This window comes from Hoplias malabaricus, chromosome X2 (assembly GCF_029633855.1).
Source record: "Hoplias malabaricus isolate fHopMal1 chromosome X2, fHopMal1.hap1, whole genome shotgun sequence".
NCBI lineage: Eukaryota > Metazoa > Chordata > Actinopteri > Characiformes > Erythrinidae > Hoplias > Hoplias malabaricus.
Genome location: NC_089819.1, coordinates 27,966,697 through 28,038,785, shown reverse-complemented (window position 1 = coordinate 28,038,785; position 72,089 = coordinate 27,966,697). Strand labels below are relative to the sequence as shown.

The 72,089-nt window shown below is 43.6% G+C and overlaps 1 non-coding gene and 1 pseudogene across 1 annotated transcript; both read right to left on the bottom strand.

Annotated features, from left to right (window-relative positions):
* Window positions 1-46,771: 46,771 nt before the first annotated feature.
* LOC136677573 (28S ribosomal RNA) lies at window positions 46,772-51,162 on the bottom strand (annotated as a pseudogene).
* A 272-nt stretch (window positions 51,163-51,434) lies between these two features.
* On the bottom strand, window positions 51,435-51,588 carry LOC136677561 (5.8S ribosomal RNA). Its single transcript, XR_010796368.1, has one exon. It is a non-coding gene; the product is annotated as a 5.8S ribosomal RNA (ribosomal RNA).
* Window positions 51,589-72,089: the final 20,501 nt, after the last annotated feature.

The window sequence follows — 72,089 nt, the reverse complement described above, 5'->3', positions numbered from 1 at the left end:
GTCAAATTTACATAAATTACCAACATTAAGCTGTAAGGTATGGTGACCAAATACCAACGTCTGATTAACGTCTGAATTTTAACGTCAGTTCAACCTGCCATTCTAACATCAATAGACGTTGATAATTTGTTGGTTTTAAGTAGTGATGTTATGTAACCAAAATCCAACATCTTCCAAACATCACATCCTGATGTCAAATTGACGTAAATTATCAACATTAAGCTGTAAGATATGGTGACCAAATCCCAACGTCTGATAAACATCTGAATTTTAACGTTAGTTCAACCTGCCATTCTAACATCAATAGACGTTGATAATTTGTTGGTTTTAAGTAGGGATGCTATGTAACCAAAATCCAAGATCTTCCAAACGTCACATCCTGATGTCAAATTTACATAAATTACCAACATTAAGCTGTAAGGTATGGTGACCAAATACCAACGTCTGATTAACGTCTGAATTTTAACGTCAGTTCAACCTGCCATTCTAACATCAATAGACGTTGATAATTTGTTGGTTTTAAGTAGTGATGTTATGTAACCAAAATCCAACATCTTCCAAACGTCACATCCTGATGTCAAATTGACGTAAATTACCAACATTAAGCTGTAAGGTATGGTGACCAAATCCCAACGTCTGATGAACGTCTGAATTTTAACGTCAGTTCAACCTGCCATTCTATCATCAATAGGCGTTGATAATTTCTTGGTTTTAAGTAGTGATGTTATGTAACCAAAGTCCAACATCTTCCAAACGTCACATCCTGATGTCAAATTGACGTAAATCACCAACATTAAGCTGTAAGGTATGGTGACCAAATCCCAACGTCTGATAAATGTCTCAATTTTAACGTCAGTTCAACCTGCCATTCTAACATCAATAGACGTTGATAATTTGTCGGTTTTAATTTGTGATGTTATGTAACCAAAATCCAACATCTTCCAAATGTCACATCCTGATGTCAAATTTACATAAATTACCAACATTAAGCTGTAAGGTATGGTGACCAAATACCAACGTCTGATTAACGTCTGAATTTTAACGTCAGTTCAACCTGCCATTCTAACATCAATAGACGTTGATAATTTGTTGGTTTTAAGTAGTGATGTTATGCAACCAAAATGCAACATCTTCCAAACGTCACATCCTGATGTCAAATTGACGTAAATTACCAGCATTAAGCTGTAAGGTATGGTGACCAAATCCCAACGTCTGATGAACGTCTGAATTTTAACGTCAGTTCAACTTGCCATTCTAACATCAATAGACGTTGATAATTTGTTGGTTTTAAGTAGTGATGTTATGTAACCAAAATCCAACATCTTCCAAACGTCACATCCTGATGTCAAATTGATGTAAATTACCAACATTAAGCTGTAAGGTATGGTGACCAAATCCCAACGTCTGATAAACATCTGAATTTTAACGTCAGTTCAACCTGCCATTCTAACATCAATAGACGTTGATAATATTTTGGTTTTATTTTGTGATGTTATGCAACCAAAATCCAACATCTTCCAAACGTCACATCCTGATGTCAAATTTACATAAATTACCAACATTAAGCTGTAAGGTATGGTGACCAAATCCCAACATCTGATAAACGTCTGACTTTTAACGTCAGTTCAACCTGCCATTCTAACATCAATAGACGTTGATAATTTGTTGGTTTTAATTTGTGATGTTATGTAACCAAAATCCAACATCTTCCAAACGTCACATCCTGATGTCAAATTGACGTAAATTACCAACATTAAGCTGTAAGGTATGGTGACCAAATCCCAACGTCTAATAAACGTCTGAATTTTAACGTCAGTTCAACCTGCCATTTTAACATCAATAGACGTTGATAATTTGTTGATTTTATTTTGTGATGTTATGCAACCAAAATCCAACATCTTCCAAACGTCACATCCTGATGTCAAATTGACGTAAATTACCAACATTAAGCTGTAAGGTATGGTGACCAAATCCCAACGTCTGATAAACATCTGAATTTTAACGTCAGTTCAACCTGCCATTCTAACATCAATAGACGTTGATAATTTGTTGGTTTTAATTTGTGATGTTATGCAACCAAAATCCAAATTCTTCCAAACGTCACATCCTGATGTCAAATTGATGTAAATTACCAACATTAAGCTGTAAGGTATGGTGACCAAATCCCAACGTCTGATAAACATCTGAATTTTAACGTCAGTTCAACCTGCCATTCTAACATCAATAGACGTTGATAATTTGTGGCTTTTAAGTAGTGATGTTATGTAACCAAAGTCCAACATCTTCCAAACGTCACATCCTGATGTCAAATTTACATAAATTACCAACATTAAGCTGTAAGGTATGGTGACCAAATCCCAACATCTGATAAACGTCTGAATTTTAACGTCAGTTCAACCTGCCATTCTAACATCAATAGACGTTGATAATTTGTTGGTTTTAAGTAGTGATGTTATGTAACCAAAATCCAACATCTTCCAAACGTCACATCCTGATGTCAAATTGACGTAAATTACCAACATTAAGCTGTAAGGTATGGTGACCAAATCCCAATGTCTGATGAACGTCTGAATTTTAACGTCAGTTCAACCTGCCATTCTAACATCAATAGACGTTGATAATTTGTTGGTTTTAATTTGTGATGTTATGTAACCGAAATCCAACATCTTCCAAACGTCACATCCTGATGTCAAATTGACGTAAATTACCAACATTAAGCTGTAAGGTATGGTGACCAAATCCCAACGTCTGATAAACGTCTGAATTTTAACGTCATGTCAACCTGCCATTCTAACATCAATAGACGTTGATAATTTTTTGGTTTTAAGTAGTGATGTTAAGTAACCAAAATCCAACATCTTCCAAACGTCACATCCTGATGTCAAATTGATGTAAATTACCAACATTAAGCTGTAAGGTATGGTGACCAAATCCCAACGTCTGATAAACATCTGAATTTTAACGTCAGTTCAACCTGCCATTCTAACATCAATAGACGTTGATAATTTGTTGGTTTTAATTTTTGATGTTATGTAACCAAAATCCAACATCTTCCAAAAATCACATCCTGATGTCAAATTGACGTAAATTACCAACATTAAGCTGTAAGGTATGGTGACCAAATCCCAACGTCTGATAAACATCTGAATTTTAATATCAGTTCAACTTGCCATTCTAACATCAATAGACGTTGATAATTTTTTGGTTTTAAGTAGTGATGTTAAGTAATCAAAATCCAACATCTTCCAAACGTCACATCCTGATGTCAAATTGATGTAAATTACCAACATTAAGCTGTAAGGTATGGTGACCAAATCCCAACGTCTGATAAACATCTGATTTTTAACGTCAGTTCAACTTGCCATTCTAACGTCAATAGACGTTGATAATTTGTTGGTTTTAAGTAGTGATGTTATGTAACCAAAATCCAACATCTTCCAAACATCACATCCTGATGTCAAATTGACGTAAATTATCAACATTAAGCTGTAAGATATGGTGACCAAATCCCAACGTCTGATAAACATCTGAATTTTAACGTTAGTTCAACCTGCCATTCTAACATCAATAGACGTTGATAATTTGTTGGTTTTAAGTAGTGATGTTATGTAACCAAAATCCAACATCTTCCAAACGTCACATCCTGATGTCAAATTGACGTAAATTACCAACATTAAGCTGTAAGGTATGCTAACCAAATCCCAACGTCTGATAAACGTCTGAATTTTAACGTCAGTTCAACCTGCCATTCTAACATCAATAGACGTTGATAATTTGTTGGTTTTAATTTGTGATGTTATGCAACCAAAATCCAACATCTTCCAAACGTCACATCCTGATGTCAAATTGATGTAAATTACCAACATTAAGCTGTAAGGTATGGTGACCAAATCCCAACGTCTGATAAACATCTGAATTTTAATATCAGTTCAACTTGCCATTCTAACATCAATAGACGTTGATAATTTTTTGGTTTTAAGTAGTGATGTTAAGTAACCAAAATCCAACATCTTCCAAACGTCACATCCTGATGTCAAATTGATGTAAATTACCAACATTAAGCTGTAAGGTATGGTGACCAAATCCCAACGTCTGATAAACATCTGATTTTTAACGTCAGTTCAACTTGCCATTCTAACGTCAATAGACGTTGATAATTTGTTGGTTTTAAGTAGTGATGTTATGTAACCAAAATCCAACATCTTCCAAACATCACATCCTGATGTCAAATTGACGTAAATTATCAACATTAAGCTGTAAGATATGGTGACCAAATCCCAACGTCTGATAAACATCTGAATTTTAACGTTAGTTCAACCTGCCATTCTAACATCAATAGACGTTGATAATTTGTTGGTTTTAAGTAGGGATGCTATGTAACCAAAATCCAAGATCTTCCAAACGTCACATCCTGATGTCAAATTTACATAAATTACCAACATTAAGCTGTAAGGTATGGTGACCAAATACCAACGTCTGATTAACGTCTGAATTTTAACGTCAGTTCAACCTGCCATTCTAACATCAATAGACGTTGATAATTTGTTGGTTTTAAGTAGTGATGTTATGTAACCAAAATCCAACATCTTCCAAACGTCACATCCTGATGTCAAATTGACGTAAATTACCAACATTAAGCTGTAAGGTATGGTGACCAAATCCCAACGTCTGATGAACGTCTGAATTTTAACGTCAGTTCAACCTGCCATTCTATCATCAATAGGCGTTGATAATTTCTTGGTTTTAAGTAGTGATGTTATGTAACCAAAGTCCAACATCTTCCAAACGTCACATCCTGATGTCAAATTGACGTAAATCACCAACATTAAGCTGTAAGGTATGGTGACCAAATCCCAACGTCTGATAAATGTCTCAATTTTAATGTCAGTTCAACCTGCCATTCTAACATCAATAGACGTTGATAATTTGTCGGTTTTAATTTGTGATGTTATGTAACCAAAATCCAACATCTTCCAAATGTCACATCCTGATGTCAAATTGACGTAAATTACCAACATTAAGCTGTAAGGTATGGTGACCAAATCCCAACGTCTGATAAACATCTGAATTTTAACGTCAGTTCAACCTGCCATTCTAACATCAATAGACGTTGATAATTTGTTGGTTTTAATTTGTGATGTTATGCAACCAAAATCCAAATTCTTCCAAACGTCACATCCTGATGTCAAATTGATGTAAATTACCAACATTAAGCTGTAAGGTATGGTGACCAAATCCCAACGTCTGATAAACATCTGAATTTTAACGTCAGTTCAACCTGCCATTCTAACATCAATAGACGTTGATAATTTGTGGCTTTTAAGTAGTGATGTTATGTAACCAAAGTCCAACATCTTCCAAACGTCACATCCTGATGTCAAATTTACATAAATTACCAACATTAAGCTGTAAGGTATGGTGACCAAATCCCAACATCTGATAAACGTCTGAATTTTAACGTCAGTTCAACCTGCCATTCTAACATCAATAGACGTTGATAATTTGTTGGTTTTAAGTAGTGATGTTATGTAACCAAAATCCAACATCTTCCAAACGTCACATCCTGATGTCAAATTGACGTAAATTACCAACATTAAGCTGTAAGGTATGGTGACCAAATCCCAATGTCTGATGAACGTCTGAATTTTAACGTCAGTTCAACCTGCCATTCTAACATCAATAGACGTTGATAATTTGTTGGTTTTAATTTGTGATGTTATGTAACCGAAATCCAACATCTTCCAAACGTCACATCCTGATGTCAAATTGACGTAAATTACCAACATTAAGCTGTAAGGTATGGTGACCAAATCCCAACGTCTGATAAACGTCTGAATTTTAACGTCATGTCAACCTGCCATTCTAACATCAATAGACGTTGATAATTTTTTGGTTTTAAGTAGTGATGTTAAGTAACCAAAATCCAACATCTTCCAAACGTCACATCCTGATGTCAAATTGATGTAAATTACCAACATTAAGCTGTAAGGTATGGTGACCAAATCCCAACGTCTGATAAACATCTGAATTTTAACGTCAGTTCAACCTGCCATTCTAACATCAATAGACGTTGATAATTTGTTGGTTTTAATTTTTGATGTTATGTAACCAAAATCCAACATCTTCCAAAAATCACATCCTGATGTCAAATTGACGTAAATTACCAACATTAAGCTGTAAGGTATGGTGACCAAATCCCAACGTCTGATAAACATCTGAATTTTAATATCAGTTCAACTTGCCATTCTAACATCAATAGACGTTGATAATTTTTTGGTTTTAAGTAGTGATGTTAAGTAATCAAAATCCAACATCTTCCAAACGTCACATCCTGATGTCAAATTGATGTAAATTACCAACATTAAGCTGTAAAGTATGGTGACCAAATCCCAACGTCTGATAAACATCTGATTTTTAACGTCAGTTCAACTTGCCATTCTAACGTCAATAGACGTTGATAATTTGTTGGTTTTAAGTAGTGATGTTATGTAACCAAAATCCAACATCTTCCAAACATCACATCCTGATGTCAAATTGACGTAAATTATCAACATTAAGCTGTAAGATATGGTGACCAAATCCCAACGTCTGATAAACATCTGAATTTTAACGTTAGTTCAACCTGCCATTCTAACATCAATAGACGTTGATAATTTGTTGGTTTTAAGTAGTGATGTTATGTAACCAAAATCCAAGATCTTCCAAACGTCACATCCTGATGTCAAATTGACGTAAATTACCAACATTAAGCTGTAAGGTATGCTAACCAAATCCCAACGTCTGATAAACGTCTGAATTTTAACGTCAGTTCAACCTGCCATTCTAACATCAATAGACGTTGATAATTTGTTGGTTTTAATTTGTGATGTTATGCAACCAAAATCCAACATCTTCCAAACGTCACATCCTGATGTCAAATTGATGTAAATTACCAACATTAAGCTGTAAGGTATGGTGACCAAATCCCAACGTCTGATAAACATCTGATTTTTAACGTCAGTTCAACTTGCCATTCTAACGTCAATAGACGTTGATAATTTGTTGGTTTTAAGTAGTGATGTTATGTAACCAAAATCCAACATCTTCCAAACATCACATCCTGATGTCAAATTGACGTAAATTATCAACATTAAGCTGTAAGATATGGTGACCAAATCCCAACGTCTGATAAACATCTGAATTTTAACGTTAGTTCAACCTGCCATTCTAACATCAATAGACGTTGATAATTTGTTGGTTTTAAGTAGGGATGCTATGTAACCAAAATCCAAGATCTTCCAAACGTCACATCCTGATGTCAAATTTACATAAATTACCAACATTAAGCTGTAAGGTATGGTGACCAAATACCAACGTCTGATTAACGTCTGAATTTTAACGTCAGTTCAACCTGCCATTCTAACATCAATAGACGTTGATAATTTGTTGGTTTTAAGTAGTGATGTTATGTAACCAAAATCCAACATCTTCCAAACGTCACATCCTGATGTCAAATTGACGTAAATTACCAACATTAAGCTGTAAGGTATGGTGACCAAATCCCAACGTCTGATGAACGTCTGAATTTTAACGTCAGTTCAACCTGCCATTCTATCATCAATAGGCGTTGATAATTTCTTGGTTTTAAGTAGTGATGTTATGTAACCAAAGTCCAACATCTTCCAAACGTCACATCCTGATGTCAAATTGACGTAAATCACCAACATTAAGCTGTAAGGTATGGTGACCAAATCCCAACGTCTGATAAATGTCTCAATTTTAATGTCAGTTCAACCTGCCATTCTAACATCAATAGACGTTGATAATTTGTCGGTTTTAATTTGTGATGTTATGTAACCAAAATCCAACATCTTCCAAATGTCACATCCTGATGTCAAATTTACATAAATTACCAACATTAAGCTGTAAGGTATGGTGACCAAATACCAACGTCTGATTAACGTCTGAATTTTAACGTCAGTTCAACCTGCCATTCTAACATCAATAGACGTTGATAATTTGTTGGTTTTAAGTAGTGATGTTATGCAACCAAAATGCAACATCTTCCAAACGTCACATCCTGATGTCAAATTGACGTAAATTACCAACATTAAGCTGTAAGGTATGGTGACCAAATCCCAACGTCTGATGAACGTCTGAATTTTAACGTCAGTTCAACCTGCCATTCTATCATCAATAGGCGTTGATAATTTCTTGGTTTTAAGTAGTGATGTTATGTAACCAAAGTCCAACATCTTCCAAACGTCACATCCTGATGTCAAATTGACGTAAATCACCAACATTAAGCTGTAAGGTATGGTGACCAAATCCCAACGTCTGATAAATGTCTGAATTTTAATGTCAGTTCAACCTGCCATTCTAACATCAATAGACGTTGATAATTTGTCGGTTTTAATTTGTGATGTTATGTAACCAAAATCCAACATCTTCCAAACGTCACATCCTGATGTCAAATTGATGTAAATTACAAACATTAAGCTGTAAGGTATGGTGACCAAATCCCAACGTCTGATAAACATCTGAATTTTAACGTCAGTTCAACCTGCCATTCTAACATCAATAGACGTTGATAATTTGTTGGTTTTAATTTGTGATGTTATGTAACCAAAATCCAACATCTTCCAAACGTCACATCCTGATGTCAAATTGACGTAAATTACCAACATTAAGCTGTAAGGTATGGTGACCAAATCCCAACGTCTGATAAAGGTCTGAATTTTAACGTCAAGTCAACCTGCCATTTTAACATCAATAGACGTTGATAATTTGTTGGTTTTATTTTGTGATGTTATGCAACCAAAATCCAACATCTTCCAAACGTCACATCCTGATGTCAAATTGGCGTAAATTACCAACATTAAGCTGTAAGGTATGGTGACCAAATCCCAACGTCTGATAAACGTCTGAATTTTAACGTCAGTTCAACTTGCCATTCTAACATCAATAGATGTTGATAATTTGTTGGTTTTAAGTAGTGATGTTATGTAACCAAAATCCAACATCTTCCAAACGTCACATCCTGATGTCAAATTGACGTAAATTACCAACATTAAGCTGTAAGGTATGGTGACCAAATCCCAACGTCTGATAAACATCTGAATTTTAACGTCAGTTCAACCTGCCATTCTAACATCAATAGACGTTGATAATTTGTTGCTTTAAAGTAGTGATGTTATGTAACCAAAATCCAACATCTTCCAAAAATCACATCCTGATGTCAAATTGACGTAAATTACCAACATTAAGCTGTAAGGTATGGTGACCAAATCCCAACGTCTGATAAACATCTGAATTTTAATATCAGTTCAACTTGCCATTCTAACATCAATAGACGTTGATAATTTTTTGGTTTTAAGTAGTGATGTTAAGTAACCAAAATCCAACATCTTCCAAACGTCACATCCTGATGTCAAATTGATGTAAATTACCAACATTAAGCTGTAAGGTATGGTGACCAAATCCCAACGTCTGATAAACATCTGATTTTTAACGTCAGTTCAACTTGCCATTCTAACGTCAATAGACGTTGATAATTTGTTGGTTTTAAGTAGTGATGTTATGTAACCAAAATCCAACATCTTCCAAACATCACATCCTGATGTCAAATTCACGTAAATTATCAACATTAAGCTGTAAGATATGGTGACCAAATCCCAACGTCTGATAAACATCTGAATTTTAACGTTAGTTCAACCTGCCATTCTAACATCAATAGACGTTGATAATTTGTTGGTTTTAAGTAGGGATGCTATGTAACCAAAATCCAACATCTTCCAAACGTCACATCCTGATGTCAAATTTACATAAATTACCAACATTAAGCTGTAAGGTATGGTGACCAAATACCAACGTCTGATTAACGTCTGAATTTTAACGTCAGTTCAACCTGCCATTCTAACATCAATAGACGTTGATAATTTGTTGGTTTTCAGTAGTGATGTTATGTAACCAAAATCCAACATCTTCCAAACGTCACATCCTGATGTCAAATTGACGTAAATTACCAACATTAAGCTGTAAGGTATGGTGACCAAATCCCAACGTCTGATGAACGTCTGAATTTTAACGTCAGTTCAACCTGCCATTCTATCATCAATAGGCGTTGATAATTTCTTGGTTTTAAGTAGTGATGTTATGTAACCAAAGTCCAACATCTTCCAAACGTCACATCCTGATGTCAAATTGACGTAAATCACCAACATTAAGCTGTAAGGTATGGTGACCAAATCCCAACGTCTGATAAATGTCTGAATGTTAACGTCAGTTCAACCTGCCATTCTAACATCAATAGACGTTGATAATTTGTAGGTTTTAAGTAGTGATGTTATGTAACCAAAATCCAACATCTTCCAAACGTCACATCCTGATGTCAAATTGAAGTAAATTACCAACATTAAGTTGTAAGGTATCATGACCAAATCCCAACGTCTGATGAACGTCTGAATTTTAACGTCAGTTCAACTTGCCATTCTAACATCAATAGACATTGATAATTTGTTGGTTTTAAGTAGTGATGTTATGTAACCAAAATCCAACATCTTCCAAACGTCACATCCTGATGTCAAATTGATGTAAATTACCAACATTAAGCTGTAAGGTATGGTGACCAAATCCCAACGTCTGATAAACGTCTGAATTTTAACGTCAGTTCAACTTGCCATTCTAACATCAATAGACGTTGATAATTTGTTGGTTTTAATTTGTGATGTTATGTAACCAAAATCCAACATCTTCCAAACGTCACATCCTGATGTCAAATTGACGTAAATTACCAACATTAAGCTGTAAGGTATGGTGACCAAATCCCAACGTCTGATAAACATCTGAATTTTAACGTCAGTTCAACCTGCCATTCTAACATCAATAGACGTTGATAATTTGTGGCTTTTAAGTAGTGATGTTATGTAACCAAAGTCCAACATCTTCCAAATGTCACATCCTGATGTCAAATTTACATAAATTACCAACATTAAGCTGTAAGGTATGGTGACCAAATCCCAACATCTGATAAACGTCTGAATTTTAACGTCAGTTCAACCTGCCATTCTAACATCAATAGACGTTGATAATTTGTTGGTTTTAAGTAGTGATGTTATGTAACCAAAATCCAACATCTTCCAAACGTCACATCCTGATGTCAAATTGACGTAAATTACCAACATTAAGCTGTAAGGTATGGTGACCAAATCCCAATGTCTGATGAACGTCTGAATTTTAACGTCAGTTCAACCTGCCATTCTAACATCAATAGACGTTGATAATTTGTTGGTTTTAATTTGTGATGTTATGTAACCGAAATCCAACATCTTCCAAACGTCACATCCTGATGTCAAATTGACGTAAATTACCAACATTAAGCTGTAAGGTATGGTGACCAAATCCCAACGTCTGATAAACGTCTGAATTTTAACGTCATGTCAACCTGCCATTCTAACATCAATAGACGTTGATAATTTTTTGGTTTTAAGTAGTGATGTTAAGTAACCAAAATCCAACATCTTCCAAACGTCACATCCTGATGTCAAATTGATGTAAATTACCAACATTAAGCTGTAAGGTATGGTGACCAAATCCCAACGTCTGATAAACATCTGAATTTTAACGTCAGTTCAACCTGCCATTCTAACATCAATAGACGTTGATAATTTGTTGGTTTTAATTTTTGATGTTATGTAACCAAAATCCAACATCTTCCAAAAATCACATCCTGATGTCAAATTGACGTAAATTACCAACATTAAGCTGTAAGGTATGGTGACCAAATCCCAACGTCTGATAAACATCTGAATTTTAATATCAGTTCAACTTGCCATTCTAACATCAATAGACGTTGATAATTTTTTGGTTTTAAGTAGTGATGTTAAGTAATCAAAATCCAACATCTTCCAAACGTCACATCCTGATGTCAAATTGATGTAAATTACCAACATTAAGCTGTAAGGTATGGTGACCAAATCCCAACGTCTGATAAACATCTGATTTTTAACGTCAGTTCAACTTGCCATTCTAACGTCAATAGACGTTGATAATTTGTTGGTTTTAAGTAGTGATGTTATGTAACCAAAATCCAACATCTTCCAAACATCACATCCTGATGTCAAATTGACGTAAATTATCAACATTAAGCTGTAAGATATGGTGACCAAATCCCAACGTCTGATAAACATCTGAATTTTAACGTTAGTTCAACCTGCCATTCTAACATCAATAGACGTTGATAATTTGTTGGTTTTAAGTAGTGATGTTATGTAACCAAAATCCAACATCTTCCAAACGTCACATCCTGATGTCAAATTGACGTAAATTACCAACATTAAGCTGTAAGGTATGCTAACCAAATCCCAACGTCTGATAAACGTCTGAATTTTAACGTCAGTTCAACCTGCCATTCTAACATCAATAGACGTTGATAATTTGTTGGTTTTAATTTGTGATGTTATGCAACCAAAATCCAACATCTTCCAAACGTCACATCCTGATGTCAAATTGATGTAAATTACCAACATTAAGCTGTAAGGTATGGTGACCAAATCCCAACGTCTGATAAACATCTGAATTTTAATATCAGTTCAACTTGCCATTCTAACATCAATAGACGTTGATAATTTTTTGGTTTTAAGTAGTGATGTTAAGTAACCAAAATCCAACATCTTCCAAACGTCACATCCTGATGTCAAATTGATGTAAATTACCAACATTAAGCTGTAAGGTATGGTGACCAAATCCCAATGTCTGATAAACATCTGATTTTTAACGTCAGTTCAACTTGCCATTCTAACGTCAATAGACGTTGATAATTTGTTGGTTTTAAGTAGTGATGTTATGTAACCAAAATCCAACATCTTCCAAACATCACATCCTGATGTCAAATTGACGTAAATTATCAACATTAAGCTGTAAGATATGGTAACCAAATCCCAACGTCTGATAAACATCTGAATTTTAACGTTAGTTCAACCTGCCATTCTAACATCAATAGACGTTGATAATTTGTTGGTTTTAGGTAGGGATGCTATGTAACCAAAATCCAAGATCTTCCAAACGTCACATCCTGATGTCAAATTTACATAAATTACCAACATTAAGCTGTAAGGTATGGTGACCAAATACCAACGTCTGATTAACGTCTGAATTTTAACGTCAGTTCAACCTGCCATTCTAACATCAATAGACGTTGATAATTTGTTGGTTTTAAGTAGTGATGTTATGTAACCAAAATCCAACATCTTCCAAACGTCACATCCTGATGTCAAATTGACGTAAATTACCAACATTAAGCTGTAAGGTATGGTGACCAAATCCCAACGTCTGATGAACGTCTGAATTTTAACGTCAGTTCAACCTGCCATTCTATCATCAATAGGCGTTGATAATTTCTTGGTTTTAAGTAGTGATGTTATGTAACCAAAGTCCAACATCTTCCAAACGTCACATCCTGATGTCAAATTGACGTAAATCACCAACATTAAGCTGTAAGGTATGGTGACCAAATCCCAACGTCTGATAAATGTCTCAATTTTAATGTCAGTTCAACCTGCCATTCTAACATCAATAGACGTTGATAATTTGTCGGTTTTAATTTGTGATGTTATGTAACCAAAATCCAACATCTTCCAAATGTCACATCCTGATGTCAAATTTACATAAATTACCAACATTAAGCTGTAAGGTATGGTGACCAAATACCAACGTCTGATTAACGTCTGAATTTTAACGTCAGTTCAACCTGCCATTCTAACATCAATAGACGTTGATAATTTGTTGGTTTTAAGTAGTGATGTTATGCAACCAAAATGCAACATCTTCCAAACGTCACATCCTGATGTCAAATTGACGTAAATTACCAACATTAAGCTGTAAGGTATGGTGACCAAATCCCAACGTCTGATGAACGTCTGAATTTTAACGTCAGTTCAACTTGCCATTCTAACATCAATAGACGTTGATAATTTGTTGGTTTTAAGTAGTGATGTTATGTAACCAAAATCCAACATCTTCCAAACGTCACATCCTGATGTCAAATTGATGTAAATTACCAACATTAAGCTGTAAGGTATGGTGACCAAATCCCAACGTCTGATAAACATCTGAATTTTAACGTCAGTTCAATTTGCCATTCTAACACCAATAGACGTTGATAATTTGTTGGTTTTAAGTAGTGATGTTATGCAACCAAAATCCAACATCTTCCAAACGTCACATCCTGATGTCAAATTTACATAAATTACCAACATTAAGCTGTAAGGTATGGTGACCAAATCCCAACATCTGATAAACGTCTGACTTTTAACGTCAGTTCAACCTGCCATTCTAACATCAATAGACGTTGATAATTTGTTGGTTTTAATTTGTGATGTTATGTAACCAAAATCCAACATCTTCCAAACGTCACATCCTGATGTCAAATTGACGTAAATTACCAACATTAAGCTGTAAGGTATGGTGACCAAATCCCAACGTCTAATAAACGTCTGAATTTTAACGTCAGTTCAACCTGCCATTTTAACATCAATAGACGTTGATAATTTGTTGATTTTATTTTGTGATGTTATGCAACCAAAATCCAACATCTTCCAAACGTCACATCCTGATGTCAAATTGACGTAAATTACCAACATTAAGCTGTAAGGTATGGTGACCAAATCCCAACGTCTGATAAACATCTGAATTTTAACGTCAGTTCAACCTGCCATTCTAACATCAATAGACGTTGATAATTTGTTGGTTTTAATTTGTGATGTTATGCAACCAAAATCCAACATCTTCCAAACGTCACATCCTGATGTCAAATTGATGTAAATTACCAACATTAAGCTGTAAGGTATGGTGACCAAATCCCAACGTCTGATAAACATCTGAATTTTAACGTCAGTTCAACCTGCCATTCTAACATCAATAGACGTTGATAATTTGTGGCTTTTAAGTAGTGATGTTATGTAACCAAAGTCCAACATCTTCCAAACGTCACATCCTGATGTCAAATTTACATAAATTACCAACATTAAGCTGTAAGATATGGTGACCAAATCCCAACATCTGATTAACGTCTGAATTTTAACGTCAGTTCAACCTGCCATTCTAACATCAATAGACGTTGATAATTTGTTGGTTTTAAGTAGTGATGTTATGTAACCAAAATCCAACATCTTCCAAACGTCACATCCTGATGTCAAATTGACGTAAATTACCAACATTAAGCTGTAAGGTATGGTGACCAAATCCCAACGTCTGATGAACGTCTGAATTTTAACGTCAGTTCAACCTGCCATTCTATCATCAATAGGCGTTGATAATTTCTTGGTTTTAAGTAGTGATGTTATGTAACCAAAGTCCAACATCTTCCAAACGTCACATCCTGATGTCAAATTGACGTAAATCACCAACATTAAGCTGTAAGGTATGGTGACCAAATCCCAACGTCTGATAAATGTCTCAATTTTAATGTCAGTTCAACCTGCCATTCTAACATCAATAGACGTTGATAATTTGTCGGTTTTAATTTGTGATGTTATGTAACCAAAATCCAACATCTTCCAAATGTCACATCCTGATGTCAAATTTACATAAATTACCAACATTAAGCTGTAAGGTATGGTGACCAAATACCAACGTCTGATTAACGTCTGAATTTTAACGTCAGTTCAACCTGCCATTCTAACATCAATAGACGTTGATAATTTGTTGGTTTTAAGTAGTGATGTTATGCAACCAAAATGCAACATCTTCCAAACGTCACATCCTGATGTCAAATTGACGTAAATTACCAACATTAAGCTGTAAGGTATGGTGACCAAATCCCAACGTCTGATGAACGTCTGAATTTTAACGTCAGTTCAACCTGCCATTCTATCATCAATAGGCGTTGATAATTTCTTGGTTTTAAGTAGTGATGTTATGTAACCAAAGTCCAACATCTTCCAAACGTCACATCCTGATGTCAAATTGACGTAAATCACCAACATTAAGCTGTAAGGTATGGTGACCAAATCCCAACGTCTGATAAATGTCTGAATTTTAATGTCAGTTCAACCTGCCATTCTAACATCAATAGACGTTGATAATTTGTCGGTTTTAATTTGTGATGTTATGTAACCAAAATCCAACATCTTCCAAACGTCACATCCTGATGTCAAATTGATGTAAATTACAAACATTAAGCTGTAAGGTATGGTGACCAAATCCCAACGTCTGATAAACATCTGAATTTTAACGTCAGTTCAACCTGCCATTCTAACATCAATAGACGTTGATAATTTGTTGGTTTTAATTTGTGATGTTATGTAACCAAAATCCAACATCTTCCAAACGTCACATCCTGATGTCAAATTGACGTAAATTACCAACATTAAGCTGTAAGGTATGGTGACCAAATCCCAACGTCTGATAAAGGTCTGAATTTTAACGTCAAGTCAACCTGCCATTTTAACATCAATAGACGTTGATAATTTGTTGGTTTTATTTTGTGATGTTATGCAACCAAAATCCAACATCTTCCAAACGTCACATCCTGATGTCAAATTGGCGTAAATTACCAACATTAAGCTGTAAGGTATGGTGACCAAATCCCAACGTCTGATAAACGTCTGAATTTTAACGTCAGTTCAACTTGCCATTCTAACATCAATAGATGTTGATAATTTGTTGGTTTTAAGTAGTGATGTTATGTAACCAAAATCCAACATCTTCCAAACGTCACATCCTGATGTCAAATTGACGTAAATTACCAACATTAAGCTGTAAGGTATGGTGACCAAATCCCAACGTCTGATAAACATCTGAATTTTAACGTCAGTTCAACCTGCCATTCTAACATCAATAGACGTTGATAATTTGTTGCTTTAAAGTAGTGATGTTATGTAACCAAAATCCAACATCTTCCAAAAATCACATCCTGATGTCAAATTGACGTAAATTACCAACATTAAGCTGTAAGGTATGGTGACCAAATCCCAACGTCTGATAAACATCTGAATTTTAATATCAGTTCAACTTGCCATTCTAACATCAATAGACGTTGATAATTTTTTGGTTTTAAGTAGTGATGTTAAGTAACCAAAATCCAACATCTTCCAAACGTCACATCCTGATGTCAAATTGATGTAAATTACCAACATTAAGCTGTAAGGTATGGTGACCAAATCCCAACGTCTGATAAACATCTGATTTTTAACGTCAGTTCAACTTGCCATTCTAACGTCAATAGACGTTGATAATTTGTTGGTTTTAAGTAGTGATGTTATGTAACCAAAATCCAACATCTTCCAAACATCACATCCTGATGTCAAATTCACGTAAATTATCAACATTAAGCTGTAAGATATGGTGACCAAATCCCAACGTCTGATAAACATCTGAATTTTAACGTTAGTTCAACCTGCCATTCTAACATCAATAGACGTTGATAATTTGTTGGTTTTAAGTAGGGATGCTATGTAACCAAAATCCAACATCTTCCAAACGTCACATCCTGATGTCAAATTTACATAAATTACCAACATTAAGCTGTAAGGTATGGTGACCAAATACCAACGTCTGATTAACGTCTGAATTTTAACGTCAGTTCAACCTGCCATTCTAACATCAATAGACGTTGATAATTTGTTGGTTTTCAGTAGTGATGTTATGTAACCAAAATCCAACATCTTCCAAACGTCACATCCTGATGTCAAATTGACGTAAATTACCAACATTAAGCTGTAAGGTATGGTGACCAAATCCCAACGTCTGATGAACGTCTGAATTTTAACGTCAGTTCAACCTGCCATTCTATCATCAATAGGCGTTGATAATTTCTTGGTTTTAAGTAGTGATGTTATGTAACCAAAGTCCAACATCTTCCAAACGTCACATCCTGATGTCAAATTGACGTAAATCACCAACATTAAGCTGTAAGGTATGGTGACCAAATCCCAACGTCTGATAAATGTCTGAATGTTAACGTCAGTTCAACCTGCCATTCTAACATCAATAGACGTTGATAATTTGTAGGTTTTAAGTAGTGATGTTATGTAACCAAAATCCAACATCTTCCAAACGTCACATCCTGATGTCAAATTGAAGTAAATTACCAACATTAAGTTGTAAGGTATCATGACCAAATCCCAACGTCTGATGAACGTCTGAATTTTAACGTCAGTTCAACTTGCCATTCTAACATCAATAGACATTGATAATTTGTTGGTTTTAAGTAGTGATGTTATGTAACCAAAATCCAACATCTTCCAAACGTCACATCCTGATGTCAAATTGATGTAAATTACCAACATTAAGCTGTAAGGTATGGTGACCAAATCCCAACGTCTGATAAACGTCTGAATTTTAACGTCAGTTCAACTTGCCATTCTAACATCAATAGACGTTGATAATTTGTTGGTTTTAATTTGTGATGTTATGTAACCAAAATCCAACATCTTCCAAACGTCACATCCTGATGTCAAATTGACGTAAATTACCAACATTAAGCTGTAAGGTATGGTGACCAAATCCCAACGTCTGATAAACATCTGAATTTTAACGTCAGTTCAACCTGCCATTCTAACATCAATAGACGTTGATAATTTGTGGCTTTTAAGTAGTGATGTTATGTAACCAAAGTCCAACATCTTCCAAATGTCACATCCTGATGTCAAATTTACATAAATTACCAACATTAAGCTGTAAGGTATGGTGACCAAATCCCAACATCTGATAAACGTCTGAATTTTAACGTCAGTTCAACCTGCCATTCTAACATCAATAGACGTTGATAATTTGTTGGTTTTAAGTAGTGATGTTATGTAACCAAAATCCAACATCTTCCAAACGTCACATCCTGATGTCAAATTGACGTAAATTACCAACATTAAGCTGTAAGGTATGGTGACCAAATCCCAATGTCTGATGAACGTCTGAATTTTAACGTCAGTTCAACCTGCCATTCTAACATCAATAGACGTTGATAATTTGTTGGTTTTAATTTGTGATGTTATGTAACCGAAATCCAACATCTTCCAAACGTCACATCCTGATGTCAAATTGACGTAAATTACCAACATTAAGCTGTAAGGTATGGTGACCAAATCCCAACGTCTGATAAACGTCTGAATTTTAACGTCATGTCAACCTGCCATTCTAACATCAATAGACGTTGATAATTTTTTGGTTTTAAGTAGTGATGTTAAGTAACCAAAATCCAACATCTTCCAAACGTCACATCCTGATGTCAAATTGATGTAAATTACCAACATTAAGCTGTAAGGTATGGTGACCAAATCCCAACGTCTGATAAACATCTGAATTTTAACGTCAGTTCAACCTGCCATTCTAACATCAATAGACGTTGATAATTTGTTGGTTTTAATTTTTGATGTTATGTAACCAAAATCCAACATCTTCCAAAAATCACATCCTGATGTCAAATTGACGTAAATTACCAACATTAAGCTGTAAGGTATGGTGACCAAATCCCAACGTCTGATAAACATCTGAATTTTAATATCAGTTCAACTTGCCATTCTAACATCAATAGACGTTGATAATTTTTTGGTTTTAAGTAGTGATGTTAAGTAATCAAAATCCAACATCTTCCAAACGTCACATCCTGATGTCAAATTGATGTAAATTACCAACATTAAGCTGTAAGGTATGGTGACCAAATCCCAACGTCTGATAAACATCTGATTTTTAACGTCAGTTCAACTTGCCATTCTAACGTCAATAGACGTTGATAATTTGTTGGTTTTAAGTAGTGATGTTATGTAACCAAAATCCAACATCTTCCAAACATCACATCCTGATGTCAAATTGACGTAAATTATCAACATTAAGCTGTAAGATATGGTGACCAAATCCCAACGTCTGATAAACATCTGAATTTTAACGTTAGTTCAACCTGCCATTCTAACATCAATAGACGTTGATAATTTGTTGGTTTTAAGTAGTGATGTTATGTAACCAAAATCCAACATCTTCCAAACGTCACATCCTGATGTCAAATTGACGTAAATTACCAACATTAAGCTGTAAGGTATGCTAACCAAATCCCAACGTCTGATAAACGTCTGAATTTTAACGTCAGTTCAACCTGCCATTCTAACATCAATAGACGTTGATAATTTGTTGGTTTTAATTTGTGATGTTATGCAACCAAAATCCAACATCTTCCAAACGTCACATCCTGATGTCAAATTGATGTAAATTACCAACATTAAGCTGTAAGGTATGGTGACCAAATCCCAACGTCTGATAAACATCTGAATTTTAATATCAGTTCAACTTGCCATTCTAACATCAATAGACGTTGATAATTTTTTGGTTTTAAGTAGTGATGTTAAGTAACCAAAATCCAACATCTTCCAAACGTCACATCCTGATGTCAAATTGATGTAAATTACCAACATTAAGCTGTAAGGTATGGTGACCAAATCCCAATGTCTGATAAACATCTGATTTTTAACGTCAGTTCAACTTGCCATTCTAACGTCAATAGACGTTGATAATTTGTTGGTTTTAAGTAGTGATGTTATGTAACCAAAATCCAACATCTTCCAAACATCACATCCTGATGTCAAATTGACGTAAATTATCAACATTAAGCTGTAAGATATGGTAACCAAATCCCAACGTCTGATAAACATCTGAATTTTAACGTTAGTTCAACCTGCCATTCTAACATCAATAGACGTTGATAATTTGTTGGTTTTAGGTAGGGATGCTATGTAACCAAAATCCAAGATCTTCCAAACGTCACATCCTGATGTCAAATTTACATAAATTACCAACATTAAGCTGTAAGGTATGGTGACCAAATACCAACGTCTGATTAACGTCTGAATTTTAACGTCAGTTCAACCTGCCATTCTAACATCAATAGACGTTGATAATTTGTTGGTTTTAAGTAGTGATGTTATGTAACCAAAATCCAACATCTTCCAAACGTCACATCCTGATGTCAAATTGACGTAAATTACCAACATTAAGCTGTAAGGTATGGTGACCAAATCCCAACGTCTGATGAACGTCTGAATTTTAACGTCAGTTCAACCTGCCATTCTATCATCAATAGGCGTTGATAATTTCTTGGTTTTAAGTAGTGATGTTATGTAACCAAAGTCCAACATCTTCCAAACGTCACATCCTGATGTCAAATTGACGTAAATCACCAACATTAAGCTGTAAGGTATGGTGACCAAATCCCAACGTCTGATAAATGTCTCAATTTTAATGTCAGTTCAACCTGCCATTCTAACATCAATAGACGTTGATAATTTGTCGGTTTTAATTTGTGATGTTATGTAACCAAAATCCAACATCTTCCAAATGTCACATCCTGATGTCAAATTTACATAAATTACCAACATTAAGCTGTAAGGTATGGTGACCAAATACCAACGTCTGATTAACGTCTGAATTTTAACGTCAGTTCAACCTGCCATTCTAACATCAATAGACGTTGATAATTTGTTGGTTTTAAGTAGTGATGTTATGCAACCAAAATGCAACATCTTCCAAACGTCACATCCTGATGTCAAATTGACGTAAATTACCAACATTAAGCTGTAAGGTATGGTGACCAAATCCCAACGTCTGATGAACGTCTGAATTTTAACGTCAGTTCAACTTGCCATTCTAACATCAATAGACGTTGATAATTTGTTGGTTTTAAGTAGTGATGTTATGTAACCAAAATCCAACATCTTCCAAACGTCACATCCTGATGTCAAATTGATGTAAATTACCAACATTAAGCTGTAAGGTATGGTGACCAAATCCCAACGTCTGATAAACATCTGAATTTTAACGTCAGTTCAATTTGCCATTCTAACACCAATAGACGTTGATAATTTGTTGGTTTTAAGTAGTGATGTTATGCAACCAAAATCCAACATCTTCCAAACGTCACATCCTGATGTCAAATTTACATAAATTACCAACATTAAGCTGTAAGGTATGGTGACCAAATCCCAACATCTGATAAACGTCTGACTTTTAACGTCAGTTCAACCTGCCATTCTAACATCAATAGACGTTGATAATTTGTTGGTTTTAATTTGTGATGTTATGTAACCAAAATCCAACATCTTCCAAACGTCACATCCTGATGTCAAATTGACGTAAATTACCAACATTAAGCTGTAAGGTATGGTGACCAAATCCCAACGTCTAATAAACGTCTGAATTTTAACGTCAGTTCAACCTGCCATTTTAACATCAATAGACGTTGATAATTTGTTGATTTTATTTTGTGATGTTATGCAACCAAAATCCAACATCTTCCAAACGTCACATCCTGATGTCAAATTGACGTAAATTACCAACATTAAGCTGTAAGGTATGGTGACCAAATCCCAACGTCTGATAAACATCTGAATTTTAACGTCAGTTCAACCTGCCATTCTAACATCAATAGACGTTGATAATTTGTTGGTTTTAATTTGTGATGTTATGCAACCAAAATCCAACATCTTCCAAACGTCACATCCTGATGTCAAATTGATGTAAATTACCAACATTAAGCTGTAAGGTATGGTGACCAAATCCCAACGTCTGATAAACATCTGAATTTTAACGTCAGTTCAACCTGCCATTCTAACATCAATAGACGTTGATAATTTGTGGCTTTTAAGTAGTGATGTTATGTAACCAAAGTCCAACATCTTCCAAACGTCACATCCTGATGTCAAATTTACATAAATTACCAACATTAAGCTGTAAGATATGGTGACCAAATCCCAACATCTGATTAACGTCTGAATTTTAACGTCAGTTCAACCTGCCATTCTAACATCAATAGACGTTGATAATTTGTTGGTTTTAAGTAGTGATGTTATGTAACCAAAATCCAACATCTTCCAAACGTCACATCCTGATGTCAAATTGATGTAAATTACCAACATTAAGCTGTAAGGTATGGTGACCAAATCCCAACGTCTGATAAACATCTGATTTTTAACGTCAGTTCAACTTGCCATTCTAACGTCAATAGACGTTGATAATTTGTTGGTTTTAAGTAGTGATGTTATGTAACCAAAATCCAACATCTTCCAAACATCACATCCTGATGTCAAATTGACGTAAATTATCAACATTAAGCTGTAAGATATGGTGACCAAATCCCAACGTCTGATAAACATCTGAATTTTAACGTTAGTTCAACCTGCCATTCTAACATCAATAGACGTTGATAATTTGTTGGTTTTAAGTAGTGATGTTATGTAACCAAAATCCAACATCTTCCAAACGTCACATCCTGATGTCAAATTGACGTAAATTACCAACATTAAGCTGTAAGGTATGCTAACCAAATCCCAACGTCTGATAAACGTCTGAATTTTAACGTCAGTTCAACCTGCCATTCTAACATCAATAGACGTTGATAATTTGTTGGTTTTAATTTGTGATGTTATGCAACCAAAATCCAACATCTTCCAAACGTCACATCCTGATGTCAAATTGATGTAAATTACCAACATTAAGCTGTAAGGTATGGTGACCAAATCCCAACGTCTGATAAACATCTGAATTTTAATATCAGTTCAACTTGCCATTCTAACATCAATAGACGTTGATAATTTTTTGGTTTTAAGTAGTGATGTTAAGTAACCAAAATCCAACATCTTCCAAACGTCACATCCTGATGTCAAATTGATGTAAATTACCAACATTAAGCTGTAAGGTATGGTGACCAAATCCCAACGTCTGATAAACATCTGATTTTTAACGTCAGTTCAACTTGCCATTCTAACGTCAATAGACGTTGATAATTTGTTGGTTTTAAGTAGTGATGTTATGTAACCAAAATCCAACATCTTCCAAACATCACATCCTGATGTCAAATTGACGTAAATTATCAACATTAAGCTGTAAGATATGGTGACCAAATCCCAACGTCTGATAAACATCTGAATTTTAACGTTAGTTCAACCTGCCATTCTAACATCAATAGACGTTGATAATTTGTTGGTTTTAAGTAGGGATGCTATGTAACCAAAATCCAAAATCTTCCAAACGTCACATCCTGATGTCAAATTTACATAAATTACCAACATTAAGCTGTAAGGTATGGTGACCAAATACCAACGTCTGATTAACGTCTGAATTTTAACGTCAGTTCAACCTGCCATTCTAACATCAATAGACGTTGATAATTTGTTGGTTTTAAGTAGTGATGTTATGTAACCAAAATCCAACATCTTCCAAACGTCACATCCTGATGTCAAATTGACGTAAATTACCAACATTAAGCTGTAAGGTATGGTGACCAAATCCCAACGTCTGATGAACGTCTGAATTTTAACGTCAGTTCAACCTGCCATTCTATCATCAATAGGCGTTGATAATTTCTTGGTTTTAAGTAGTGATGTTATGTAACCAAAGTCCAACATCTTCCAAACGTCACATCCTGATGTCAAATTGACGTAAATCACCAACATTAAGCTGTAAGGTATGGTGACCAAATCCCAACGTCTGATAAATGTCTCAATTTTAATGTCAGTTCAACCTGCCATTCTAACATCAATAGACGTTGATAATTTGTCGGTTTTAATTTGTGATGTTATGTAACCAAAATCCAACATCTTCCAAATGTCACATCCTGATGTCAAATTTACATAAATTACCAACATTAAGCTGTAAGGTATGGTGACCAAATACCAACGTCTGATTAACGTCTGAATTTTAACGTCAGTTCAACCTGCCATTCTAACATCAATAGACGTTGATAATTTGTTGGTTTTAAGTAGTGATGTTATGCAACCAAAATGCAACATCTTCCAAACGTCACATCCTGATGTCAAATTGACGTAAATTACCAACATTAAGCTGTAAGGTATGGTGACCAAATCCCAACGTCTGATGAACGTCTGAATTTTAACGTCAGTTCAACTTGCCATTCTAACATCAATAGACGTTGATAATTTGTTGGTTTTAAGTAGTGATGTTATGTAACCAAAATCCAACATCTTCCAAACGTCACATCCTGATGTCAAATTGATGTAAATTACCAACATTAAGCTGTAAGGTATGGTGACCAAATCCCAACGTCTGATAAACATCTGAATTTTAACGTCAGTTCAACCTGCCATTCTAACATCAATAGACGTTGATAATATTTTGGTTTTATTTTGTGATGTTATGCAACCAAAATCCAACATCTTCCAAACGTCACATCCTGATGTCAAATTTACATAAATTACCAACATTAAGCTGTAAGGTATGGTGACCAAATCCCAACGTCTAATAAACGTCTGATTTTTAACGTCAGTTCAACCTGCCATTCTAACATCAATAGACCTTGATAATTTGTTGGTTTTAATTTGTGATGTTATGTAACCAAAATCCAACATCTTCCAAACGTCACATCCTGATGTCAAATTGACGTAAATTACCAACATTAAGCTGTAAGGTATGGTGACCAAATCCCAACGTCTAATAAACGTCTGAATTTTAACGTCAGTTCAACCTGCCATTTTAACATCAATAGACGTTGATAATTTGTTGGTTTTAAGTAGGGATGCTATGTAACCAAAATCCAAGATCTTCCAAACGTCACATCCTGATGTCAAATTTACATAAATTACCAACATTAAGCTGTAAGGTATGGTGACCAAATACCAACGTCTGATTAACGTCTGAATTTTAACGTCAGTTCAACCTGCCATTCTAACATCAATAGACGTTGATAATTTGTTGGTTTTAAGTAGTGATGTTATGTAACCAAAATCCAACATCTTCCAAACGTCACATCCTGATGTCAAATTGACGTAAATTACCAACATTAAGCTGTAAGGTATGGTGACCAAATCCCAACGTCTGATGAACGTCTGAATTTTAACGTCAGTTCAACCTGCCATTCTATCATCAATAGGCGTTGATAATTTCTTGGTTTTAAGTAGTGATGTTATGTAACCAAAGTCCAACATCTTCCAAACGTCACATCCTGATGTCAAATTGACGTAAATCACCAACATTAAGCTGTAAGGTATGGTGACCAAATCCCAACGTCTGATAAATGTCTCAATTTTAATGTCAGTTCAACCTGCCATTCTAACATCAATAGACGTTGATAATTTGTCGGTTTTAATTTGTGATGTTATGTAACCAAAATCCAACATCTTCCAAATGTCACATCCTGATGTCAAATTTACATAAATTACCAACATTAAGCTGTAAGGTATGGTGACCAAATACCAACGTCTGATTAACGTCTGAATTTTAACGTCAGTTCAACCTGCCATTCTAACATCAATAGACGTTGATAATTTGTTGGTTTTAAGTAGTGATGTTATGCAACCAAAATGCAACATCTTCCAAACGTCACATCCTGATGTCAAATTGACGTAAATTACCAACATTAAGCTGTAAGGTATGGTGACCAAATCCCAACGTCTGATGAACGTCTGAATTTTAACGTCAGTTCAACTTGCCATTCTAACATCAATAGACGTTGATAATTTGTTGGTTTTAAGTAGTGATGTTATGTAACCAAAATCCAACATCTTCCAAACGTCACATCCTGATGTCAAATTGATGTAAATTACCAACATTAAGCTGTAAGGTATGGTGACCAAATCCCAACGTCTGATAAACATCTGAATTTTAACGTCAGTTCAACCTGCCATTCTAACATCAATAGACGTTGATAATATTTTGGTTTTATTTTGTGATGTTATGCAACCAAAATCCAACATCTTCCAAACGTCACATCCTGATGTCAAATTTACATAAATTACCAACATTAAGCTGTAAGGTATGGTGACCAAATCCCAACATCTGATAAACGTCTGACTTTTAACGTCAGTTCAACCTGCCATTCTAACATCAATAGACCTTGATAATTTGTTGGTTTTAATTTGTGATGTTATGTAACCAAAATCCAACATCTTCCAAACGTCACATCCTGATGTCAAATTGACGTAAATTACCAACATTAAGCTGTAAGGTATGGTGACCAAATCCCAACGTCTAATAAACGTCTGAATTTTAACGTCAGTTCAACCTGCCATTTTAACATCAATAGACGTTGATAATTTGTTGATTTTATTTTGTAATGTTATGCAACCAAAATCCAACATCTTCCAAACGTCACATCCTGATGTCAAATTGACGTAAATTACCAACATTAAGCTGTAAGGTATGGTGACCAAATCCCAACGTCTGATAAACATCTGAATTTTAACGTCAGTTCAACCTGCCATTCTAACATCAATAGACGTTGATAATTTGTTGGTTTTAATTTGTGATGTTATGCAACCAAAATCCAAATTCTTCCAAACGTCACATCCTGATGTCAAATTGATGTAAATTACCAACATTAAGCTGTAAGGTATGGTGACCAAATCCCAACGTCTGATAAACATCTGAATTTTAACGTCAGTTCAACCTGCCATTCTAACATCAATAGACGTTGATAATTTGTGGCTTTTAAGTAGTGATGTTATGTAACCAAAGTCCAACATCTTCCAAACGTCACATCCTGATGTCAAATTTACATAAATTACCAACATTAAGCTGTAAGGTATGGTGACCAAATCCCAACATCTGATAAACGTCTGAATTTTAACGTCAGTTCAACCTGCCATTCTAACATCAATAGACGTTGATAATTTGTTGGTTTTAAGTAGTGATGTTATGTAACCAAAATCCAACATCTTCCAAACGTCACATCCTGATGTCAAATTGACGTAAATTACCAACATTAAGCTGTAAGGTATGGTGACCAAATCCCAATGTCTGATGAACGTCTGAATTTTAACGTCAGTTCAACCTGCCATTCTAACATCAATAGACGTTGATAATTTGTTGGTTTTAATTTGTGATGTTATGTAACCGAAATCCAACATCTTCCAAACGTCACATCCTGATGTCAAAGTGACGTAAATTACCAACATTAAGCTGTAAGGTATGGTGACCAAATCCCAACGTCTGATAAACGTCTGAATTTTAACGTCATGTCAACCTGCCATTCTAACATCAATAGACGTTGATAATTTTTTGGTTTTAAGTAGTGATGTTAAGTAACCAAAATCCAACATCTTCCAAACGTCACATCCTGATGTCAAATTGATGTAAATTACCAACATTAAGCTGTAAGGTATGGTGACCAAATCCCAACGTCTGATAAACATCTGAATTTTAACGTCAGTTCAACCTGCCATTCTAACATCAATAGACGTTGATAATTTGTTGGTTTTAATTTTTGATGTTATGTAACCAAAATCCAACATCTTCCAAAAATCACATCCTGATGTCAAATTGACGTAAATTACCAACATTAAGCTGTAAGGTATGGTGACCAAATCCCAACGTCTGATAAACATCTGAATTTTAATATCAGTTCAACTTGCCATTCTAACATCAATAGACGTTGATAATTTTTTGGTTTTAAGTAGTGATGTTAAGTAATCAAAATCCAACATCTTCCAAACGTCACATCCTGATGTCAAATTGATGTAAATTACCAACATTAAGCTGTAAGGTATGGTGACCAAATCCCAACGTCTGATAAACATCTGATTTTTAACGTCAGTTCAACTTGCCATTCTAACGTCAATAGACGTTGATAATTTGTTGGTTTTAAGTAGTGATGTTATGTAACCAAAATCCAACATCTTCCAAACATCACATCCTGATGTCAAATTGACGTAAATTATCAACATTAAGCTGTAAGATATGGTGACCAAATCCCAACGTCTGATAAACATCTGAATTTTAACGTTAGTTCAACCTGCCATTCTAACATCAATAGACGTTGATAATTTGTTGGTTTTAAGTAGTGATGTTATGTAACCAAAATCCAACATCTTCCAAACGTCACATCCTGATGTCAAATTGACGTAAATTACCAACATTAAGCTGTAAGGTATGCTAACCAAATCCCAACGTCTGATAAACGTCTGAATTTTAACGTCAGTTCAACCTGCCATTCTAACATCAATAGACGTTGATAATTTGTTGGTTTTAATTTGTGATGTTATGCAACCAAAATCCAACATCTTCCAAACGTCACATCCTGATGTCAAATTGATGTAAATTACCAACATTAAGCTGTAAGGTATGGTGACCAAATCCCAACGTCTGATAAACATCTGAATTTTAATATCAGTTCAACTTGCCATTCTAACATCAATAGACGTTGATAATTTTTTGGTTTTAAGTAGTGATGTTAAGTAACCAAAATCCAACATCTTCCAAACTTCACATCCTGATGTCAAATTGATGTAAATTACCAACATTAAGCTGTAAGGTATGGTGACCAAATCCCAACGTCTGATAAACATCTGATTTTTAACGTCAGTTCAACTTGCCATTCTAACGTCAATAGACGTTGATAATTTGTTGGTTTTAAGTAGTGATGTTATGTAACCAAAATCCAACATCTTCCAAACATCACATCCTGATGTCAAATTGACGTAAATTATCAACTTTAAGCTGTAAGATATGGTGACCAAATCCCAACGTCTGATAAACATCTGAATTTTAACGTTAGTTCAACCTGCCATTCTAACATCAATAGACGTTGATAATTTGTTGGTTTTAAGTAGGGATGCTATGTAACCAAAATCCAAGATCTTCCAAACGTCACATCCTGATGTCAAATTTACATAAATTACCAACATTAAGCTGTAAGGTATGGTGACCAAATACCAACGTCTGATTAACGTCTGAATTTTAACGTCAGTTCAACCTGCCATTCTAACATCAATAGACGTTGATAATTTGTTGGTTTTAAGTAGTGATGTTATGTAACCAAAATCCAACATCTTCCAAACGTCACATCCTGATGTCAAATTGACGTAAATTACCAACATTAAGCTGTAAGGTATGGTGACCAAATCCCAACGTCTGATGAACGTCTGAATTTTAACGTCAGTTCAACCTGCCATTCTATCATCAATAGGCGTTGATAATTTCTTGGTTTTAAGTAGTGATGTTATGTAACCAAAGTCCAACATCTTCCAAACGTCACATCCTGATGTCAAATTGACGTAAATCACCAACATTAAGCTGTAAGGTATGGTGACCAAATCCCAACGTCTGATAAATGTCTCAATTTTAATGTCAGTTCAACCTGCCATTCTAACATCAATAGACGTTGATAATTTGTCGGTTTTAATTTGTGATGTTATGTAACCAAAATCCAACATCTTCCAAATGTCACATCCTGATGTCAAATTTACATAAATTACCAACATTAAGCTGTAAGGTATGGTGACCAAATACCAACGTCTGATTAACGTCTGAATTTTAACGTCAGTTCAACCTGCCATTCTAACATCAATAGACGTTGATAATTTGTTGGTTTTAAGTAGTGATGTTATGCAACCAAAATGCAACATCTTCCAAACGTCACATCCTGATGTCAAATTGACGTAAATTACCAACATTAAGCTGTAAGGTATGGTGACCAAATCCCAACGTCTGATGAACGTCTGAATTTTAACGTCAGTTCAACCTGCCATTCTATCATCAATAGGCGTTGATAATTTCTTGGTTTTAAGTAGTGATGTTATGTAACCAAAGTCCAACATCTTCCAAACGTCACATCCTGATGTCAAATTGACGTAAATCACCAACATTAAGCTGTAAGGTATGGTGACCAAATCCCAACGTCTGATAAATGTCTGAATTTTAATGTCAGTTCAACCTGCCATTCTAACATCAATAGACGTTGATAATTTGTCGGTTTTAATTTGTGATGTTATGTAACCAAAATCCAACATCTTCCAAACGTCACATCCTGATGTCAAATTGATGTAAATTACAAACATTAAGCTGTAAGGTATGGTGACCAAATCCCAACGTCTGATAAACATCTGAATTTTAACGTCAGTTCAACCTGCCATTCTAACATCAATAGACGTTGATAATTTGTTGGTTTTAATTTGTGATGTTATGTAACCAAAATCCAACATCTTCCAAACGTCACATCCTGATGTCAAATTGACGTAAATTACCAACATTAAGCTGTAAGGTATGGTGACCAAATCCCAACGTCTGATAAAGGTCTGAATTTTAACGTCAAGTCAACCTGCCATTTTAACATCAATAGACGTTGATAATTTGTTGGTTTTATTTTGTGATGTTATGCAACCAAAATCCAACATCTTCCAAACGTCACATCCTGATGTCAAATTGGCGTAAATTACCAACATTAAGCTGTAAGGTATGGTGACCAAATCCCAACGTCTGATAAACGTCTGAATTTTAACGTCAGTTCAACTTGCCATTCTAACATCAATAGATGTTGATAATTTGTTGGTTTTAAGTAGTGATGTTATGTAACCAAAATCCAACATCTTCCAAACGTCACATCCTGATGTCAAATTGACGTGAATTACCAACATTAAGCTGTAAGGTATGGTGACCAAATCCCAACGTCTGATAAACATCTGAATTTTAACGTCAGTTCAACCTGCCATTCTAACATCAATAGACGTTGATAATTTGTTGCTTTAAAGTAGTGATGTTATGTAACCAAAATCCAACATCTTCCAAAAATCACATCCTGATGTCAAATTGACATAAATTACCAACATTAAGCTGTAAGGTATGGTGACCAAATCCCAACGTCTGATAAACATCTGAATTTTAATATCAGTTCAACTTGCCATTCTAACATCAATAGACGTTGATAATTTTTTGGTTTTAAGTAGTGATGTTAAGTAACCAAAGTCCAACATCTTCCAAACGTCACATCCTGATGTCAAATTGACGTAAATCACCAACATTAAGCTGTAAGGTATGGTGACCAAATCCCAACGTCTGATAAATGTCTGAATTTTAATGTCAGTTCAACCTGCCATTCTAACATCAATAGACGTTGATAATTTGTCGGTTTTAATTTGTGATGTTATGTAACCAAAATCCAACATCTTCCAAACGTCACATCCTGATGTCAAATTGATGTAAATTACAAACATTAAGCTGTAAGGTATGGTGACCAAATCCCAACGTCTGATAAACATCTGAATTTTAACGTCAGTTCAACCTGCCATTCTAACATCAATAGACGTTGATAATTTGTTGGTTTTAATTTGTGATGTTATGTAACCAAAATCCAACATCTTCCAAACGTCACATCCTGATGTCAAATTGACGTAAATTACCAACATTAAGCTGTAAGGTATGGTGACCAAATCCCAACGTCTGATAAAGGTCTGAATTTTAACGTCAAGTCAACCTGCCATTTTAACATCAATAGACGTTGATAATTTGTTGGTTTTATTTTGTGATGTTATGCAACCAAAATCCAACATCTTCCAAACGTCACATCCTGATGTCAAATTGGCGTAAATTACCAACATTAAGCTGTAAGGTATGGTGACCAAATCCCAACGTCTGATAAACGTCTGAATTTTAACGTCAGTTCAACTTGCCATTCTAACATCAATAGATGTTGATAATTTGTTGGTTTTAAGTAGTGATGTTATGTAACCAAAATCCAACATCTTCCAAACGTCACATCCTGATGTCAAATTGACGTAAATTACCAACATTAAGCTGTAAGGTATGGTGACCAAATCCCAACGTCTGATAAACATCTGAATTTTAACGTCAGTTCAACCTGCCATTCTAACATCAATAGACGTTGATAATTTGTTGCTTTAAAGTAGTGATGTTATGTAACCAAAATCCAACATCTTCCAAAAATCACATCCTGATGTCAAATTGACGTAAATTACCAACATTAAGCTGTAAGGTATGGTGACCAAATCCCAACGTCTGATAAACATCTGAATTTTAATATCAGTTCAACTTGCCATTCTAACATCAATAGACGTTGATAATTTTTTGGTTTTAAGTAGTGATGTTAAGTAACCAAAATCCAACATCTTCCAAACGTCACATCCTGATGTCAAATTGATGTAAATTACCAACATTAAGCTGTAAGGTATGGTGACCAAATCCCAATGTCTGATAAACATCTGATTTTTAACGTCAGTTCAACTTGCCATTCTAACGTCAATAGACGTTGATAATTTGTTGGTTTTAAGTAGTGATGTTATGTAACCAAAATCCAACATCTTCCAAACATCACATCCTGATGTCAAATTCACGTAAATTATCAACATTAAGCTGTAAGATATGGTGACCAAATCCCAACGTCTGATAAACATCTGAATTTTAACGTTAGTTCAACCTGCCATTCTAAAATCAATAGACGTTGATAATTTGTTGGTTTTAAGTAGGGATGCTATGTAACCAAAATCCAACATCTTCCAAACGTCACATCCTGATGTCAAATTTACATAAATTACCAACATTAAGCTGTAAGGTATGGTGACCAAATACCAACGTCTGATTAACGTCTGAATTTTAACGTCAGTTCAACCTGCCATTCTAACATCAATAGACGTTGATAATTTGTTGGTTTTCAGTAGTGATGTTATGTAACCAAAATCCAACATCTTCCAAACGTCACATCCTGATGTCAAATTGACGTAAATTACCAACATTAAGCTGTAAGGTATGGTGACCAAATCCCAACGTCTGATGAACGTCTGAATTTTAACGTCAGTTCAACCTGCCATTCTATCATCAATAGGCGTTGATAATTTCTTGGTTTTAAGTAGTGATGTTATGTAACCAAAGTCCAACATCTTCCAAACGTCACATCCTGATGTCAAATTGACGTAAATCACCAACATTAAGCTGTAAGGTATGGTGACCAAATCCCAACGTCTGATAAATGTCTGAATGTTAACGTCAGTTCAACCTGCCATTCTAACATCAATAGACGTTGATAATTTGTAGGTTTTAAGTAGTGATGTTATGTAACCAAAATCCAACATCTTCCAAACGTCACATCCTGATGTCAAATTGAAGTAAATTACCAACATTAAGTTGTAAGGTATCATGACCAAATCCCAACGTCTGATGAACGTCTGAATTTTAACGTCAGTTCAACTTGCCATTCTAACATCAATAGACATTGATAATTTGTTGGTTTTAAGTAGTGATGTTATGTAACCAAAATCCAACATCTTCCAAACGTCACATCCTGATGTCAAATTGATGTAAATTACCAACATTAAGCTGTAAGGTATGGTGACCAAATCCCAACGTCTGATAAACGTCTGAATTTTAACGTCAGTTCAACTTGCCATTCTAACATCAATAGACGTTGATAATTTGTTGGTTTTAATTTGTGATGTTATGTAACCAAAATCCAACATCTTCCAAACGTCACATCCTGATGTCAAATTGACGTAAATTACCAACATTAAGCTGTAAGGTATGGTGACCAAATCCCAACGTCTGATGAACGTCTGAATTTTAACGTCAGTTCAACTTGCCATTCTAACATCAATAGACATTGATAATTTGTTGGTTTTAAGTAGTGATGTTATGTAACCAAAATCCAACATCTTCCAAACGTCACATCCTGATGTCAAATTGATGTAAATTACCAACATTAAGCTGTAAGGTATGGTGACCAAATCCCAACGTCTGATAAACGTCTGAATTTTAACGTCAGTTCAACTTGCCATTCTAACATCAATAGACGTTGATAATTTGTTGGTTTTAATTTGTGATGTTATGTAACCAAAATCCAACATCTTCCAAACGTCACATCCTGATGTCAAATTGACGTAAATTACCAACATTAAGCTGTAAGGTATGGTGACCAAATCCCAACGTCTGATAAACGTCTGAATTTTAACGTCAGTTCAACTTGCCATTCTAACATCAATAGACGTTGATAATTTGTTGGTTTTAAGTAGTGAAGTTATGCAGCCAAAATCCAACATCTTCCAAACGTCACATCCTGATGTCAAATTGACATAAATTACCAACATTAAGCTGTAAGGTATGGTGACCAAATCCCAATGTCTGATAAACGTCTGAATTTTAACGTCAGTTCAACTTGCCATTGTAACATCAATAGACGTTGATAATTTGTTGGTTTTAAGTAGTGATGTTATGTAACCAAAATCCAACATCTTCCAAACGTCACATCCTGATGTCAAATTGACATAAATTACCAACATTAAGCTGTAAGGTATGGTGACCATATCCCCTAATTATGCACGAACCGGGGGCTATATAAGGGGTCGCCTTCACTCGGAGCCGTCAGTCTCTCACCATGGATAGCTGCCCGCTTTGCGAACAAGCCATTGCTACGGATCTGACTTTCCACTTTACCATCTTCCACAGACTCGGACCGGACGACGCAGCCTTCCTCCGAGAACTGGACCGAAGCGGGGAGAATTCATCACAGCTCGACTGCCCTCTCTGCGGCCTGCCGTCTCTCTCTTCGCCGGCAGATCACCTGGGCTCGGCGCATTCCCTCAAAGGCCTCGCCCTTCGGATCGCTCTCTCTGCCGCTCGACGCCTTCGCACCATCCACCTTCTGCGTCGCTATCAACAGTCTAAGCCGCGGAACCCTCCACCGCCCTCGGGATCCCGTTCCCCGAATCCAGCCTCGCCGCCGGGACCAAGCACGCCGGGACCGAGCGCGCCGGGACCGAACACGCCGGGACCGAACACGCCGGGACCGAGCACGCCGGGACCGAACACGCCGGACCCGAACACGCCGGACCCGAACACGCCGGACCCAAGCACGCCGGACCCAAGCACGCCGGACCCAACCATGCTGTACCCAAGCTCACCGGACCCAAGCACGCCGGAGCCAACCACGCCTGATGCTTGCCCGCTCTGCGAGCAAGCCATTACGGATCTGACTTCCCATTATACCACCTTCCACCGCCTTGGATCTGCCGACATTGACTTTCTCCGGGGACTGGACCAAAGTGGGGAGAATTCGTCCCAGCTCGACTGCCCTCTCTGCGGCCTGCCGTCTCTCTCTTCGCCGGCGGATCACCTGGGCTCGGCGCATTCCCTCAAAGGCCTCGCCCTTCGGATCGCTCTCTCTGCCGCTCGACGCCTTCGCACCATCCACCTTCTGCGTCGCTATCAACAGTCTAAGCCGCGGAACCCTCCACCGCCCTCGGTATCCTGTTCCCCGAATCCAGCCTCGCCGGGCCCCAGCACGCCGGGCCCCAGCATGCCGGACCCAGCCATGCCGGGCCCAAGCACGCCGGGCCCAAGCACGCCGGGACCCAACACGCCGGACCCAGCTTCGCCGGACCCAGCCTCGCCGGACCAAGCCTCCCCGGGCCAAGCCACTACGGGCCAAGCCACGCCGGAGCCGGTCGACAGCGACTACCAACCGAGCGAGTCTTCCCCTGCCGAATCCACCTCGGACACGGATTCAGAGACCGAGCGGGCACGGCGAACCTCCCGGGGGAGGCAGCTCGTGATCCCGCATCGGTTTCGGGACACCTACGTCAGCCGTTCGGTAGACGACTTTCAGAAGTTCTACCTGCGGGTCGACGCGTCACCGAAGGACATCGAGAACTCTCGCCAGCGACGGGGCCACGTTATTCGGTTCCTGCTTCACTGCGCCCCGCCCGGCTGCCAATTCACAGACCTGTCTTTCGTCCATCACACGAACGTTCCCACTTGGGTACAGAGCCTTCAGAAACTGGGTTACGCTTCGACAACCGTTAAGTGTTACCTGCACAGCGCCAAGGCGTTCGTCTCCCACGTCGCTGCCTTCGACCCAGAGACCGCCGGGGTCAGCCCCGAAGAGCTCCAGAGGCTGAAGCTGACCTTCGCCAAGGCTCATCGGGACATCGCACGCACGATTCTGGGCCATCGCCAGCGCGTGAAGAGAGCGAAGCTGAGTCGCTTGCCGCAACCTTCGGATTTCAGGGTCTTCCTAAGCCACGCTAAGACCCGAATCCCAGAGCTCATAGACGCGGCCCGGACGGGGGACACCGCCCGCCGGTCGACGCTACGGATGCTCCAGGGGTACCTGCTCGGCCTTTTGTCTGTCTTAACCGGTCACCGGTCGGTTGTGTTTCTCAACCTGACGGTTGGAGAGTTGAGGCAAGCCAGCACCACGGATGGCACCGGCTTCGTGGTTTATGTTCGTGAACACAAGACCAACGCCTCGTTCGGGGACGCTCCGATCGGGTTGTCTGCCACAGAGCTGGCCTGGTTGACCGCACTCAGCGACTTACACGGGGCCCGGGACGGGTTCGTGTTCTTGGACAGGGGGAACCAGCTGCGCAAGCCAAACTCACTGCTTCGGATCGCGTGGACGGATGCGGGCCTCGGAGGCGCGGTGGCCTTCAACCTGATCCGCACGGCTGTTTCGAACCAAGTGAGTGTTGAACTTAATCCGACTTATGTGGGCTCTTAACCCCGGCCTTCCTACTTCTGACACCTCGCACCTCTGTTTCAGGTTTCGACTCTGCCGGCCGAAGATAGAGATCGAGTGACGACAAGCATGTGCCACTCCAACATCACTGCCCGGGCCTTCTACCGAGCCGGCCTCTCTGCGGCCGATGTGATGCGGGCTCGTGAGAACCGTCTTTCCGCCCTCGAAACGGCCTGAACCGGACCCTCTTCAAAGCGCAACCCAGCCGGGATTCACTCCGTGTTTCTGCACCCCCGTGGCTTTGATATGTTTTACTGCGAAATAAATACATTTATTTCTGAATCCCCAAACAGAGTGTTCCCGTGTGGTACTTGCTTCGGTTTGGAGATGGAGGGGGGTGGAGATTGGGTGATCCTCCCAGAGGGAGACTTTTTACGAGGTCCGACCGGCCTTAAGACTTAAACGATCAGTGGTTATGGGTTAACTTAGTCGGCGGGCGGCCCGTTCCACCGCCCCGCTAAGGGAGCAGTGGTCGGAGGCCTATGGACCTTAGGCAGTTCACCGGGGTGGGTAAACTTACCTTTAGGCACCCGTCGCATGAATATAGGAGACCATTTGGCTTTTTTGGCCCCGGAAACCAGCCACTTCTCCGGGCATATATAGAACCAATCCCCCCCAGGGAGGGAGTTGGAACTAAAGGTCATTGAAATTAAATGGGTTTAACAGTTAACTTTGTCGGCGGGCGGCCCGTTCCACCGCCCCGCTAAGGGAGCAGTGGTCGGAGGCCTATGGACCTTAGGCAGTTCACCGGGGTGGGTAAACTTACCTTTAGGCACCCGTCGCATGAATATAGGAGACCATTTGGCTTTTTTGGCCCCGGAAACCAGCCACTTCTCCGGGCATATATAGAACCAATCCCCCCCAGGGAGGGAGTTGGAACTAAAGGTCATTGAAATTAAATGGGTTTAACAGTTAACTTTGTCGGCGGGCGGCCCGTTCCACCGCCCCGCTAAGGGAGCAGTGGTCGGAGGCCTATGGACCTTAGGCAGTTCACCGGGGTGGGTAAACTTACCTTTAGGCACCCGTCGCATGAATATAGGAGACCATTTGGCTTTTTTGGCCCCGGAAACCAGCCACTTCTCCGGGCATATATAGAACCAATCCCCCCCAGGGAGGGAGTTGGAACTAAAGGTCATTGAAATTAAATGGGTTTAACAGTTAACTTTGTCGGCGGGCGGCCCGTTCCACCGCCCCGCTAAGGGAGCAGTGGTCGGAGGCCTATGGACCTTAGGCAGTTCACTGGGGGCGGTAAACTTACCTTTAGGCACCCGTCGCATGAATATAGGAGACCATTTGGCTTTTTTGGCCCCGGAAACCAGCCACTTCTCCGGGCATATATAGAATGAACCATCGGGGGCTAAGGGCAGATAGTCAAGTCAGTTATACCGATCGAACTCTCTTGAGTTTCGGCTTAAAGCTCTGGCATTTGCCGTTGGGACTTAGAGTTTTTTTTTTAATAAAGAGGGGAGGCCGGGCTTACCTCCACCTTAAGCCCAGAGGGTGTCCCAGTCCTCGGGCTTGTGTATTCGCATCAACGGGGTCCATGGAAGTCATTTTAGACATCCAGAGGGGAGGCAACCCAAACCATCCCCTTAGCCCAGAGGTGTGCCACTCCTCGGGCTTGTGTATTCGCATCAACGGGGTCCATGGAAGTCATTTTTAGACCTCCAGAGGGGAGGCAACCCAAACCATCCCCTTAGCCCAGAGGTGTGCCACTCCTCGGGCTTGTGTATTCGCATCAACGGGGTCCATGGAAGTCATTTTTAGACCTCCAGAGGGGAGGCAACCCAAACCATCCCCTTAGCCCAGAGGTGTGCCAGTCCTCGGGCTTCGGTATTCGCATCACCGGGGTCTACGGAGGTCTCAACTTAGGTTTTGAAAACCTCCAGAGGGGGGGCCGGATTAACCACCACCCTAGCCCAGAGGTGTGCCAGTCCTCGGGCTTCGGTATTCGCATCACCGGGGTCTACGGAGGTCTCAACTTAGGTTTTGAAAACCTCCAGAGGGGGGGCCGGATTAACCACCACCCTAGCCCAGAGGGGTGCCAGTCCTCGGGCTTCGGTATTCGCATCAACGGGGTCTACGGATGTCTCGACTTAGGTTTTGAACACATCCAGGGAAGCAGAGCGGACATTCCCATTATTTCAAGCCCATCGGGAAGCCACTCTTTTGGGCATAGCGTTTCGCATCGCTGTTACCCAAACTTACGTCTGATTTAATGCCTCCCTAATATCCCGACGGCACCAGGCTGAGAAACCATATGCCCACAGGATTTGAGGCATTGGAACCTCGTTCGCATAGCCGACAACGATGAACCTCCCTCGGACTCGCTACGAGGCTTGAGGAGGGTCCTGATTTTCTTAAAATCTCAGGTGAGGGACTTAGAAAATTTTCACTTTAAAACCACAGACCTCCAGAGGAGAGACCGGGCTTATCACAACCTTAGCCCAGAGGGCGCCACTCCTCGGGCATGTCACTTCGCATCACCGGGGTCCATGGATGTCTCGACTTAGGTTTTGAACACATCCAGAAGGGGGGGCCGGATTAACCACCACCCTTAGCCCAGAGGGGTGCCAGTCCTCGGGCTTTAAATTCGCTTCGCCGGGGTCTATGGAAGTCATTTTTAGACCTCCAGAGGGGAGGCAACCCAAACCATCCCCTTAGCCCAGAGGTGTGCCACTCCTCGGGCTTGTGTATTCGCATCACCGGGGTCCATGGAAGTCATTTTAGACATCCAGAGGGGAGGCCACCCTAACCATCCCCTTAGCCCAGAGGGGTGCCAGTCCTCGGGCTTTAAATTCGCTTCGCCGGGGTCTATGGAAGTCATTTTTAGACCTCCAGAGGGGAGGCAACCCAAACCATCCCCTTAGCCCAGAGGTGTGCCAGTCCTCGGGCTTTAAATACGCATCACCGGGGTCCATGGAAGTCATTTTAGACCTCCAGAGGGGAGGCAACCCAAACCATCCCCTTAGCCCAGAGGTGTGCCAGTCCTCGGGCTTGTGTATTCGCATCAACGGGGTCCATGGAAGTCATTTTTGACCTCCAGAGGGGAGGCAACCCAAACCATCCCCTTAGCCCAGAGGTGTGCCAGTCCTCGGGCTTGTGTATTCGCATCAACGGGGTCCATGGAAGTCATTTTTGACCTCCAGAGGGGAGGCAACCCAAACCATCCCCTTAGCCCAGAGGTGTGCCAGTCCTCGGGCTTGTGTATTCGCATCAACGGGGTCCATGGAAGTCATTTTTGACCTCCAGAGGGGAGGCAACCCAAACCATCCCCTTAGCCCAGAGGTGTGCCAGTCCTCGGGCTTGTGTATTCGCATCAACGGGGTCCATGGAAGTCATTTTTGACCTCCAGAGGGGAGGCAACCCAAACCATCCCCTTAGCCCAGAGGTGTGCCAGTCCTCGGGCTTGTGTATTCGCATCAACGGGGTCCATGGAAGTCATTTTTGACCTCCAGAGGGGAGGCAACCCAAACCATCCCCTTAGCCCAGAGGTGTGCCAGTCCTCGGGCTTGTGTATTCGCATCAACGGGGTCCATGGAAGTCATTTTAGACCTCCAGAGGGGAGGCAACCCAAACCATCCCCTTAGCCCAGAGGTGTGCCACTCCTCGGGCTTGTGTATTCGCATCACCGGGGTCCATGGAAGTCATTTTAGACCTCCAGAGAGTGGGGCCGGTCTTACCACCACTCTTAGCCCAGAGGGCGTCACTCCTCGGGCATGAAATTCGGATAACCGGGGTCCATGGATGTCTCAACTTAGGTTTTGAACACATCCAGAGGGGAGGCCACCCAAACCATCCCCTTAGCCCGGAGGTGTGCACCTCCTCGGGCTTGAAATTCGAATCACCGGGGTCCATGGAAGTCATTTTAGACATCCAGAGAGTGGGGCCGGTCTTACCACCACTCTTAGCCCAGAGGGCACCACTCCTCGGGCATGAAATTCGCATCACCGGGGTCCATGGAAGTCAGTTTAGACCTCCAGAGAGTGGGGCCGGTCTTACCACCACCCTTAAGCCCAGAGGGCGTCACTCCTCGGGCATGGAATTCGCATCAACGGGGTCTACGGATGTCTCGACTTAGGTTTTGAACACATCCAGGGAAGCAGAGCGGACATTCCCATTATTTCAAGCCCATCGGGAAGCCACTCCTTTGGGCATAGCGTTTCGCATCGCTGTTACCCAAACTTACGTCTGATTTAATGCCTCCCTAACATCCCGACGGCACCAGGCTGAGAAACCATATGCCCACAGGATTAGAGGCGTCTGAACCCCTTTCGCATAGCCGACAACGATGAACCTCCCTCGGACTCGCTACGAGGCTTGAGGAGGGTCCTGATTCTCTTAAAATCTCAGGTGAGGGACTTAGAAAATATTCACTTTAAAACCACAGACCTCCAGAGGAGAGACCGGGCTTATCACAACCTTAGCCCAGAAGGCACCACTCTTCGGGCATGTCACTTCGCATCACCGGGGTCCATGGAAGTCTCGACTTAGGTTTTGAACGCATCCAGAGGGTGGGGGCCGGACTTACCACCACCCTTAGCCCAGAGGGCGTCACTCCTCGGGCATAAAATTCGGATAACCGGGGTCCATGGAAGTCAATTTTGACCTCCAGAGAGGGGGGGCCTGGCTTACCACCACCCTAAGCCCAGAGGGCGTCACTCCTCGGGCATGAAATACGCATCACCGGGGTCCATGGAAGTCAGTTTAGACCTCCAGAGAGTGGGGCCGGGCTTACCACCTCCCTAAGCCCAGAGGGCGTCACTCCTCGGGCATGAAATACGCTATACCAGGGTCCATGGAAGTCCTTTTAGACCTCCAGAGAGGGGGGGCCGGGCTTACCACCACCCTTAGCCCAGAGGGCACCACTCCTCGGGCTTGAAATTCGCATCACCGGGGTCCATGGAAGTCTCGACTTAGGTTTTGGAAACCTCCAGAGGGGGGGCTGCACTTACCACCACCCTTAGCCCAGAGGTTCATCACTCCTCGGGCATGAAATTCGGATAACCGGGGTCCATGGAAGTCAGTTTAGACCTCCAGAGAGTGGGGCCGGGCTTACCACCACCCTAAGCCCAGAGGGCGTCACTCCTCGGGCATGAAATTCGGATCACCGGGGTCCATGGAAGTCAGTTTAGACCTCCAGAGAGTGGGGCCGGGCTTACCACCACCCTTAGCCCAGAGGGCGTCACTCCTCGGGCATGAAATTCGGATAACCGGGGTCCATGGAAGTCTCGACTTAGGTTTTGGAGACCTCCAGAGGGGGGGCCGGGCATACCACCACCCTTAGCCCAGAGGGCGTCACTCCTCGGGCATGAAATACGCTATACCGGGGTCCATGGAAGTCAGTTTTGACCTCCAGAGAGGGGGGGCCTGGCTTACCACCACCCTAGCCGAGAGGGCGTCACTCCTCGGGCATGAAATTCGCTTCACCGGGGTCCATGGAAGTCATTTTAGACCTCCAGAGAGGGGGGGCTGCACTTACCACCACCCTAGCCGAGAGGGCGTCACTCCTCGGGCATGAAATTCGGATCACCGGGGTCCATGGAAGTCAGTTTAGACCTCCAGAGAGTGGGGCCGGGCTTACCACCACCCTAAGCCCAGAGGGCGTCACTCCTCGGGCATGAAATTCGGATAACCGGGGTCCATGGAAGTCTCGACTTAGGTTTTGGAGACCTCCAGAGGGGGGGCCGGGCATACCACCACCCTTAGCCCAGAGGGCGTCACTCCTCGGGCATGAAATACGCTTAACCGGGGTCCATGGAAGTCAATCTAGACCTCCAGAGAGGGGGGGCCGGGCTTACCACCACCCTTAGCCCAGAGGGCATCACTCCTCGGGCATGAAATTCGGATAACCGGGGTCCATGGAAGTCTCGACTTAGGTTTTGGAGACCTCCAGAGGGGGGGCCGGGCATACCACCACCCTTAGCCCAGAGGTGAGTCACTCCTCGGGCATCAAATTCGCATCACCGGGGTCCATGGAAGTCAGTTTAGACCTCCAGAGGGGGGGCTGAGCATACCACCACCCTTAGCCCAGAGGTGTGCTCCTCATCGGGCATGAAATACGCTTCACCGGGGTCCATGGAAGTCATTCGAGACCTCCAGAGGGGGGGCCGAGCATACCACCACCCTTAGCCCAGAGGTGAGTCACTCCTCGGGCATCAAATTCGCATCACCGGGGTCCATGGAAGTCAGTTTAGACCTCCAGAGGGGGGGCTGAGCATACCACCACCCTTAGCCCAGAGGTGTGCTCCTCATCGGGCATGAAATACGCTTCACCGGGGTCCATGGAAGTCATTCGAGACCTCCAGAGGGGGGGCCGAGCATACCACCACCCTTAGCCCAGAGGTGAGTCACTCCTCGGGCATCAAATTCGCATCACCGGGGTCCATGGAAGTCAGTTTAGACCTCCAGAGGGGGGGCTGAGCATACCACCACCCTTAGCCCAGAGGTGTGCTCCTCATCGGGCATGAAATACGCTTCACCGGGGTCCATGGAAGTCATTCGAGACCTCCAGAGGGGGGGCCGAGCATACCACCACCCTTAGCCCAGAGGTGAGTCACTCCTCGGGCATCAAATTCGCATCACCGGGGTCCATGGAAGTCAGTTTAGACCTCCAGAGGGGGGGCTGAGCATACCACCACCCTTAGCCCAGAGGTGTGCTCCTCATCGGGCATGAAATACGCTTCACCGGGGTCCATGGAAGTCATTCGAGACCTCCAGAGGGGGGGCCGGGCATACCACCACCCTTAGCCCAGAGGTGAGTCACTCCTCGGGCATCAAATTCGCATCACCGGGGTCCATGGAAGTCATTTAGACCTCCAGAGAGGGGGGCCGAACCTACCAGCAACCTTAGCCCAGAGGGCGTCACTCCTCGGGCTTCAAACTCCCATCATCGGGGTTCCATGGAAGTCTCGACTTAGGTTTTGAACCGTTCCGGGGTCACCTCCAGTGAGATAACGCGGAAATCTCACTATATTCATGCCCACAGGCGAACCAGAGCCTTGGGCTTGTCATAGTTACATATGGTGTACCCAAACTTTCGTCTTTTCTAAAGGAACCCTAATGTCCTGACGGCACCGCACTGGAAACCCCCATGCCCTCTGAATTTTTACCACTCCGAGGTGCTCCGTTTTGGGCTTGCTACCTAGGGCGAAGAGGGTCAGAAATTTTTCTAAGTCCTACTTTAAAACGTCCCACTGGGAGACCACTAGGGTTAGCACTTTGCCAAAAAATCACGGCTGAATGCAATTTTCACGCCTCGCACCCTTTGTTCGTTTAGATTTAACAAAAAAATCAACCGAACCCCCTTTTTAACAACGCTTTGCCGAATTTAGCTCACTTTTCCCGGCCTGGAATATCTCACGCTTGCCCCCCACGGTACTTACCTCCGGGGAAGACACCCCCGTCGCTGCCAACACCCATGCCCGGCCCAGGCTCACCCGACTCGGCCTCGCTCGCTCCATCGCCCGCTCCAAACCTCCGGGGAGAAGACCCCCATCGCCGCCAACGCCCATGCCCGGCCCAGGCTCACCCGACTCGGCCTCGCTAGCTCCATCGCCCGCTCCAAACCTCCGGGGCTGGACCTCCAGGAACCCAGCGCACCTCTCGAACCTATCCGGCCCACACTTAAGCACTCCTCCTCGGACTAAACCATTCAGCCCGCGCCGCTGGAACGAGCGCCCACTGGAAGACCTGAGCCTCAAACCCGCGCGCTTTACGGTTCTCTATCTCCCCGGGCTCGGAGCACTTTTCTCGGCCATGGGACCTCCAGGGGGGGCCCCTCTTAGCTCCGTCATCATTTCTCTAAGTCTCACTCCGCCCACTGGAAGACCCGAGCCCCAAACCCGCGCGCTTTACGGTTCTCTATCTCCCCGGGCTCGGAGCACTTTTCTCGGCCATGGGACCTCCAGGGGGGGCCCCTCTTAGCTCCGTCATCATTTCTCTAAGTCTCACTCCGCCCACTGGAAGACCCGAGCCCCAAACCCGCGCGCTTTACGGTTCTCTATCTCCCCGGGCTCGGAGCACTTTTCTCGGCCATGGGACCTCCAGGGGGGGCCCCTCTTAGCTCCGTCATCATTTCTCTAAGTCTCACTCCGCCCACTGGAAGACCCGAGCCCCAAACCCGCGCGCTTTACGGTTCTCTATCTCCCCGGGCTCGGAGCACTTTTCTCGGCCATGGGACCTCCAGGGGGGGCCCCTCTTAGCTCCGTCATCATTTCTCTAAGTCTCACTCCGCCCACTGGAAGACCCGAGCCCCAAACCCGCGCGCTTTACGGTTCTCTATCTCCCCGGGCTCGGGGCACTTTTCTCGGCCATGGGACCTCCAGGGGGGGCCCTTCATGGCTCCGTCAATATTCCTTTAAGTCTCACTCCGCCCACTGGAAGACCCGAGCCCCAAACCCGCGCGCTTTACGGTTCTCTATCACCCCGGGCTCGGAGCACTTTTCTCGGCCATGGGACCTCCAGGGGGGGCCCTTCATGGCTCCGTCAATATTCCTTTAAGTCTCACTCCGCCCACTGGAAGACCCGAGCCCCAAACCCGCGCGCTTTACGGTTCTCTATCACCCCGGGCTCGGGGCACTTTTCTCGGCCATGGGACCTCCAGGGGAGGCCCCTCTTGGCTCCGTCAATATTCCTTTAAGTCTCATTCCGCCCACTGCCATACCCGAGGTCTTTAACCGCGGCGTTCACGGTTCTCTATCACCCCGGGCTCGGAGCACTTTTCTCGGCCATGGGACCTCCAGGGGGGGCCCCTCATGGCTCCGTCAACATTCCTCTAAGTCTCATTCCGCCCACTGCCATACCCGGGCTCGGAGCATGTACTTCGGCCATGGGACCACAAGAGGGCGCCCTTCTTAAGAAATTGCTGACATCCAGGACCATTCAAGGGAGCGACCTGCCTCCCTATGCCCGCCACCGGCTCCCTCTAACCGGTGTACGGACTCTCGGGGCCCGCGCCCCCAGAGAACCAGAGTTTCAGAAATTGCACTAAGTCCAGACATCCAGGACCATTCAAGGGAGCGACCTGCCTCCCTATGCCCGCCACCGGCTCCCTCTAACCGGTGTACGGACTCTCGGGGCCCGCGCCCCCAGAGAACCAGAGTTTCAGAAATTGCACTAAGTCCAGACATCCAGGACCATTCAAGGGAGCGACCTGCCTCCCTATGCCCGCCACCGGCTCCCTCTAACCGGTGTACGGACTCTCGGGGCCCGCGCCCCCAGAGAACCAGAGTTTCAGAAATTGCACTAAGTCCAGACATCCAGGACCATTCAAGGGAGCGACCTGCCTCCCTATGCCCGCCACCGGCTCCCTCTAACCGGTGTACGGACTCTCGGGGCCCGCGCCCCCAGAGAACCAGAGTTTCGGAAATTGCACTAAGTCCGATTTTCGCCCACTACGAGACCTAAAACCGTCATCCAGGATTTCACAGGGGAGTACCCACCTCCCCTATGCCCGCCACCGGCTCCCTCTAACCGGTGTACGGAGTCTCCGGGGCCCGCGCCCCAGAGAACCAGACCTGGACCGCTCCGGAGGGCCGGGGGTTTGCTTTCGCCTTCCCCCCGACAAATGTTTGAGTGGACGGGATGACTTTCAATGGATCGCGGTATATGCACCCGCTCTGCCACTTACGACACCCGCACTCCGAATCAGGTCGTTTACGAGTCATTTCACACCCGGATCAAGAGACATTTGCTTTGACGAGGGAGGTGGACCGAGGCGTTCATTAGCCCCGGTCCGGTTCCAGTGTCATGCGGCTCTCGTCACCGGCGGTGGGGAGGAAAGCACCTCCCACCCCGGCTATCCAAGACCAAGCTCACCGATGCTGGGCGCGGATGTATCGCTCCTTCTAGGCGGGATTCCGACTTAGAGGCGTTCAGTCGTAAGCCCTCGGATGATAGCCTTGCACCAGTGGCTGCACAGCCAAGCGCGAGTACCATGTATCCGAACCTGCGGTTCCTCTCGTACTGGGCTGGATTACTATCGGAGCAACGGTCAACATCAGTAGGGTAAAGCTAACCTGTCTCACGACGGTCTAAACCCAGCTCACGTTCCCTGTTAGTGGGTGAACAATCCAACGCTTTGCGAATTCTGCTTCGCAATGATAGGAAGAGCCGACATCGAAGAATCAAACGGCGACGTCGCTATGAACGCTTGGCCGCCACAAGCCAGTTATCCCTGTGGTAACTTTTCTGACACCTCCCGCTTAAAACCCAAAAAGCAGACGGAAGGATCGTTAGGCCCCGCTTTCACGGTCCGTATTCATACTGAAAATCAGGATCAAGCCGGCTTTTGCCCTTATGCTCTACGGGAGGTTTCTGTCCTTCCCTGAGCCCGCCTTAGGACACCTGCGTTACGCTTTGACAGGTGTACCGCCCCAGTCAAACTCCCCACCTGTCACTGTCCCCGGAGGGACTCGCCCCGGGCACGGAGGCCCGCAACATGAGTGTAACCGGACTCACTGCCAAGCGACCCACCCAGGGCTTAGCACCTTGGAACAAGGAACCCCCACCAAGGAAAGGGTTCCCACCGACACCTTCACCGGGTTAGAGAGGTAACGGTAAGAGTAGTGGTATTTCACGGACAGCCCGCCTCGGGTGCTGGCCTTCGGCGGGCTTCCCACTTATTCTACACCTCCTATGCAGCCTCTCAATGACAGACTAGAGTCAAGCTCAACAGGGTCTTCTTTCCCCGCTGATTCTGCCAAGCCCGTTCCCTTGGCTGTGGTTTCGCTAGATAGTAGGTAGGGACAGTGGGAATCTCGTTAATCCATTCATGCAGGTCACTAATTAGATGACGAGGCATTTCGTTACCTTAAGAGGGTCATAGTTACCCCCGCCGTTTACCCGTGCTTGGGTGAATTTCTTCACTTTGACATTCAGAGCACTGGGCAGGAATCACATTGTGTCAAAACCGTCCGAGAGCCTTCACAATGCTGTGTTTTTATTAAACAGTCGGATTCCCCTGGTCCGCAGCAGTTCTAATTCGGCTGTTGGGTGCCGGTCGAGAGAACCACCTCGGAGCTGCCACCCCTCCGAGGCGAGACTCACACCCGATAGATCCACGAGGCCTCGGCTCGTCACACCCGTCTCCAGTCACACTGCTCCGGTCCGGTCCTCCCAAGCCCCTACGGCCGGCGACGCATCCGCACACAACTCCAGAGTCTTCCCCCCCCCACGTCCGAATGGGAGTACGGAAGGCCGCGCTCGCGAGCGTGGCCGGGACCCGCCGATGGGCCTCGGAGCCCGGCCGACTTCGGGAAGGAAGGGCCGAAGGACGAGACGCACCGGAGGTTCGTCCCCTAAGGACGCACCCCCGCCGGAGTCCCATCCACGACCGCCTCCCCCCGGCACCGACCGAGTCCCCTAAGCACCACCGGGAGGGAACACCGGCTGCCTCGCGCGGCTGCGACCCACGCACTTTAACCGACAGACGCAGGAGTCAACCCGGGCGCCGTGCGCTTTTGCCCCGCATGACCCTCAGGGCAAGGGCGAACCAGAACCAGAACAGCCCTCGGCCTACGCTTCAGCTAAAGGGCCCGACCGAGCCCAGCCATTAGAGCCAATCCTTATCCCGAAGTTACGGATCTATTTTGCCGACTTCCCTTACCTACATTGTTCCAACACGCCAGAGGCTGTTCACCTTGGAGACCTGATGCGGATATTGGTACGGCCTGGGGGGAAATTCACTATACCTCCCCCGGATTTTCAAGGGCCGATGGGGAACGTCCCGGCTGCCTCACTGATGCATGCGGCGCCTTTCAGAGCGTTGAGCCCCTTTCTCGGGACAATCCCATTCCAGGGCGCTCCAGCTCTTTAGCAAGGAGAGTGAATCCTCCCCGGGGTTCCCACCGACGTCTCCGGGTTCGTTTGCGTTACCGCTATGAGAGCGCCTTCTCGGCACTCAATCTCCCCAATCCCAGGTTCGGGGATATTGGCCCGATCCCCTTTCGGTCAGCGGGGGGCAGACGAGACCATCGCCCCAGCGTTTCCGAACGGCGTTCGCCTATCCCTTAGGACCGACTAACCCACGGCCAAGCGCTGTCGGCGTGGAACCCTTCTCCACTTCGGCCTTCAAAGATCCCATCTGAATATTTGCTACTACCACCAAGATCTGCACCCGCGGCGGCTCGACCCAGGCTCACGCCAGAGGCTTCAGCGCCACCGCGGCGGCCCTCCTACTCGTCGCGGCATACGGTCCGTGTTTCAAATCAGGGATTGTGACACCTGCGACGGCCGGGTATGGGCCCGACGCTCCAGCGCCATCCATTTTCAGGGCCAGTTGATTCGGCAGGTGAGTTGTTACACACTCCTTAGCGGATTCCGACTTCCATGGCCACCGCCCCGCTGTCTATATCAACCGACACCTTTCCTGGGGTCTGATGAGCGTCGCGTCGGGCGCCTTAACCCGCGCGTTCGGTTCATCCCGCAGCACCAGTTCTGCTTACCAAAAGTGGCCCACTTGGCACCATCATTCGATGCCCGGCTCCAAGCCTGCGAGCCGGGCCTCTTACCCATTTAAAGTTTGAGGGTAGGACGAGGCCATTTCGGCCCCGCAGCCTATGATCATTGCTTTACCGGATAAAACTGAGTCTGGTGCCAGCTATCCTGAGGGAAACTTCGGAGGGAACCAGCTACTAGATGGTTCGTTAAGTCTTTCGCCCCTATACCCAGGTCGGACGACCGAATTGAACGTCAGGACCGCTACGGGCCTCCACGCAGGGTTTCCCCTGGCTTCGCCCTGCCCAGGCATAGATCACCATCTTTCGGGTACCACCGCGTATGCTCTTGCTCCACTCTCCACTCGGTGGAGAGCAGGCCGGTGGTGCGCTGTCAACCCAAACATTGACGGGGTGCATCAGATCCCACCTCAGCCGACGCGCGCCGGCCTTCACCTTCGTTGCGCCTCCGGGGTTCAAGCCCCTTTGACTCGCATACGCGTTAGACTCCTTGGTCCGTGTTTCAAGACGGGTCGGTCGGGGTCCGAACTTAGCCGCTGACCTTAGGCGTTTTGGCTGTGGGCCTGGATCACCCCCCGTATTGCCGTAGCGGGCCTAGCCCGGGGCTGAGGACAGCCCAACCGGCCCGCTTTCGTCCGAACGATCAGGGGGGGCCCCATCCCCATCCCGAAGGAGGGGAAAACGCGGAAAGGACATTACTCCGCGGCCCCGGCGTTATCGGCGAAGTCGGAGCGAGGGGCTGTAGCGGAACGCCCGTGTCCGGGGGCCACGTGGGGCTCCCTTCTCCGGACGGACCTACCTTCACCCTCGGGCCCTTCCAAGCCTAACCGGAGCCGGTCGCGACTCACCCACCACGCGGGGGGAAGTACACCTGACGGGCCGAGCCTTCGTACGCCCGAGAGGCCCGAAGTCGAGAGGCGAAGCTCAGGGCCGAGCAGGGAGTGGGGTCGCCCCCACTCTCGCCCGGATGAACTCGCCTCCGAGCCACGGAACCACACGAGCGCGGGCCGTCCGCCCGGCTGAATCCCCCGGGGGGGTCTTCTCGGTCCCCCGACCGTTTACCTCTCAACGGTTTCACGCTCTCTTGAACTCTCTCTTCAAAGTACTGCTTTCAACTTTCCCTCACGGTACTTTGTTCGCTATCGGTCTCGTGCCGGTATTTAGCCTTAGATGGAGTTTACCACCCACTTTGAGCTGCATTCACAAGCAACTCGACTCCGGGAAGCCCGATCTACCCGGCGGGATGCGGGACAATACCGGGCCTTCACCATCTGCGGAAGACACTTCCTTGCAAAACTTGGTCCCGCGTCCGCACCGAGACCAAACGGACTTCCGTACGCTACATTTCCCGGCCCACCCCGGTCAGGGGAAAGTGGGATTCAGCGCTGGGCTCTTCCCTCTTCGCTCGCCGCTACTAGGGGAATCCTTGTTAGTTTCTTTTCCTCCGCTTACTGATATGCTTAAGTTCAGCGGGTTGTCTCGTCTGATCTGAGGTCGCACTACGAGACTGTTTTGCGGGGCGCGGGGGGCGCGAACCCCCCGGCCGCTCGCCGTATTACGGTACCCACTCTCCGACGGCGGCGGAGAGCCCAGCGGGGAGAGACTATGACGGATTGGACCCGGACCTAATGGCTCTCCCTACGTCCGGAGCTCTTGCCACACGTCGGGTTTAAGGCCCGAGTCTGGGTTTAGGGAGACGAAGGGCCGTCCGAGGTGGAGGCCCTGCGAACTCCCAGCCGCGGTCTAGGAAGACCGATCGATGGGTAAACCGACCCTCAGACAGGCGTGGCCGCGGGATGGACCCCCGCGGCCGCCATGTGCGTTCGAAATATCGATGATCTGTGTTCTGCAATTCACATTATTTAACGCAGGTTACCGCGTTCTTCATCGATGCACGAGCCAAGTGATCCACCGCTAAGAGTTGTATGAGGTTTGTGCCCGGCCCGTTACAGGCCGGGCGAAGGAAGCCATTCGAACACGAGACAACGTTTGACAATATTTCAAGCCGGGTGCCTTCCCCCCCCGTGGAGGGGGGAAGGTCATTGAACCTGGGCGTCACCACCGGACCGAGGAGTTACGGCCCGGGGGACGATCGCCCGAGTAGGTGCCCGAGACTTACGTGGTTTAGGAGACCGGGTCTAGGCCCCACCGTTCCCGGCGAGGCCCAGGGTTTGGTTCGCTGCGTTACGGGTCCCGGTCTAAGGCATTCAGGCGTGCGCTCAAAGCCAAGCTCTCCACCCCGGAGGGTATGAGCGAGGCCCGGTGGTACGCTCCCAAGTCCCCCGCTTAGGGGAAGGCGCTGGGTAGATCCCACCTAGTCAGGACCGGCGGGCACCGGCCGTCTCCTTCGGGTGTTTAAACGCATCCGGGGTTCGTGAGGCCCCTTCAACTCGCGCACCGGCCTTAGACTATTATACGGTCCGTCTCTGCGAAGCCAACATCGGGGTATTTGCATGCGCTCTTAAGCTCCGCTCCAACCCCGTGAGGGGAAAGAGTTTCGCCCGGCGGTACGCTCCCGTCCACCACCACCCCCTGTGCCGGGGGGATGGGTTCAGGGAGATCCCACCGAGGCCGGCGAGCACCGGCCAACGCCCTGGGGGTGAGTAAGCCCCTTTGACTCGCGCACGCACAATCAAGCCTTCAACGATCAATGGTTGGTTTAACGACCCGGCGGGCGGCTCCGGCGCCACTCTCCCCCCCGCGAACGAGGGGGGCGGACCGGGGTACCTATGCACCTAAGGCGGTCCTCGCATAACCCCGAGTTCCGAAGCCGGCTCGCTACGTCCACCCACCCGGAGGGGGAGAGACTCACGTCGGCCGACGACGAAAGGTACGAGGCTTCTGCGGTCCATACCTTGAAGGTACCCGCCGGGGGAGGTTTGGCCTCTCGAGTCCGACTCGACAACCGGCCGTGGCCAGGTCACCGTTAATGATCCTTCCGCAGGTTCCCCTACGGAAACCTTGTTACGACTTTTACTCCCTCTAGATGCCCAGGTTCGATCGACTTCCCACCTCAACGAGGCAACCCCCCGGTAAAGGGGCACCTCGGAGATGGTCCGAGGACCTCACCAGGCCATCCAATCGGTAGTAGCGACGGGCGGTGTGTACAAAGGGCAGGGACTTAATCGACGCGGGCTGGTGACCCGCGACTACTTGGAATTCCTCGTTCAAGGGGAAAAGTTACAATCCCCTATCCCCAGCGGGGAAGGCGTTCATAGGATTGCCCAGGCCTTTCGGCATAGGATGGATGCACATGCTGAACCAGCCAGTGTAACTCACGTGCGGCCCCGGGCGTCTAAGGGCATCACAGACCTGTTATGGCCCCGAATCTCATACGGCTTTGCCTTGCCCCGGATCGCTCTAAGAAGTTCGGCCACCGACCGACGAACCCCTCGGGCCGCAAGCCCCCACAGGGACCCAAGGGAGGGCCGTGTAACTTTTTAAGGCACAGGGTCTCGTCCGTTATCGGAGTTAACCAGACGAATCGCTCCACGAACTCCCAACGGCCATGCACCACCACCCACAGAATCAAGAAAGAGCCATCAATCTGTCAATCCTTACCGTGTCCGGGCCGGGTGAGATTCCCCGTGTTGAGTCAAATTAAGCCGCAAGCTCCACTCCTGGTGGTGCCCTTCCGTCAATTCCTTTAAGTTTCAGCTTTGCAACCGTACTCCCCCCAGAGCCCAAAGACTCGTGGTTTCCCTCACGCTGCCCGGCGGGTCATGGTCGCTAGCCTCACGCCGCCGGATCGCGGGTCGGCATAGTTTACGGTCGGAACTACGACGGTATCTGATCGTCTTCGCTCCCCCGACTTTCGTTCTTGATTAATGAAAACATTCTTGGCAAATGCTTTCGCTTTCGTTCGTCCCACACCGGTCAACGAATTTCACCTCTATCGGTGTGGTACGAATGCCCCCGGCCGTCCCTCTTAATCATTGCCCTCGGTCCTTAAAACCCACGAAATAGGACCGTGGAAGCCCCGGAGCCCCACTCCGGAACGACCAGCCGTCCCGAAGGAGAGACCCCGAAGCCCCGCGGAAGGGCCCTATTCCATTATTCCTAGCTCAGTCAGACATGGCACGTGTCGGCCTGCTTTGAGCACTCTGCTTTATTCAAAGTAAACGCTCCGGACCCTCCAACCCACCGTGCACCGCAGTGAAGTACCCAGCTAAGGGCTTCTCCGCGGCCGGCGAGCAGAGGACACCGGCGGGTAGGGACCAGGTCCCAACATCCACCCAGAGACAGGGGGTCACCCCCGAAGGAGCTCCCCACGCCATCCCGGACAGTACAGGGGATCCGAGACCTGTCCCCACATCCAACTACGAGCTTTTTAACTGCAGCAACTTTAGCATACGCTATTGGAGCTGGAATTACCGCGGCTGCTGGCACCAGTCTTGCCCTCCAATGGGTCATCACTCACGGACATAGATTGAGTTCATTTCGATTACGCTCCACAGGATCATAGGACCCGCATCGATATTTTTCGTCACTACCTCCCCGTGTCGGGAATGGGTAATTTGCGCGCCTGCTGCCTTCCTTGGAAGTGGTAGCCGTTTCTCAGGCTCCCTCTCCGGAATCGAACCCAGATTCCCCGTTACCCGTGGTCACCACGGTAGGCACGTAGCCTACCGTCGAAAGTTGATAGGGCAGACACTCGAATGATACGTCGCCGCCCCGGAGGGCTTAACGATCGGCCAGAGGTTATCTAGAGTCACCAAAGCGACCCGACCGGAGCCGGGAGGGTTTTTCGGTTCTGATAAATGCACGTATCCGGGGGACAGGGGCCGGGAGAGCATTTCACGCCGACCCCCAGAACCCTTCCAACGCTTCGTTTGCATGTATTAGCTCTGGAATTACCACAGTTATACCAAGTAACGTGTGGAGCGATCAAAGGAACCATAACTGATTTAATGAGCCATTCGCAGTTTCACTGTACCAAAACCCGTGTGTACTTAGACTTGCATGGCTTAATCTTTGAGACAAGCATATAATACTGGCAGGATCAACCAGACCGACCCCCCTTGGATCTCAAACCCCGGACGGGGAAAGAGAGGGGGCGCATGGAGCCCGTGAGAGTGATCTCAGGGGACACCAGCGAAGAGGATCGAACGCGACCCCGCTGTGGGGGTCTGCAATCGACTTGGCAACTTGGAAAACGTATGATTCTCGCCCGGACGGTGCAGGCTAGGGGCCGGGTCCTTCCCTCAAACGGATCCCGACCCTAAGGCACCACCGACGCGGACGTTGAACGGACCTACTGTTGGATCGACCGGCCGACTAAGTCCCCCTCGGAACCGTTCTGGACAAGCGGACATGCCTCTTACGGGCATCCACGAGCCATGGAGGCTGGGAGCACAAGGTGGGGAGGATCGCTCTAAGCACTGTATTTAGGCTTAGAAGCCTGCCCCTGGTGCTCCGCGTATACCGAGCTCGAACGGCCGTAAAGGACAGCCGTTAAGGGAAGAGAATGGAAGAGAATCCTGGCCCCCTCAAAGCGCGAGGAAGTCGGCATTGGTTTTACGGTACGCCCCACCGGAGCCGTCTGATGTTCAGAAGACGAAGGGTTTTGCCCTCAATCTCGTAAGGTCGAGGGCTCACCACCGAACTTCCAGCCGCGGTCCTTGGTAGGACCGATACGCGGACAAGCCGCAAATCCTGGCCCCCTCGCAGTGCGAGGAGGTCGGCAAAGGTTTACGGTTTCGCCCCCCGGAGCCTACGGAAGTCTGCGTTTAAGAAGACGAAGGGTCGGATCCCGTAGGCCGACCCTGCGAACTTCCAGCCGCGGTCTGTGGAAGACCGATCCGTGTCACCTCTAATGCGCTCTTTGCCTCCGGCCGTTTCCAGCCGGGGGCCCGGTGGTGCGCTCCCACGTCCCGCTCAAAGGAGGGGAAAGGTCGGGAGATCCCACGGACCGGCGGATAACCGCCGGCCAACGCCTCGGGGGGTTACGCGGCCCCGTCGACTCGCGCACGGGCAAATTTATGGGTTTAAAAAGGGGGACAATCCTCATACGTTCGACCCCCCGGTGCCCAGGGAAGTTGACCCTCCCCGGGCAGGCATATCGAACGAATCATCGGTCGGAAAACTCTCTCTTTCGGGACGGGGGAAACCCCTCATACGCTCGACCCCCCATGCCCAGGAATGTTTTACCTTCCCAGGCATACATCGAACGAATCATCGGGGTGGACACAACGGGCTTATAACAATCGACGGGGCGGCCCGTTCCACCCGCCCCACAAGTGGGCAGATGGTCGGTGGCCTATAGACCCACAGGCAGTCCCAATACCACCGTGATACGAGATCCGGGGTTGGGACTTGACCTTAAAGGTACCCGGTCGAGGCGGACCGAGTGGAAGCCACTCGGATTTATGACAGTGGTAGGCCCCACGGACCTTGGGGACCACTCCCCATCGCTCTGCCCGGCACCTGGCTCGGAAACCGGGACTAATTTTGGCAGTAATACGCTATCGGTCTTGGTTCTCATTGGTTCATACACCCAAGATGGGCGAACGTCGAACGCGAACGGGAGCGATCAACGCCCATAACCCCTAATTAGGGACCATATCATGAAAGCGGCCCAGGGGCCCCAGTGAGTCCCACAGTTATGTGGAGCTCTGTGGAGCTAGGGTTGTGTATTAGAGGCCCACAGGACTGACCTGACCGAATTTGGAGTCATTTGGACGAAAAAAAAAAATGAATGGAAAATCCCATAGACGATTTTTTGAACGCTTATTTCTCGGCCACTAGGGGGAGCTCGGGCAAGTCCCGCCCCTCTATCGAAAGAGGCCACGCCCCACTTCAACCCTGCAGTGGTCCTGTCAACCTACCTCCTTTCGGCTCTCGTAGGGAATTTTTCGAAAGTCGTTGCAATGCAAACAGTGGCAGACCATACGCGCTGTGCCAGTCGGCTGACTTCCTATATCGTCAATGTGGACTTCCTGGACGGATTGCTGATACCAACTTGGACTGGCACGACTCACCACCTCATACCCGAGTCCATCCATCAGGGGGCGTCGTGTTGGTCACCATGGGCATGCCGCATTGCTAATATGACGGGACGCAACGCTAATAAATGCCCCTAGTCTCCTAACGGTCGACCGTTCGAGTGGTCAGCGGGTCCGAGATGACCGGAAGTCACGTGCCAACGTCAGTTAAGGTGGAACTGTTAAGGTGGAACCTGATTACAGATGTTGTATTGTCAAAGCGTCCCAGGACACTTTGATGATATGGTGACCGATGGCCACTAGCTGTTGCCCCTATCCTAACGGTCGACCGTTCGAGTGGTCAGCGGGTCCGAGATGACCGTAAGTCACGTGCCAACGTCAGTTAAGGTGGAACTGTTAAGGTGGAACCTGATTACAGATGTTGTATTGTCAAAGCGTCCCAGGACACTTTGATGATATGGTGACCGATGGCCACCAGCTGTTGCCCCTATCCTAACGATCGACCGTTCGAGTGGTCAGCGGGTCCGAGATGACCGAAAGTCACGTGCCAACGTCAGTTAAGGTGGAACTCTTAAGGTGGAACCTGATTACAGATGTTGTATTGTCAAAGCGTCCCAGGACACTTTGATGATATAGTGACCGATGGCCACCAGCTGTTGCGTTATCAAAGCCTCCCAGAACACTTTGATGACGTAGTGACCTATTGGCTTGATCCTTGGTGCTGGGGGGGGGGGGTACTGGTCAGTCTGACTGACCACAGGAAGTGACCGCTACTTCCTGTTAGGAGGTTAGGGACCATATTGTCAATGCGTCCGGGACACTTTGGTGATATAGTCACAGATTGGCTTCATACTCGGTCAGCGTAACCACGGGCCCGCCCACGACCCCCCCACCCAATATGGCGGCGATTTAACGAATTTTTTTCTTTTGCCCATAACTCGTCGACCGTTTGACCTAAAATTCCCAAATTTTAATATGACCTTCCTGAGGATGGGCCGGACCCGTGTGCAAAGTTTCGTAATTTTACGAACTTCGTAAGCGTACGCTCGATCCGTTGTTCGCCAATAACTCGTCGACCGTTTGACCTAAAAATCCCAAATTTTAATAGGACCTTCCTGAGGATGGGCCGGACCCGTGTGCAAAGTTTCGTAATTTTACGAACTTCGTAAGCGTACGCTCAATCGGTTTTTTGCCAATAACTCGTCGACCGTTTCACCTAAAGTTCCCAAATTTTAATATGTCGTTCCTGGGCGTGGCCCGCTCACCTGTACCAAATGCCGTGGCTCTACGACCTACCTGCGCCTTCCTGTGCCTGCCTAAGTATTTCGCTCGATCGGTTTTTCGCGAATAACTCGTCGATCGTTTCACGAAAAATTCCCAAATTTTAATATGTCCTTCCTCATCGTGCGTGTAACCCGGCTGTCCGGTTTGCACCATTTCGTGATTTTACGAACTTCGTAAACGTACGCTCGATCATTTATCGCGAATAACTCGTCAACCTTTTGACCTAAAATTCCCAAATTTTAATATGTCCTTCCTGAGGGTGGCGCGGTCGCACGTACCAAATTTCAGATTTTTTCGACCTTCCTAAGCGTACGCTCGATTTGTTTTTCGCTAATAACTCGTCGATCGTTTCGCGTAAAATTCCCAAATTTTAATATGTGTTTCCTGAGCCTATCCCGGTCCTGCGTGTCGAATTTGGTGTTTCTACGACGTTCCTGCAAAATTCGTAAATCGCGAATTTCGGTTTTTCGCTAATAACTCGTCGATCGTTTCGCGACAATTCACCAAAAAATTACGTGCGATTCCTGGGGGCGCCAGGGTCCCGTACGCTAAGTTTCAGAATTTTCCGCCCTTCCTGGACCCCGAAAACCGCAAAAAACGCAAAAGAACGAGTAGAAAGCCATTGCATTGAAGAGGTGCATCCTCTTAAGGTGGAATTGCACAGATCCGCCTTAAAAGACCCGGGACGTTTTGGTAATACAACCCGGGTTAGGGGGTTAGGGGAAAATATCACCAAAGTGTCCCAGGAAGGATTGCTCATATATTCACTTCTTTAAAAATTCACAAGTCCCTGACCCTTGGGCCTAGGGTCACCATATTCACATATGTTGTTCCCCGGGTCGGGACCTTTGACCCACCCGAATCCCGCGACCCTGGGACGTTCCTAAGTGACCTTTGACCCCAAAAAGACACTAGGCCTCAAAACGCATCCTGCGCTTTTTAGTAACCTTTGGGGTCATATCTCCTCCATCTTTTGGCCTAGGGTCACCAAAATGTAGGGCACAGGTCGTGGGGTCACCACCCATCACATACTATACCCACGACCCCGTGGGGTCACGTCTTAAGGTGGTATGGGGCCCATACCACCTTAAGGGCCTCAAATCAAAAATTTGCTTTTTGGCCATAACTCCTACACCTTTTCACCTAGGACCACCAGATTTTAATATGTCTTTCCTGAGGGTGCCCCGGTCCTGCATGTAAAATTTCGTGGCTCTACGACCTTCCTGAGCGTTCCCCGACCCCGGCGACCTATCGCCGGTCGCCTTTTCGACCGTAACTCCTCGACCTTTCGACCTAGGATCACCAGATTTCAATATGTTGTTCGTGAGGGTGCCCCGGTCCGGCCTGTGAAATTTGGTGGCTCTCCGACCTTCCGGGGCCCTCCGGGAGCCAAAAAGCAAGTCGGGACCCACTTTTTCAACTTTGAACATCAGGAGGGTCTTGCGGGCATACCATCTAAGAGGCTTCCGCGGTCAAAGTCCCGTAAAAAGGCCATTTTTTTTCGAGGGGGCCCAGGGCCCCCAGGTGCCATTCCACATTGTCCCCTTGGGCCCCCTGAGGTGTTATTACACAGTTACAAGCAGAAAGAAGGTGTAAAAACGATGTTTATACGAATTTGGTTAGGGGGTTAGGGGAAAATATTGTTAAAATGTCCTGGGACACTTTGGTGATATGGTCACTTTTTAAAAATTCATAAGTCCCTGACCCTTGGGCCTAGGGTCACCATCTTCTAGTATGTTGTTTCCAGGGTCGGGACCTTTGACCCACCCGAATCCCGCGACCCTGGGACGTTCCTAAGTGACCTTTGACCCCAGAAAACCACTAGGCCTCAAAACGCATCCTGCGCTTTTTAGATGACCTTTGGGGTCATATCTCCTCCATCTTTTGGCCTAGGGTCACCATCTTCGGATATGTTGTTCCCAGCGTCGAGACCTCTGCCCCACCCGAATCCCGCGACCCTGTGACGTTCCTAAGTGACCTTTGACCCCAGAAAGCAACTGGGCCTCATAACTACAAGTGTGATTTTTGGATGAGCTTTGGGGTCATATCTCCTTCATCTTTTGGCCTAAGGTCACCATCTTCAAATATGTTGTTCCCAGCGTCAAGACCTCTGCCCCACCCGAATCCCGCGACCCTGTGACGTTCTTAAGTGACCTTTGACCCCAGAAAGCAACTGGGCCACAGACCTCATCTTGTGTTTTTTCAACAACTTTTGGGGTCATCGTCCTAGGGTCACCTCATTTTAATATGTCGTTCCTGGGCACGCCCCTGGCCGGTTGTGCACCGTTTCGTAATTTTACGAACTTCGTAAGCGTACGCTCAATCCGTTTTTCGCGAATAACTCGTCGACCGTTGCACCTAAAATTCCCAAATCTTAATATGTCCTTCCTGAGCCTACCCTGGACCCGTGTGCAAAGTTTCGTAATTTTACGAACTTCGTAAGCGTACGCTCGATCGGTTTTTCGCGAATAACTCGTCGACCGTTTCACCTAAAGTTCCCAAATTTTAATATGTCGTTCCTGAGGGTGGCGCGGTCGCCCGTACCAAATTTCAGATTTTTTCGACCGTCCTAAGCGTGCTAGAATCGATGGGACACATTGCTAATATTATCCCCTAACCCCCTAACCTGGGTTGTATTGCAAATATGTCCTGTTCTTTTTAATCGCAAATAACTCGTCAACCGTTTGACCTAAAATTCCCAAATTTTAATATGTCGTTCCTGAGGGGGGCGCGGTCGCCCGTACCAAATTTCAGATTTTTTCGACCTTCCTAAGCGTACGCTCGATCGGTTTTTCGCTAATAACTCGTCGATCGTTTCGCGTAAAATTCCCAAATTTTAATATGTGTTTCCTGAGCCTATCCCGGTCCTGCGTGTCGAATTTGGTGTTTCTACGACGTTCCTGCGAAATTCGTAAATCACGAATTTCGGTTTTTCGCTAATAACTCGTCGATCGTTTCGCGACAATTCACCAAAAAATTACGTGCGATTCCTGGGGGCGCCAGGGTCCCGTACGCTAAGTTTCAGAATTTTCCGCCCTTCCTGGACCCCGAAAACCGCAAAAAACGCAAAAGAACGAGTAGAAAGCCATTGCATTGAAGAGGTGCATCCTCTTAAGGTGGAATTGCACAGATCCGCCTTAAAAGACCCGGGACGTTTTGGTAATACAACCCGGGTTAGGGGGTTAGGGGAAAATATCACCAAAGTGTCCCAGGAAGGATTGCTCATATATTCACTTCTTTAAAAATTCACAAGTCCCTGACCCTTGGGCCTAGGGTCACCATATTCACATATGTTGTTCCCCGGGTCGGGACCTTTGACCCACCCGAATCCCGCGACCCTGGGACGTTCCTAAGTGACCTTTGACCCCAAAAAGACACTAGGCCTCAAAACGCATCCTGCGCTTTTTAGTAACCTTTGGGGTCATATCTCCTCCATCTTTTGGCCTAGGGTCACCAAAATGTAGGGCACAGGTCGTGGGGTCACCACCCATCACATACTATACCCACGACCCCGTGGGGTCACGTCTTAAGGTGGTATGGGGCCCATACCACCTTAAGGGCCTCAAATCAAAAATTTGCTTTTTGGCCATAACTCCTACACCTTTTCACCTAGGACCACCAGATTTTAATATGTCTTTCCTGAGGGTGCCCCGGTCCTGCATGTAAAATTTCGTGGCTCTACGACCTTCCTGAGCGTTCCCCGACCCCGGCGACCTATCGCCGGTCGCCTTTTCGACCGTAACTCCTCGACCTTTCGACCTAGGATCACCAGATTTCAATATGTTGTTCGTGAGGGTGCCCCGGTCCGGCCTGTGAAATTTGGTGGCTCTCCGACCTTCCGGGGCCCTCCGGGAGCCAAAAAGCAAGTCGGGACCCACTTTTTCAACTTTGAACATCAGGAGGGTCTTGCGGGCATACCATCTAAGAGGCTTCCGCGGTCAAAGTCCCGTAAAAAGGCCATTTTTTTTCGAGGGGGCCCAGGGCCCCCAGGTGCCATTCCACATTGTCCCCTTGGGCCCCCTGAGGTGTTATTACACAGTTACAAGCAGAAAGAAGGTGTAAAAACGATGTTTATACGAATTTGGTTAGGGGGTTAGGGGAAAATATTGTTAAAATGTCCTGGGACACTTTGGTGATATGGTCACTTTTTAAAAATTCATAAGTCCCTGACCCTTGGGCCTAGGGTCACCATCTTCTAGTATGTTGTTTCCAGGGTCGGGACCTTTGACCCACCCGAATCCCGCGACCCTGGGACGTTTCATAAGTGACCTTTGACCCCAGAAAACCACTAGGCCTCAAAACGCATCCTGCGCTTTTTAGATGACCTTTGGGGTCATATCTCCTCCATCTTTTGGCCTAGGGTCACCATCTTCGGATATGTTGTTCCCAGGGTCGAGACCTCTGCCCCACCCGAATCCCGCGACCCTGTGACGTTCCTAAGTGACCTTTGACCCCAGAAAGCAACTGGGCCTCATAACTACAAGTGTGATTTTTGGATGAGCTTTGGGGTCATATCTCCTTCATCTTTTGGCCTAAGGTCACCATCTTCAAATATGTTGTTCCCAGCGTCAAGACCTCTGCCCCACCCGAATCCCGCGACCCTGTGACGTTCCTAAGTGACCTTTGACCCCAGAAAGCAACTGGGCCACAGACCTCATCTTGTGTTTTTTCAACAACTTTTGGGGTCATCGTCCTAGGGTCACCTCATTTTAATATGTCGTTCCTGGGCACGCCCCTGGCCGGTTGTGCACCGTTTCGTAATTTTACGAACTTCGTAAGCGTACGCTCAATCCGTTTTTCGCGAATAACTCGTCGACCGTTGCACCTAAAATTCCCAAATCTTAATATGTCCTTCCTGAGCCTACCCCGGACCCGTGTGCAAAGTTTCGTAATTTTACGAACTTCGTAAGCGTACGCTTGATCGGTTTTTCGCGAATAACTCGTCGACCGTTTCACCTAAAGTTCCCAAATTTTAATATGTCGTTCCTGAGGGGGGCGCGGTCGCCCGTACCAAATTTCAGATTTTTTCGACCTTCCTAAGCGTACGCTCAATCGGTTTTTCGCTAATAACTCGTCGACCGTTTCGCGTAAAATTCCCAAATTTTAATATGTGTTTCCTGAGCCCCCTCCGGTCCTACGTGTCGAATTTGGCGTTTCTACGACGTTCCTGCGAAATTCGTAATTTACGAATTTCGGTTTTTCGCTAATAACTCGTCGATCGTTTCGCGACAATTCACCAAAAAATTCCCTACGACTCCTGGGGGCGCCAGGGTCCCGTACGCCGAGTTTCAGAATTTTTCGACCTTCCTACGCCGAGAAAACCGCAAAAGAACGAATAGAAACCGATCGCGTTGAAAGGGTGGCTCTTAAGGCGGAATTGCACAGATCCGCCTTAAGAGCCCCATAGAAACCCATTGTATCAGCAAAGCGTCCCTGCGGGACGCTTTGCTGATAAGTTCCCCTAACTCCTAACAGGAAGTAGTGGTCACTTCCGGTGGTCAGTCGTTCTGACCATCGCCCCCCCGACTACCCCCCCACCGAGTTTCAAGTCGATCGGTCACTCCGTTGCGGAGATATTACGACCGACTTTAGAAAACGGCCTATAACTCCCGACCGGAAGTGACGTCACGGCCGCCATTTTGTCAGACTGACCAGTGGCCCCCCTGCTACCCCCCCACCGAGTTTCAAGCCGATCGGTCACTTCGAACCGGAAGTGGACAAAACGGGTTTCTGCCCTAGCCTCTAAGTCCGAACCGGAAGTGACGTCATCGCCGCCATTTTGTCAGACTGACCGGTGGTCCACCTACGACCCGCACACCAAGTTTCATGGCGATCGGTCACTATGTCCCAAAATTAATTTTTTCAGGTCCAACACACCCCTAGTGGCCTATGAGAAGCAGTGCAGGCACTGACCAGTGCCCATCGGTCACTCACTACCGCCGCCCTGTAGTTGCAGTACCGGGCCACTTTGATGATATGTCCGGCCGGGCCGCTTTGACAATGTCTATGGGAAAATGAATGGGGTGGTTATAACCCGGGCCGGATTGCAGATACGGGCCACTTCCATGCTACCGTCAATGTCCTCCAGGCCACTTTCATGATAAATACCCTAACCCAACGTCTGATAAACGTCTGAATGTTAACGTCAGTTCAACTTGCCATTCTAACATCAATAGACGTTGATAATTTGTTGGTTTTAAGTAGGGATGCTATGTAACCAAAATCCAACATCTTCCAAACGCCACATCCTGATGTCAAATTGATGTAAATTACCAACATTAAGCTGTAAGGTATGGTGACCAAATCCCAACGTCTGATAAACATCTGAATTTTAACGTCAGTTTAACCTGCCATTCTAACATCAATAGACGTTGATAATTTGTGGCTTTTAAGTAGTGATGTTATGTAACCAAAATCCAACATCTTCCAAACGTCACATCCTGATGTCAAATTTACATAAATTACCAACATTAAGCTGTAAGGTATGGTGATCAAATCCCAACATCTGATAAACGTCTGAATTTTAACGTCAGTTCAACCTGCCATTCTAACATCAATAGACGTTGATAATTTGTTGGTTTTAAGTAGTGATGTTATGTAACCAAAATCCAACATCTTCCAAACGTCACATCCTGATGTCAAATTGACGTAAATTACCAACATTAAGCTGTAAGGTATGGTGACCAAATCCCAATGTCTGATGAACGTCTGAATTTTAACGTCAGTTCAACCTGCCATTCTAACATCAATAGACGTTGATAATTTGTTGGTTTTAAGTAGGGATGTTATGTAACCGAAATCCAACATCTTCCAAACGTCACATCCTGATGTCAAATTGACGTAAATTACCAACATTAAGCTGTAAGGTATGGTGACCCAATCCCAACGTCTGATAAACGTCTGAATTTTAACGTCAAGTCAACCTGCCATTCTAACATCAATAGACGTTGATAATTTTTTGGTTTTAAGTAGTGATGTTAAGTAACCAAAATCCAACATCTTCCAAACGTCACATCCTGATGTCAAATTGATGTAAATTACCAACATTAAGCTGTAAGGTATGGTGACCAAATCCCAACGTCTGATAAACATCTGAATTTTAACGTCAGTTCAACCTGCCATTCTAACATCAATAGACGTTGATAATTTGTTGGTTTTAATTTGTGATGTTATGTAACCAAAATCCAACATCTTCCAAAAATCACATCCTGATGTCAAATTGACGTAAATTACCAACATTAAGCTGTAAGGTATGGTGACCAAATCCCAACGTCTGATAAACATCTGAATTTTAATATCAGTTCAACTTGCCATTCTAACATCAATAGACGTTGATAATTTTTTGGTTTTAAGTAGTGATGTTAAGTAATCAAAATCCAACATCTTCCAAACGTCACATCCTGATGTCAAATTGATGTAAATTACCAACATTAAGCTGTAAGGTATGGTGACCAAATCCCAACGTCTGATAAACATCTGATTTTTAACGTCAGTTCAACTTGCCATTCTAACTTCAATAGACGTTGATAATTTGTTGGTTTTAAGTAGTGATGTTATGTAACCAAAATCCAACATCTTCCAAACATCACATCCTGATGTCAAATTGACGTAAATTATCAACATTAAGCTGTAAGATATGGTGACCAAATCCCAACGTCTGATAAACATCTGAATTTTAACGTTAGTTCAACCTGCCATTCTAACATCAATAGACGTTGATAATTTGTTGGTTTTAAGTAGGGATGCTATGTAACCAAAATCCAACATCTTCCAAACGTCACATCCTGATGTCAAATTTACATAAATTACCAACATTAAGCTGTAAGGTATGGTGACCAAATACCAACATCTGATTAACGTCTGAATTTTAACGTCAGTTCAACCTGCCATTCTAACATCAATAGACGTTGATAATTTGTTGGTTTTAAGTAGTGATGTTATGTAACCAAAATCCAACATCTTCCAAACGTCACATCCTGATGTCAAATTGACGTAAATTACCAACATTAAGCTGTAAGGTATGCTAACCAAATCCCAACGTCTGATAAACGTCTGAATTTTAACGTCAGTTCAACCTGCCATTCTAACATCAATAGACGTTGATAATTTGTTGGTTTTAATTTGTGATGTTATGCAACCAAAATCCAACATCTTCCAAACGTCACATCCTGATGTCAAATTTACATAAATTACCAACATTAAGCTGTAAGGTATGGTGACCAAATCCCAACGTCTGATAAACATCTGAATTTTAATATCAGTTCAACTTGCCATTCTAACATCAATAGACGTTGATAATTTTTTGGTTTTAAGTAGTGATGTTAAGTAACCAAAATCCAACATCTTCCAAACGTCACATCCTGATGTCAAATTGATGTAAATTACCAACATTAAGCTGTAAGGTATGGTGACCAAATCCCAACGTCTGATAAACATCTGATTTTTAACGTCAGTTCAACTTGCCATTCTAACGTCAATAGACGTTGATAATTTGTTGGTTTTAAGTAGTGATGTTATGTAACCAAAATCCAACATCTTCCAAACATCACATCCTGATGTCAAATTGACGTAAATTATCAACATTAAGCTGTAAGATATGGTGACCAAATCCCAACGTCTGATAAACATCTGAATTTTAACGTTAGTTCAACCTGCCATTCTAACATCAATAGACGTTGATAATTTGTTGGTTTTAAGTAGGGATGCTATGTAACCAAAATCCAACATCTTCCAAACGTCACATCCTGATGTCAAATTTACATAAATTACCAACATTAAGCTGTAAGGTATGGTGACCAAATACCAACGTCTGATTAACGTCTGAATTTTAACGTCAGTTCAACCTGCCATTCTAACATCAATAGACGTTGATAATTTGTTGGTTTTAAGTAGTGATGTTATGTAACCAAAATCCAACATCTTCCAAACGTCACATCCTGATGTCAAATTGACGTAAATTACCAACATTAAGCTGTAAGGTATGGTGACCAAATCCCAACGTCTGATGAAAGTCTGAATTTTAACGTCAGTTCAACCTGCCATTCTATCATCAATAGGCGTTGATAATTTCTTGGTTTTAAGTAGTGATGTTATGTAACCAAAGTCCAACATCTTCCAAACGTCACATCCTGATGTCAAATTGACGTAAATCACCAACATTAAGCTGTAAGGTATGGTGACCAAATCCCAACGTCTGATAAATGTCTCAATTTTAATGTCAGTTCAACCTGCCATTCTAACATCAATAGACGTTGATAATTTGTCGGTTTTAATTTGTGATGTTATGTAACCAAAATCCAACATCTTCCAAATGTCACATCCTGATGTCAAATTTACATAAATTACCAACATTAAGCTGTAAGGTATGGTGACCAAATACCAACGTCTGATTAACGTCTGAATTTTAACGTCAGTTCAACCTGCCATTCTAACATCAATAGACGTTGATAATTTGTTGGTTTTAAGTAGTGATGTTATGCAACCAAAATGCAACATCTTCCAAACGTCACATCCTGATGTCAAATTGACGTAAATTACCAACATTAAGCTGTAAGGTATGGTGACCAAATCCCAACGTCTGATGAACGTCTGAATTTTAACGTCAGTTCAACCTGCCATTCTATCATCAATAGGCGTTGATAATTTCTTGGTTTTAAGTAGTGATGTTATGTAACCAAAGTCCAACATCTTCCAAACGTCACATTCTGATGTCAAATTGACGTAAATCACCAACATTAAGCTGTAAGGTATGGTGACCAAATCCCAACGTCTGATAAATGTCTGAATTTTAATGTCAGTTCAACCTGCCATTCTAACATCAATAGACGTTGATAATTTGTCGGTTTTAATTTGTGATGTTATGTAACCAAAATCCAACATCTTCCAAACGTCACATCCTGATGTCAAATTGATGTAAATTACAAACATTAAGCTGTAAGGTATGGTGACCAAATCCCAACGTCTGATAAACATCTGAATTTTAACGTCAGTTCAACCTGCCATTCTAACATCAATAGACGTTGATAATTTGTTAGTTTTAATTTGTGATGTTATGTAACCAAAATCCAACATCTTCCAAACGTCACATCCTGATGTCAAATTGACGTAAATTACCAACATTAAGCTGTAAGGTATGGTGACCAAATCCCAACGTCTGATAAACGTCTGAATTTTAACGTCAAGTCAACCTGCCATTTTAACATCAATAGACGTTGATAATTTGTTGGTTTTATTTTGTGATGTTATGCAACCAAAATCCAACATCTTCCAAACGTCACATCCTGATGTCAAATTGGCGTAAATTACCAACATTAAGCTGTAAGGTATGGTGACCAAATCCCAACGTCTGATAAACGTCTGAATTTTAACGTCAGTTCAACTTGCCATTCTAACATCAATAGATGTTGATAATTTGTTGGTTTTAAGTAGTGATGTTATGTAACCAAAATCCAACATCTTCCAAACGTCACATCCTGATGTCAAATTGACGTAAATTACCAACATTAAGCTGTAAGGTATGCTAACCAAATCCCAACGTCTGATAAACGTCTGAATTTTAACGTCAGTTCAACCTGCCATTCTAACATCAATAGACGTTGATAATTTGTTGGTTTTAATTTGTGATGTTATGCAACCAAAATCCAACATCTTCCAAACGTCACATCCTGATGTCAAATTGATGTAAATTACCAACATTAAGCTGTAAGGTATGGTGACCAAATCCCAACGTCTGATAAACATCTGAATTTTAATATCAGTTCAACCTGCCATTCTAACATCAATAGACGTTGATAATTTTTTGGTTTTAAGTAGTGATGTTAAGTAACCAAAATCCAACATCTTCCAAACGTCACATCCTGATGTCAAATTGATGTAAATTACCAACATTAAGCTGTAAGGTATGGTGACCAAATCCCAACGTCTGATAAACATCTGAATTTTAACGTCAGTTCAACCTGCCATTCTAACATCAATAGACGTTGATAATTTGTTGCTTTAAAGTAGTGATGTTATGTAACCAAAATCCAACATCTTCCAAAAATCACATCCTGATGTCAAATTGACGTAAATTACCAACATTAAGCTGTAAGGTATGGTGACCAAATCCCAACGTCTGATAAACATCTGAATTTTAATATCAGTTCAACTTGCCATTCTAACATCAATAGACATTGATAATTTTTTGGTTTTAAGTAGTGATGTTAAGTAACCAAAATCCAACATCTTCCAAACGTCACATCCTGATGTCAAATTGATGTAAATTACCAACATTAAGCTGTAAGGTATGGTGACCAAATCCCAACGTCTGATAAACATCTGATTTTTAACGTCAGTTCAACTTGCCATTCTAACGTCAATAGACGTTGATAATTTGTTGGTTTTAAGTAGTGATGTTATGTAACCAAAATCCAACATCTTCCAAACATCACATCCTGATGTCAAATTGACGTAAATTATCAACATTAAGCTGTAAGATATGGTGACCAAATCCCAACGTCTGATAAACATCTGAATTTTAACGTTAGTTCAACCTGCCATTCTAACATCAATAGACGTTGATAATTTGTTGGTTTTAAGTAGGGATGCTATGTAACCAAAATCCAACATCTTCCAAACGTCACATCCTGATGTCAAATTTACATAAATTACCAACATTAAGCTGTAAGGTATGGTGACCAAATACCAACGTCTGATTAACGTCTGAATTTTAACGTCAGTTCAACCTGCCATTCTAACATCAATAGACGTTGATAATTTTTTGGTTTTAAGTAGTGATGTTAAGTAACCAAAATCCAACATCTTCCAAACGTCACATCCTGATGTCAAATTGATGTAAATTACCAAAATTATGCTGTAAGGTATGGTGACCAAATCCCAACGTCTGATAAACATCTGAATTTTAACGTCAGTTCAACCTGCCATTCTAACATCAATAGACGTTGATAATTTGTTGGTTTTAAGTAGTGATGTTATGCAACCAAAATGCAACATCTTCCAAACGTCACATCCTGATGTCAAATTGACGTAAATTACCAACATTAAGCTGTAAGGTATGGTGACCAAATCCCAACGTCTGATGAACGTCTGAATTTTAACGTCAGTTTAACCTGCCATTCTATCATCAATAGGCGTTGATAATTTCTTGGTTTTAAGTAGTGATGTTATGTAACCAAAGTCCAACATCTTCCAAACGTCACATCCTGATGTCAAATTGACGTAAATCACCAACATTAAGCTGTAAGGTATGGTGACCAAATCCCAACGTCTGATAAATGTCTGAATTTTAATGTCAGTTCAACCTGCCATTCTAACATCAATAGACGTTGATAATTTGTCGGTTTTAATTTGTGATGTTATGTAACCAAAATCCAACATCTTCCAAACGTCACATCCTGATGTCAAATTGATGTAAATTACAAACATTAAGCTGTAAGGTATGGTGACCAAATCCCAACGTCTGATAAACATCTGAATTTTAACGTCAGTTCAACCTGCCATTCTAACATCAATAGACGTTGATAATTTGTTGGTTTTAATTTGTGATGTTATGTAACCAAAATCCAACATCTTCCAAACGTCACATCCTGATGTCAAATTGACGTAAATTACCAACATTAAGCTGTAAGGTATGGTGACCAAATCCCAACGTCTGATAAACGTCTGAATTTTAACGTCAAGTCAACCTGCCATTTTAACATCAATAGACGTTGATAATTTGTTGGTTTTATTTTGTGATGTTATGCAACCAAAATCCAACATCTTCCAAACGTCACATCCTGATGTCAAATTGGCGTAAATTACCAACATTAAGCTGTAAGGTATGGTGACCAAATCCCAACGTCTGATAAACGTCTGAATTTTAACGTCAGTTCAACTTGCCATTCTAACATCAATAGATGTTGATAATTTGTTGGTTTTAAGTAGTGATGTTATGTAACCAAAATCCAACATCTTCCAAACGTCACATCCTGATGTCAAATTGACGTAAATTACCAACATTAAGCTGTAAGGTATGCTAACCAAATCCCAACGTCTGATAAACGTCTGAATTTTAACGTCAGTTCAACCTGCCATTCTAACATCAATAGACGTTGATAATTTGTTGGTTTTAATTTGTGATGTTATGCAACCAAAATCCAACATCTTCCAAACGTCACATCCTGATGTCAAATTGATGTAAATTACCAACATTAAGCTGTAAGGTATGGTGACCAAATCCCAACATCTGATAAACATCTGAATTTTAATATCAGTTCAAGTTGCCATTCTAACATCAATAGACGTTGATAATTTTTTGGTTTTAAGTAGTGATGTTAAGTAACCAAAATCCAACATCTTCCAAACGTCACATCCTGATGTCAAATTGATGTAAATTACCAACATTAAGCTGTAAGGTATGGTGACCAAATCCCAACGTCTGATAAACATCTGAATTTTAACGTCAGTTCAACCTGCCATTCTAACATCAATAGACGTTGATAATTTGTTGCTTTAAAGTAGTGATGTTATGTAACCAAAATCCAACATCTTCCAAAAATCACATCCTGATGTCAAATTGACGTAAATTACCAACATTAAGCTGTAAGGTATGGTGACCAAATCCCAACGTCTGATAAACATCTGAATTTTAATATCAGTTCAACTTGCCATTCTAACATCAATAAACGTTGATAATTTTTTGGTTTTAAGTAGTGATGTTAAGTAACCAAAATCCAACATCTTCCAAACGTCACATCCTGATGTCAAATTGATGTAAATTACCAACATTAAGCTGTAAGGTATGGTGACCAAATCCCAACGTCTGATAAACATCTGATTTTTAACGTCAGTTCAACTTGCCATTCTAACGTCAATAGACGTTGATAATTTGTTGGTTTTAAGTAGTGATGTTATGTAACCAAAATCCAACATCTTCCAAACATCACATCCTGATGTCAAATTGACGTAAATTATCAACATTAAGCTGTAAGATATGGTGACCAAATCCCAACGTCTGATAAACATCTGAATTTTAACGTTAGTTCAACCTGCCATTCTAACATCAATAGACGTTGATAATTTGTTGGTTTTAAGTAGGGATGCTATGTAACCAAAATCCAACATCTTCCAAACGTCACATCCTGATGTCAAATTTACATAAATTACCAACATTAAGCTGTAAGGTATGGTGACCAAATACCAACGTCTGATTAACGT